Source organism: Adiantum capillus-veneris, chromosome 6 (genome assembly GCF_014529385.1).
Source record: "Adiantum capillus-veneris isolate H3 chromosome 6, ASM1452938v2, whole genome shotgun sequence".
Lineage (NCBI taxonomy): Eukaryota > Viridiplantae > Streptophyta > Polypodiopsida > Polypodiales > Pteridaceae > Adiantum > Adiantum capillus-veneris.
This window is the reverse complement of record NC_140936.1, coordinates 57674661-57746749: the sequence shown is the minus strand read 5'-3', so window position 1 is coordinate 57746749 and position 72089 is coordinate 57674661. Positions and strand designations below refer to the sequence as shown.

Below are 72089 nucleotides of genomic sequence, written 5' to 3'. Positions count from 1 at the left end.
AATGGTTGGCTATTTATGAACGCATGTGAAACAGCTAGGTTCAAAGAGATCGTACAAGAAACCAAGAAGCCATTGTCGCCAATATGAAATCAAGGAACTCTAATGAGTGGAATAGGACTGTGGGTGCCTCAATGTTCGACCCACATGGGTAAGTGTATACTCCTTGTCCATATAGGTGTCTTCCCTTTGCCATGGGGTGGCCCCCGTATCAACCAATGTAACTATGGTAGCTAGGAGACGTCATGGCTCGACACGAGCATGATTAGTATTATAATTCTGTTAACCCTCATGCACATTCATGTCACCTACGACAAACGTCGTATTATTTATTTGGTAGAGTCAGGTACCGGGCTTGTCAGTCCAATAGGAAAAGGGTAAGAGTGATCGTTGATGTGAGGTGTACTCTAACTGGAACATTCAAGGGTTAGTTGGCTTTGCATGGGCACCTAAGTGTGAATGGGCGAGCTCATATAAAAGTCACCTAAACCTAAAAATCATTTATTCTCTCATTTGTGCACTTGAAGAGTGCTCTTGCTCCATCTCCATCTTCTGATTCTTCATCTCCTTGTGTGTGTGTGTACGCATGAGAGAGAGAGAGAGAGAGAGAGTGCGATTGAGCATTGCAACGACGGCACAACGGCGGCAAGGCGGTTGAGCACGGCACGGCGGTAGCTCCTTCTTTTTCGCGGCGAGGAATCCTCCATGAAGGCGAGCGTAGGGTGGTGAGTGACACACCCTTGCTCTCTTGAGCTTGCTAGATTAGTCTGATTGTGTGCTTGCAGCCATTTGTGGCTCGCACACAGTGTATCGGCAAGTCCCTTGCATTGACACGTGCGATAGACGCGCACATTTTTAGCGCCGCTACCGGGGAAATGCCTTGCATTAAGCTCGAGTAGCACTCTATGCTACTTTGTGGTGAATTTTGAAATGTAGGAAAGGGAGAGAAGGAAGGTGTGTGTGTTGAGAAGGAGTTTGTTTTGCTGCTGTGTATTGTTTTTTTAATAAGGTACTGAAAGAGACTGTGGCTTTTTTGTTCATAAGGTGTTTTCTCTATGATAAGGTGTTAGAATTAAGGTAGTAGATCCATAATGTTAGTTTTGTGTAAAGTACAATAAGTTATTATTAACTTTTGTTAGGTAATGAGTTGTTGTAGTAGTGTGTTAGTGTGTAACAGTAGCTCTATTAGTTGTAAGTAGGTACGTTAGGTGTGTTTGTGCTCGCGTGCACAGCGCGGCCACGGCGACCTTATCCCAAAAAAACAAAAAAAACAAAACCAAAAAAACAAAATTAATAGGTAGGACTGGGCTCGGGAATATTTCCTAGGCCCAAGCCCAAGCCCACGCTCAGGCTCAGGCCTCAGTCCCCCTTTAAAATTATGCATTTTAGTCTCACGCGTAGGTAAAAATCAACCTTTTTGAGGGCCAACAGAGCTTCGGGTAACCGAACACTGTGTTGTAAAGCACACCACAACCCCCTGAGCAATATGCTTGTTTCGAGCTATCACGCGCTCTAATCCAAAAATCGATCATTTAAAAACATCAAAAAACGAGTAAAAACGGACGCTTAAAAAAGTAAGTGGTTAACCTTCGAGGTTATTCGCCGATGCTTGTAAAGTGCCAAAGGCACATGCATCTATGCTTTGGTCGTGTGCTAGAGGCCGAGCAACTAGAGAGCATTTCGACTTACGCAAGTTCTCAATATCCACCTACCTTAGGTTTCACGCCCTCGACGAGGACCCAAGGTAGTACAAACCAAGACCCAAATATAGCGTCTAGTGACTCTTCCTCTGACTACGACGTCATGGAGGGTTACCCAATGCCTAATCCTAATAGCTCAAGCCAAGACGTGCATGCCATGGGCCCACGGTCTGGGCCGAGCGTGCTTAGCCGCTTGAAGGAAACCTTTGGTAGAGCCACTCGCTCCGAACATGGAGCTAACAATGTAAATGAGGGGGGTGGGGAAGTAAATTCTCCATTCATGACCAACATAGACCCTATGCCCTTAGAGAGTGTGCACGTGAATACTCCATTCAATGCACCCCCTGACTCTTTAGAGCTTTCCCTCCGAGGTTATATTACATGATGGTAGAAGCCTTGCCGAAGTACAAGAAGTTGAGCGGTATATCATCGCGGCTAGGGGAAAGGAAATCGAGAGCTTACGCAAGCCGGAGCAACGAAAAGAGTTAAAATCAAAAGCTCCTATGTCAATACCATTGCTAGGAGAGCAATTGAGTGCTCCTGACTTAGCGACCACTAAGGGTCAACCCATATAGAGCAACATTGCATCTAGCTCAAAGGACACCCCTAGCACCTCAAGCCTAGATGGAGCGTTCTTAAATGAGAATTGGGAGTACGAACTACAAATGGAGACTCTAACCGACCTATACACACCTATCACGTGGGTTGGTTAGATGTCCTACAATCCACAATGGGTGCTACTAGTGTGGAGGATCAACAACAAACAATTTGTGAGGTCATCCATAGGGTTATTGAGCTAGAGAGACAGAACAAGGGGATCCACATGCCTTCAATGGATCTTATGAGATTCTTGGATACAGGGAAGGCTAAACAACCAACCTTATCGCAAATGGAGACTCCCTCGGTAAGTCGATCGATCCTCCATATGTTGTTTCACCAGGGCTAGTAGCACCCGTTGTGGATTGTAGGACATCCATAGGGTTATTGAGCTAGAGAGACAGAACAAGGGGATCCACATGCCTTCAATGGATCTTATGAGATTCTTGGATACAGGGAAGGCTAAACAACCAACCTTATCGCAAATGGAGACTCCCTCGGTAAGTCGATCGATCCTCCATATGTTGTTTCACCAGGGGTCTCAGTGCAATTTGAGCCCACAAGTGATAGCTTTACTTTTCCAAGTCTAGCTCATCTTTCCCTTGATGACACCACAGGGAAGGCTAAACAACCAACCTTATCGCAAATGGAGACTCCCTCGGTAAGTCGATCGATCCTCCATATGTTGTTTCACCAGGGGTCTCAGTGCAATTTGAGCCCACAAGTGATAGCTTTACTTTTCCAAGTCTAGCTCATCTTTCCCTTGATGACACCACGGCTACCATGCCTACCCCAATGATGGGCATGCCAAGAAACACGCCATGGACCTCATTTGTTAGTAAATCACCGCTACATGGTAGCTCAATGCCTGCAACGGTACCTACAAGCGTGTACCAATCATATACACACAAGTGTGTACCAATCATATACACCCATGGGTGCTCGTACTCATGTAATTTTTACCTCTCCCATTGTTTCAACTATCTATGCTCCACAACCACAACACCCAAGCTCTTATTCTATGGGACCATACCAGCTAGCATTAGCATGTCACATCCGAAGTCTGCTATGCCTAGGGCCACACTTATGAACTTTGGGCCACCACATAGCACAACACCGTACCAAACGTGGAACCCAAGGGCTTCCTACGTGCCAAACCCAATGCCAATACCTACTCCACATGTAGTCTCTGGAGCGCCTTCACCCACGGTGCTTGCTCACTTAGGTGACTTGGCAACATTTGCTCAAGCTATCGGTCAATCTATTGCTGAGAATATGTGTAACACGTGTGATAGAGAAGCTAGAAGTAAAGCAGTACAAATAGCCAAGCTCACACAAAAATTTAGTGGAGACGGGGATGTGAGAAAGCATATCGAAGTGTTTGAACAAATATGCGATTCTCTAGGAGAACACAATGACCTGTATAAGAGTAATGCATTAAGCCTAACCTTAAGTGGGAAGGCCGGGGATTGGTATAGAACCCTAAGGGTGGAAGAAAAAACAATTTTCCCTACTCTTAGGAGACTGTTCTTAAAAGAATACATACGAGAGGGAGTGCTTTGGGGTGTAGCCTCTCAGCTCCAGAAATCCCAACGAGAGGAAGGAGAGTCGATGAGAGACTTTATTAGTCGCTTGAAGCATTTGAATTCTCGTTGTAATCCAAATGAGCACTTCAATAATAATCAATTGCTTGATAGATTCATTAGGGGATTACGATATGAGGATATCTACAATGGCCTAGTCATTAGAGGTATCACCACTTGGGAAGCAGTCACCACCAATGCGATCCAATTGGAGGATAATTTAATGATTCAAGGAGAAAGAGTGTTGAGCCTAAATCTATTAGCTTGAAAGCATCGAGGCATCATCCAATGACCCTAAAGCCTATTGCTAAGGAGCCAAAGATATCTTAGATGACTTTAGCAGATCTCACTAAATCCATTCAAGAGAGTCTTAGAGACAATCGTGCTCCGCAAAACAATCATGTGTATCCAAGAAGGGAGGAATAATGGTGCTCAATATGCTATGGACCGCATAGTACCAGTGAATGCCCTACTTTTAGAGTAAAATTCAATGGGAACTGCAATGCCTGTGGGAGGTATGGTCATCAAACTAAGGATTACATAGTATTTAAGCGCGCAATGGCCGATAGACCAACCTTATCATGGACAGACAGACATCGAGTGCTTGCATTGATGTCGGCCCCACCGCTTGAACAAACGTCACAACACCTGGTCCCTAGGGCCCAAAATGTTCAAACAACACCCTTACCACCTCCAGTGCTAGGACCGCAACCACCACATCCGAGAATCACTTCCATGAATCAAGTGGGTTGTGAGTCATCTATTGCTTGTTTAAAAGGCTGTGAGGAAGATATAGATCCTAATATTGCCTTTGGGATGGATGCGCTTGAAGAAAGTCCATAATACTACATGGAGGACTATTGGGGACAAGTTGAACATGTCTATCAAGTAGCTGCTCTTGCTGCAAGAGGCCAAAATATCAATTGCACTGCTAAGAGACCACCTCTTCAATGCTATGAGTGTGGAGGTCCACATCGTGTGGCCGAGTGTCCTATTAGGCTACAAAAGAATGCCACACTAATGCAAAACAATCAAGCGAGAACGTCTACAATGCCGATACTCATGTGTAATCGATGTGGCATAGATCATTTGATTGCCCAATGTCCAAATAATCCAAATTCACCAAAGATCATGCCATTAAACTTGATTGAGGTTACCGAGGAGCCATCACAAAGTACACCTATGGTACCAATAAACGTACTCACACGATCGATGCTCCAAAAACAAAATTATATTCTTGAGGAAAGAGACACAACATCAATTGCCCAATCTCAGAAAAAGAAGAAAACACGAAGGAAGAGATTGCAAAAAGCAGCAAAGTCCAACATAGGGATTGGTGATGACCCCGTATATATAAACAACGCTGAAGAGGATTCTGATTCGGGTGAAACCATGGAGACCAAAACGATAGAAACCAACAAGGAAGATCTTCATGAGCCACAATGGCCAGGATCCAGGAAGAAGATAGGAACTTATCCAAACCCTACAAAGGAGATCGAGCAAGTCAAGCAATTAAGGAGTTTGGTAGAAGATACCCAAAGGGATCTAGAACCAGCACCTAGGCAGATCCAGATTCAGACATAGTGTTCCCTACGCAACAACAACCTCACCAAGTCCATAGACCCTTAGCCATACCTAGTGTTATCCATGAAGAAAGTGACTTAAAGTCACGGGAAAGTGGGCGTACTCACTTCTTGATGGAGAGAATGTTTACAGAGGGACTACCTGATCCTATCAAAGAAATGGAGATTCCGTCTTTTCCATGTCAAGGAACTGAAGCCCAAAAGGTGCCGTTAAACATTGCCAAATTGATGTATTTCATGTCTTCAGAAGTTAGAACCACCATCATGTCCAAACTATATAAAGACCCTAAGCTAGTCTCGGCTCTTTGAGCTTTCCTCAATGGAGAACTGAAGTTTGAGCTACCACAATTTGCACAGATGGATGGAGCTGGGCAGTTGCCAGTAGAGGAGAAACACTTAGATCCACAACCCAGCCTAGATGAGAACCTTGTGGCAGAAATACCTATTAACAAGTTGGGACAATACTTTGAGGGTGATGAATCCAATGCGACCATACCAATCACTACTAAGGGATTAACTGTGAAGGGAATCCTTGATGGTGGCGTTGGGGTTAGCATTGTGACTAAAAATTGATGGGAAACTATGGGAAGACCTCACCTTGCGACCACAACCATAGTAGTGAAGATGGCCAATGGGTCTATTGTTAAACCTATTGGGATGCTAGAAGATCTCAAGATCAAGGTCTCTGGACATAAAATAAGAATTACCTTCATTGTTATGGACTTCTCCAAGCACACTATGATCTTAGGACGTCCTTTCATGTTGGAAGCAAAATGGTGCATGACTGGTCTAAAAACCATGTCTACTTGCAGCTCCAAGATTCTGTCATTCGAGTGGATCTTGTAACTGACCGAGCACATTCCCTAGGAAACAGGTTTATAATGATCATAGATCTGACACCACAATTCACTCAGCCCCATTGCAATACTGTTACACGTGTAAAGCGAACACTAATGCTGGGGAAGATTCTCCTTATATGGATGTACTACCTGGGATGACTGAGTCGGACAATGTGGATTGGGTCCACCTAGCACAACAACCATAGACACTTGGGGAAACAGGGGGACAACCTGGGTAACACCTGAGGGGGATGAAATGCCACCACTCATGCCCTTAAATATGCTAGAAGCAATGCATATAGCTTCTGATGACCTACAAGATGAAGGTTTGACTGGCATTGGAACCAGTAGCGTCTCACAAGACTATAGCCCACACGATTTGGGGCCAGAATCATCAATTGAAATTGACTTTGAGGACGAAGAATCTGAGTTAAATCTTAGTGCAAATGTGGAGACAAACCATTCAGGGCCGAGTGGTACCCTAGATGACAATCTATCCAAGGGAGCAGAAGACACAAGTAGCAATTCATCTAGTGGCTCCTCACTAGAGATCGACCGTAATAAAAAATTAGACAAGAAGAGTAAGAGATATAAGAGGCGACGATATCGAGCAAATGTGTGTGCTAGAATAAATGAAAAGAAATCTACCGCGGAATGGTTTAATTATATAGGGGCATGTAACGCTCATCGAAAGTTGGTAGATAATTGGGGTGAATACCTTCAAAGCATTATGTGGTGTAGTCCACAACCCATTGACATCGCACAACTAGAGGCTACAAAGAAGCCAAAGTTGAGCCGTACCATAAGGAGACGACAAAATCGAGAGTTAGCTCAACAACAAAAGGAATCGGAAGTGAAATCACAGTCCACATAACAATAGGACCCCACAAACTTACAACCTGCACACCTGTACATTTCAAATCCTATACCACAGAGTAACATAAGGTTGTGTATACAAAGGCTCAAAGAAAACCTATCAATGGGAGCAATGAAGTCTATGAAGGTCCAATGATAGTTAAGGAAATAGAGTTAGCAGACCCAGGAAAAGAGTCCAAACCTGTTTTCATTGCCCAAGATCTGACAGAGACTGAGGAGTGTGTACTTAAGAACTTCTCAAGGAATTCAGGGATATATCTTTCTATACATATCATGAGATGAAAGGTGTTCCACCTTCCATGGTGCAACACACAATCCCCATGAATAGCATGGCTAAAAACCAGTTCAGCAACGACCCTATTCAATGAATCCTAAATATGCAAAGATCGTTCAAGAAGAGATTGAAAAGCTTGTGAAATGTGGATGTATATACTCTATTGAGAGCACTCAGAATGGGTGTCTCCAATAATGATTGTGCCAAAAAAGAATGGGAAACTCGGAGTGTGCGTGGATCTCAAGAAGGTCAATGCCGCCACTAGGAGGGACCATTACCCCTTGCCATATTCAGAACATGTGCTTGAAAGAGTTGCAGGGAAGGAAGCTTATAGATTTTTAGATGGGTACTCTGGCTACAATCGAATCACAATTGCGTTGGAGGACCAAGCTAAAACCTTTTTACCGAATTTGGAGTGTTCGAATTTTGTGTTATGGCTTTTGGCTTAACCAATGCCCCTGCCACCTTTCAAAGATTAATAAACACTGCTTTTAGAGAATATTTGAGGGAGTTTTGTGAAGCTTTCTTAGATGACCTTTGTGTTTATTCCTCTTTGAAAGAACGTCTATCATGCTTACGAAAAGTGTTTGAGAAGTGCAGATTGTATCGCATCTCCTTAAACCCTTTCAAATGCCAATTTTGGGTTAAACATGGAGTCATTTTAGGGCATATAGTGTCCAAAAATGGGATTTCCACAAATGAGAGCAAAATTAAAGCCATTGTTGAATTGCCACCACCTACAAACTATAAAGGAGTTCAAAGGTTTATGGGCCATGTTGGTTATTACCGACGGTTTATTTTAAACTTTGTCGAGATAGCTCGTCCTTTGTACAATCTTCTTATTGAGGTCCTTTGGACCGCGGAGTGTGACCATGCTTATGAGTCATTGGAAAGACCTTGACTAGCACTCCTATTCTATGAGTGCCCGATTGGAATGTAATTTTCCATGTGCATATTGATGCATCGAACTTTGCTATTGGGTGTGTTCTAGCTCAACCAGGAGAACAAAAACTGGACTATTCAATTAGCTTTGCAAGTTGTCAATTGAATGATGCCGAGAAAAACTACACCACTACCGAGCGAGAAGGTTTAGGTATGATTTATGCAGTGAAGAATTTTTGCTGCTACCTTCTGGCCAACAAGTTTGTTTTCTATGTTGATCATCAAGCCTTGTTGTATCTAGTAAATAAACCTTGTTCCACGGAAAGAATTACATGATGGTTGTTAATTCTCCTTGAGTTTGATTTTACCGTTGTGGTGTGATCTGGTAAAATACATGTCACAACAGATCATTTGTCTTGCATACCCAATGGTGAAGCCCCTAATGGAGTCGATGATGAGTTGCCCGATACTTCTCTATTCCTAGTCGAAACCTTACCTGAATGGAGTGAGAAGATTGTGAACTTTCTAGTTAATGGTTTTCCACCCAAAGAGCTTCGTTAGGACATAGCTCAAAAACTGTTAAAAGAATGTGAACCTTACTCTCTCATTGCAAGAACTCTCTACAGGCTAGGGAAGGATGATATTCTTAGACGTGCCCGTGAGGATGAGTATTTATACGTACTGCAAGAAGCCCACATGGGTATAGCCGGAGGACATTTCTCAGGGGAACTAACAGCTAGAAAGGTGTTGCAATCAGGCTATTGGTGGCCTACCTTATTCAAGGATGCATCACTTTTTGCAAAAGGATGTGATGAATGCCAACGTTACAAGATCACACAACGAAAGGATAGGATGCCCTTACATCCTGTTAAAGTGACTCAACCATTTGAAAAATGGGGTTTGGACTTTGTAGGCCCAATTAGTCCGGCAGCTCATACACTCAATCTTGATATATTATTGTTGCCACTGACTATGTGACAAAGTGGGCGGAAGCCACGGCAACACGTAAGGCTGATGCGAGGTCACTGCCAAGTTTCTGTTTGAGAACATTATTACAAGATTTGGTTGTCCCTTTGAGATTCTGAGTGACAATGGTACTCATTTTATAAATGGAGTAATAAAAGAACTCACTACCAACTTTATGATAGATCACCATAAGTCCACACCTTATTATCCACAAGCAAATGGCCAAGCTGAGAGCACCAACAAGACCTTAATCTCTATCTTGACCAGAACGGTGGAAGCTCATCGCACAGATTGGGATTTAAAACTGACTTCAGCTTTATGGGTTTATCGTACTGCGTACAAAGTTGCCATTAACTGCACACCGTTTAAGATGGTGTATGGCCAAGAAGCGGTGATGCCATGGGAGTTTGTCATTCCTAGTCTTCGAGTAGCTTCTCAAGAAGGTTGGGATGGTAACCCCTTAGTTGAGCGATTATATATCCTTGAAAGGCTAGATGAAGAGAGGCAATTAGCTGTGCAAAATGAACTTGTGGAGAAAGATAGGAGGAAGAAATGGTTTGACCGTCATCTAAAGAACAAAGATATCAATGTTGGTGATAAAGTCCTTATGTATGGAGTGCGTAACAAAAAGAAAAAGTTGAAATCGGGAAAAGGACCATATAGAGTATGTGATATCACCCCACAAGGAACCATTTGTGTGGAGACTCTTGATGGAGTTGAAACCCTTGGATTCCTCAATGGGAGCAAATTTAAAAGATACTATGATCCTTTAAGCCAAGAGGAGCTACGTGCCATCCATAAAAAAAAGGCAGCCAAGGCACAAACATAATTGAAGAAGATACAAGCTCAAGCTGAGGCTAAGGAGCAACAACAACGCATAAGACGCCAAAGAGAGGCTAACCTTGGAGTTACACATGCATTCCACGTTGAAACCGACGAGGATTGGTTGGACTCTGACACACCTCTACGATACCCTATTGAGCTAAGCAGTGCTTATGGAAAAGTGCTATATAACGCCTTATTGGACATGGGTGCTAAATATAATCTGCTATCATATGGGGTGTGGTGTGGTGTCAGTTAGGGAAGCCACCTCTATCTGAAAGTATTATCCAAGTCAAGGGTGTCAACAAGAAAAAAACTGCGGTTTTTGGAACCTGGCACACTTCTGTCAGTTACAACAATGGGGTTGTAGCTCAAGACTTTTTGGTCATGCCTGTTGGAACTATGGAGGGTAATATAAGCCTAGGATGCACGTGGATGATAGCCACCAAATGCACTATTGATTGGGGGACATGGGGTGTCACAACGCAGAAACCAACTCTTAGCCCTGCCACTCAAGCCATAGTCCCTAAGATATTGCCTCTTAAGGAAATAAAACCCAAAACATTGCATGTCCAAGAGGTTGAACCATATGTCCCCATAGCCCAACTTTCTAGAGCTTCAACTGATGTAGTTGAAATAAAGCTTGAGACACACAAGACCCATCCCAATATAACAAAGAAAACATACAAGTGGGTCCCTAAAGCTTCTTTAGCGACCATAGCTAGTGCTAAAAGACAGGAGCTTGGTAGGAGACGTCCCACTCGCCCCAAGAAATGTAAAGAAACGTTGCGTTGGATTCCTAAAAAACTATTGGAAGCCCAAGGCTACTATCAAGGAAATGATCAAATATGGGTGCCAAAACGTAGATTGTGTTCTTACCTGTCACTCGACCCATGTGAGTCAAACCCTGTGACGATAAAGCCGATGAAAGATCGTGGGAAAGGAAAAATCACAGAACACTATACACCAAATTCGAAGCTAGTATGGGTTCCCAAGCAAGAAAGGCTTGTTTTGCTCAACTCAACCATAGAAAAAACGAATAAAGCTTCTAGCTCTTCATGTAATGCATCCATAGAGGTAAAAGCTTCTACACAACCTCCACCTACATAGGCAGCCTCCATGAAGTTACAAAAGATTTGACACCTCCCATTGTTCAATTATTACCTGATGCACTACTTCAAGTTCGTTCATGGAAGAGTACCTAACCACCCTTGCAACTCGATGAGGCACCCAAGATAATAGAGAACTATTGGCTAAAATCCTCACCTAATACCAATTGGAATAACTAGTTCCAAAAGGTGATGACATCCTTTTAAAGTATGATCTACCCAAGGAAGGGGGGGAGTTTTCACGTCAGCCTATCGATTTATTTCCCTCTTACCCTTCTTTCCCCGACCCTTGAGATTTCCAATCTTAGGGAATGTATATATAAAGCCTTATACTCACAAAAAAAAAAAGTAAAGGGCAAGAGCAATTAGCAAATGAGTGTGCACAATAGAAGTCAAAACATTGACCCAGACCTACACATTCACATCCGGTATACTAAAACAGAAACTTATGTCATCAAACACCTTTGATCCTCGTCATTCGAGTGATGGAGGGTAGGTAGGATTAGTACAATAGAAGTGTTTTTGTTTTAAAGTTTAGTGATTAGCAAAGTTCTTTTTTCCCATTGATGTGCCTCCTAGAGGTATTCTTGTGTTTCATAGTGTGTACAGGAACGTGTTTCTGTGGTTAGGATTTGGACCTTCATGGAATCTTTCTCTCGTTCACTTTTCAAATCAAGCGCGATCATCAACATAAACAGGTGTTTCTTATCCATTAGCATTACCCTTTATCTTTTTTGCATCTATGTTTGTCTGCTTTAATTATGATTGGTAGCATAATATTCAGCGCGTTAGCTTAGTACCAAACATTAAATTCAATGTAATTTTTTGTCATAATCACTTGTCTATGTTTAAAAAGCAAGCAGTCCCACTAAGCTAGTTTGACCAAGCTAGGCGTTACAGATCTTCTCTTAATACCATGGGGAATGCCTTCCTTATAATCAATGGTTACTTAGGTTCTTAATCCGATTTAGGCAACATTGTGTGCAATGTACTAGGGCTTTCTAGGGGGCTTAGTCCCTATTGACCTTTAGTGTAAGACAGCGGAGACTAGAGCCTGAGAGTCCACCACCCAACCACCCTTTATACAGGCAAGCCCCTAGCCCTTTGCCCTAGTTGGACTCCCCGTTCCACACCGCCTAGCCCAGCCCTGCCCTTGTCTAGTCCGGCCTTGCCAGTGTCCTGACATTACTCCCCCCTTAAGAAGAGTTTTCGTCCTCGGAAACAAAAGTGGGAAACTTCTTCTTAAGAACACTAATGTTTTCCCAAGTGGCACCTTCTTTAGGTCGGTCTTTCCACTTGATTAAGGCTTGTTGACGTACGTGATGACGTGTATGCAACTCATGATAATCAAGAACACGTTCAAGTTCATGCGGTGAGGTAGGAGGTTCAATGTAATCAACCAAAACATGTTGGTCAATGACATTGTCGTCCCCATGTAACCGCTTACGTAGATGGCTTACATGAAACACCGGATGAATGCGAGAATGTGAAGGTAGTAATAGTTTGTAGGCACGATCACCTACTTGCTTGAGTATTTTGAAAGGCCCATAATATCGGGAGAGATAATTTAGGCGTCGGCCCAATTTTTAGACTTTCTGAACGTTCTGGCACACGTAAAAATACTTCCTCCCCTTCTTTGAAGGTAACTTGCCGACGTTTCTCATCAGCGTATTTCTTATACCGATCCTGTGCTTGCCGGACATTCTGACGAGCAAGTTTCAGCATATCCATATGGTCTTGGAGAAAATCCTTAACCTGTTGGAGTTTTTCAGTTGCCAACCCCACCGTAACTGGTGACCTAGGTTGAAACCCGTACATGAGCATGAAAGGACTAAAACCTGTTGTGACATGCTTAGCACTGTTATAGGCAAACTCGAGAATAGGTAAGTATTCTTCCCAGTCTGACTGTTTTTTGTTGACGTATGCTCTTAGTATATCCTCTAGCACCTAGTTAACCCGTTCCGTTTGACCATCCGTTTCTGGATGATCAGCTGTACTGAGGTTTAGTTGTGTACCCAATCGTTTGAATACCGCTCTCCAAAAGTGGCTGTTAAACTTGGGATCACAGTCACTAACAATGTTACTTGGCAAACCATACAATTTGTATAGATTTTCCACAAATAACGTGGCTAGTTCTGGCGTCTTAACCGTTGATTTGGTCGGAATAAACTTACATAGTTTAGTCAACCTGTCTACGACCACCCATACCGAGTCATGACCTCGTATAGTGGTTGGTAAACCTACAATAAAATCCATAGAGATACTTTCCCATTTTCCATTGGGAATCTCCAAAGGATGTAAGAGTCCTCCTGCTTTCAGGTGCTCTGCCTTGTTAACTTGACATTTTTGGCAGTGCAAGACATAAGCTTGAACAAAGCCATGGAGACCTGACCATTAAAACTATCTTCGTATGAGAGCATAAGTTTTTCTAATCCCCGGGTGCTCAGCACTTGGACTATCATGACATTCATAAAGAATTTGGCATCGAATGTCTGTGTTTGTTGGTACACAAACTCTCCCTTTGTGGAGTAGGTACCCATTGTCGATGGTAAAATGTTTCCATCTCTGTAGTTCATCACTTGATAAAGGAGAACTAGGTGTGGAGGTTAATTGTACACTACCGTCATTGGAGTGAGAAGGATCCCTCTTTTGAACATGGCTCCACACTTTGGAATATGCTTCATCGTGCTCATATTTGCCCTTGAGAGAATCTAAAAATTCACTACGAAGCTCCGTGAACAAGAGCGAATTGATCTCTGGCATTCGACTTAGAGCGTCTGCCACTACATTGTATCGGCCTTTGCGATACCTTAGCTTGGCGTCATATTCCTGAAGGATCTCAGCCCACCTAGCCTTTCGATCCTTTAAATCTATTTGTTGTGTAAACCATTTGATGCTTTCATGGTCAAACACAATCTCGAACTGAGCACCATACAAATAATGCTGCCATGTTTTTAAGACAGACACTACTGCATAGAGTTCACGTTCGTAAGCAGAATAGTTCTGCTGAGCTGCATCAAGCTTCTTACTTTCAAATGCAATCGGTCGTCCGTCTTGTAACAGGACTGCTTCCATAGCACGATCACTGGCATCCGTTTGCAAAACAAATGGTTTCAAAGGATCTACAATAGCCAATATAGGAGCTGTAGCTAATGCATCCTTGAGCGTATCGAAACTGTGCTATTGAGCAGATCCCCACTGAAAAGCTTTACCTTTGCCTTTTAGTTGATCCGTCGTAGGAACAACAATGTGAGCATAGTTTTTAACGAACCTTCAGTAAAAACCTGCAAATCCTAAAAATATCTATAATTCTTCCAGATTTTTAGGAGGAGGCCATTTCCTGATGGTATCCACTTTGGATTGATCCATGTATAGGCCGTGAGCTGAAATGACATGCCCTAAATAATGAATTTCATCTTTTAGAAAAATCACATTTAGATTCCTTGGCATATAACTTGTTTGTGCGTAACAACTCAAACACCTGCCTGAGATGTTGTAAGTGTTCTTCTTCAGAAGCACTATAGACTAGTATGTCATCGAGGAAAACAATGACAAATTTGCCCAAATATGGCTTCAAGACACTATCCATAAGTGTCATGAAGGTTGCGGGCGCATTGGTTAACCCAAAGGGCATTACCAAAAACTCGTAGTGTCCAAACCGTGTTCGGAATGCAGTCTTAGGTATATCAGCAAGCCAAATACAGACTTGGTGATATCCTGACCGTAAGTCGATTTTTGTAAAAATGCGAGCATGAGTAAGCTTATCAAACAACTCGTCTACTCTTGGCAATGGATATTTGTTCTTAACTGTAACCGCATTTAAGCCTAGGTAGTCTACGCACATGCGCATACTACCGTCTTTTTCTTCACTAAAAGGATAGGCCAAGCCCATGGTGAAGAACTGGGTTGTATAAAACCTCTGCTAAGGTAGTCAACAAGTTAACGTTCCACCTCAGTAGCCTCTGAATAACTCATACGGTAAGGTGGTTTACTAACAGGTTTACAACCTGCAGCCACATCAATGCTATGTTGTATTGATCGTGTTGGCGATAATCCTCATGGCAAATCATTAGGAAATACATCTTGAAATTCCTTTAATAATTTTTGTAATTGACTAGCAATGTTTGCATGTTTAGAATTAGCAATTGGTGGAATAGAGGGAAGAGAAGCATGCGGCGTTGAGGAATGTTCAACAGACTCAATGTTAGAAAGAAAATGAGATAGTGAGTAACACAAGAAAACCTGATCTATTTCATTATCAAAAACGAGTTGCATAAGCTCAGCGGTACAAATCAGTGGTGATGAAGGTATATCTTTTTCTCCTAACAACAACACATGTGCACCATGGGATTCAAACATCAAGTTGTTGTGCTCATAGCTACGCTTCAGTGATGGTCCTAGGCTATGCAACCACTCCCTACCAAGAACCACATCAGTCCTTTCCATGTTCATAACCTGAAAATCCAAACAAGTAGAGTACCCTTGTACTTCCAATGGAACAACTCACCATTGAGTATCCCATATTTCAGTATCATGTCCATTCATCATTGCTACCTTGTAGTGGTGGGTACTCGGAGTTAAGGCAGTTTGAGCTTTTTCACCAATTCGTAATTGATGAAATTGTGAGTAGCACCATCATCTACCAAGATGTGCACCTTGTGCCCTTGCAGATATCCGTGCATACGTACTAACACATGTGGTCCAAAGGTTTGTTGCCACATGGAAGCTGTGAGACAGCATTCACGCACCACCTCAGTGTGTGTTACTTCCACTGTGGAGAATCTTGAGGAAGACTCAAGAGGTAGCAGTTGCACCGTGTGCACTTCTTTCTCCTTTTCCTGAGCAGCAGATTTCCCCGTGGGACAATCCTTTTTTCCATGACCTCTTCCTAAACATTGAAAACATAACTTTTCTTTCTTGGCTTTATCAAAATCCTCAGGATTAAGAGGACCCTTGGACCCCTTGGGTTTTTTAGATGCATCTGAATTAGTAACTAGAAATTCTCTTTTATTGTGACCATACTGAGTGCGTGTATTACCATGTATGCTAGCATGCACGTGAGTATTATGTGTTTTCTTCTCATCAGGATCATCATGAATATGTGCTTTCACGATGGCCTCCTCAAGTGTTTTAGGGTCTTGGGTCTTGATATACTTCTTAAGTTCGGGTGTCAAACCTCGTATGAACCCTCGTACTTGTTGAAAGGTATCCAATCCTTCCATCTTGAGGATAACGTCTCGATAGTGAGAGATATATTCCAGGAGTGATGGGTATTGGCGCATGGAACGTGTGTCCCAAGCCGTCCAATTTCGATCGGCCTCGTTTGTAGGCAAAAATTCTTTGCTAAACATTGCTTCAAAAGCTGTCCAACTATGTGGTATAATGTTCTTCTCCTTGAGAGACATCCACCATTTGTAGGCCTTGCCTTCTAGAGTTAAGCTCGTCTGCAGAGCTCTGACTGCATCTGGAGTACGCCGTAAGGCGTGAATTCCATCCCACTTGCTGAGAAAGATATTCACTGCATCCTTATTGAGGTCTCGGTCTTCTCCCTTAAAGACTGGTGGTTTAAATTTCTTTAACAAGTCATCCACCTCTTTGGCAGTGAGAGTATGCAATGTATCAGTAGTTGGGCCTTGCCCTTGTGTGTTAACGTGCTCATACATGTGGGTGTCAGCAGGACTCTTAGACTACTGATGCATTAATTGAATTACTAATGTGGATAGTTTGGTAACATTTTCATTTAAAGCTTTAAAATTTTCATTTGTGACTGTCATGCGTGTCTGAAGTGCACGAAATTCTTGATATCGAGCAATTCATAAGTATCCTCTCTTGCCATAGCATCGCGGGTACTCTCCTTGAGAGGATCCGGCCGTGGGCCATCATTGGTAGGATCAGGAGTACTTTGCTCAAAATCAAATGTCATATTGATATCCGAATCCCATGGCTACACAGCGCGGTGAAAGAAGTACTCAGAAAAAAATACATGATATTGAGAGCACTTGCAAAGTATAGTAGCCGTGCTAACTCCGTCAAAATTGAGAGTAGTCCGCCGTATATGGAATTCCACGAGCTTTGGATAGTTGAATCAATTACTTGAAGATGCCGACAAAAACTTGTACTGCTTGAGACGTAATTGTTCGCTTTGAAATGTCGTAGACGACTTAATCCTCCCGAAGGAAGAAGTTGCAATAGATACTTGTTCGAAAATTTCAAATCCGTTGAAATTTAACCCCTACCAACTTTTGCAATTTTTGAAATTCTGACAGTTTGCCAAGAAGTGACGGCTTACCGAAGAGCTTCGTGGCCCCTTGCCGATGCTTATGTCAAATCTTAGCCAACAATCGTCGAAAATCTTGTGTATGGGGTGTTTACCCGGGTGGGCATGCACCCTTGCTTGAGTTAATTGAGGAAATTGCCCAAGGCCAAAGGCCTTAGGGCGCTTTTAGTGTGAAAAAGACTCTGCACACAGTCGACTATGGTGACCAACAGCGCCGCGAGGGCGAGGGAGAGAGAAAGATACTTGTGCGATGCGTCTCGGACGTTGCGACAGTGACAGGGCTTGCTCCCTGTCGCAGCGCGAGTCCGCCAAGTCAGTCCACACACAATATGGCGGAGGTCGAGGGTCTCTCCCTCCCCGGCACAAGCGGCTCTGCACACGCTGTGTGTTTCTTCGGCCTCCTCGCTTAGCATGCGGCTTTTCACACCCTCAAGGAGATGAACATGCAAAAACTCAGTGGCTCCACGCCCTCTTGCCCAAAATAGACCATGCTCTGATACCAATGTAAGACAGGGGAGACTAGAGCCTGAGAGTCCACCACCCAACCACCCTTTATATAGGCAAGCCCCTGGCCCTTTGCCCTAGTTGGACTCCCCGTTCCACACCGCCTAGCCAGGCCCTACCCTTGTCTAGTCCGGCCTTGCCAGTGTCCTGACATTTAGCTTAAGTATTATAAAGGGAGTTTACTAATGTGATGAGCCTGGGGAGGGTAACAGTGTTATATGACCCCCCAAAGTTACAAAATTAAAATGCTGAAAACAAACAAACAAAACAAAAAATCAAAGTGCCACAATGTAAAATCTTAAGCTGGAAGCGAAATCCAAGCTTGATTTGGTACTTCACTCACATGTATCAGCTATGGTACTAGAGCCCTGGAGGTTCCCAGTGTGGGCACTTTTCCTTGAAAAGCAAAAAACCCAAGGCATACAAAATAAGCACATACATCAAAATTGAATCAATGTGAAAAGACTTTGGGGGATCAAAGAAAAGTAAATAAGTCAGGTGATGATTTCTTGAGAATTCATTTTATCGTAGCTTAACTACAAGGTCTTCTAGGTATAGCCTTTAGTTAGCCTTCGAACATGAAATACTTGGCTCTCGCGATCAAACAACTTAATTGACCAGAGAAAATTGAAAAGCTTACCCATGGTATTAATTGTCGATCTTTAGTGCCTTTCAACCGTTAAATTAACGACCCCGAACTTGTTTAGTTTTTTATATTTACAACTATCTATGCATTTGATTATATTACAATTTAATGTTTATTGCTGACAAATGGTTTAAAATTTTGTTACCAATCAATTTGTCTGACTACAACTCCTTATGCTTTTTAATTGTATATGAGAATGCAATTACTGTGCCAATGTTGTTTGATTTTGCAGTGACTGAACAAGGCTAAGGACATTCATCTCAAATGCTTTTCCACCTCTACGAATGAGCTTCAACTCAATAGCTTCCGAGGATGGAATCTACATCAGGAAGGGGGGCATGTTAACCCTCACGCACATTCCTGTCACCTACAACAGACGCCGTATTATTTATTTGGTAGAGTCAGGTACCGGGTTTATCGGTCCAATAGGAAAAGGGGAAGAGTGATTACCAATGAGAGGCGCACTCTAACTGGAACATTCAAGGGTTAGTGGGCTTTGCATGGGCGCCTAAGTGTGAATGGGCGAGCTCATATAAAAGTCACCTAAACCTAAAAATCATTCATTCTCTTATTTGTGCAATTGAAGAGTGCTCTTGCTCCATCTCCATCTTCTTCTTCTTCATCTCCTTGTGTGTGTGTATATGCATGAGAGAGAGAGAGTGCGATCGAGCATTGTGACGATGGCGGCGAGGCGGTTGAGCGCGGCACGGCGATAGCTCCTTCTTCTTCGTGGCGAGGAATCCTCCACGAAGGGGAGCGTGGGGCGGTGAGTGACACACCCTTGCTCTCTTGCACTTGCTAGATTAGTCTGGTTGTGTGCTTGCAGCCATTTGTGGCTCGCACACAGTGTATCGGCAAGTCCCTTGCATTGACACGTATGACAGACGCGCACAAACTCTTTTGGGTTGTTAATATAATTCACTCACAGTTATGAGTTTTGCAAAAAAAAAAACAATAAAAAATGGTAAGGTCCTATTGATTCTACACGGACAATTTCAAAATTAATTTGGAAATTGAGCATGACAACCTTTTCTATCAACTACAATAGCATTGTGCAATGGAGAAAATTACTCAAGGGAGTTTTGAAAGAGTTTTTTTGGCCTGCTAAAGGCCTCAGTATCCTTTCAAAATTGTTTAAAATTCTTTACTTGGCATGTATCCCTTTAAGAATTGAGAGAAAGAAAACATTTCCTTTCAAATGCTATTTCCCAATGAAAGCACATGTGTCTTTTAAGAATTGAAAAGAAAGAAAACATTTCCTTTCAATTTCAAATGCTATTTCCCAACGTTGCTTTTATTTTTTATTTTTTTGTATGCTTAACAAGGTGAAAATTCACTATGGCCTACATAAGGCTATTGACAAGAATTTTTTAATAAAAATTTTATTTGAAAAAAAGAGAAAGTGACACTATTGTTTTTAAATATGTAGTGTCACATTACAATATTATGTTTTTTTGAAAGAAGTGTAACAATGAACTATTTACATTACAATATATTCCAAAGGCATAAAAAATAATGTTTGACACAAAACTCAATGTCCCTCTTAAAAGAGTGGTACAAAAATGTGAACACCCTCTCACAAGGGTCTAAAAATAATAATTTAAAATTATCATTAGCTTGTCATGTGGCATTAATGGATAAGCTTTTTTCAATGGTCTAGATTTGCACCCAAAAATCCACCCTTTACTAAGGACTCCTTATATAGTCCAAAAAGACTTTAAAGAACAAAGGATTAAAGAGTATTCATAGGAGTTTGATCCATAGGATATGGGCCAGTAATAGGGTGACTCTGTGAGGAGATAGACGTGGGCTAAATAATGAATTTAGAGAGTGTCAATTCTTGTACAAACAAGTGGGTGTGGTGGGATGGTTACATGGTTGCATTTTGCTTTCTCATTGGCTAGCGCATGGGCTGGATCTCATGTGGCGCTCTTGTCAGTGATATCACCCATATCAATCTTGTTGTTGGAGCCCTTTTTTAAACAAAGGGAAATTTTTCAATTGCTGCATGCATTGCCAAAGACACGATAGCTCCTCAAATTTTTGCTACACGCACCCGACATTGGCTTAAAGGTTCTTAAACTTGGGGTTTTACCGTAGTGTTTTTTAGAACAAAGGATTGAAGTGTATTCATAAGAGTTTGATCCATCATGTGAAGTATTGTTTCAATAATTTTTTTTATATACTTTCACTTGTAAAGAGTCCTTTTATTCAAAGACTCCTCCACAAAGATTCGTTTTATTAAATTATTAAATTGATTTATTATTCTCTAAACTTATTAAATCTATCTTCTTTAATGAAAGCATTAGTATATTCTTTTGTTTTAGTTTTAGTGTGTTTTTTATTTTATTGCTCCTATTTTAATTCTTTTTCATTTTATTTTGTTTTCAAGGAATAATGTGCAATGTGCACCTTTTATCTTAGTATTTAAGTGGAGCCTTTTCTAATATATAAACCATTCGAGATTATGGTTGTTTTCACAAGAGCCGATGAAAGACATTAAAAAAGAAATGGTTGTCGATTGGTACAAAAAAAAATTACACTTCTTTGGACCCACAAAAAAATTAGCAACCCTTCCCTCCTCGTAAGAGCAGTTCTACTGTCCACTTTTCAACACGAAATGTGGATCGGTGTGATTGAATTGAATCCAACAGCTACAAACTGAACAACACTACCATTACACTACATCTCATTGGACGTCAAAATCATTCTAAATAATTTTTTAAGAACTACCTCCGTCCCTTGTGAAAGAAGAGAGGGGTGGAAGAAAGAGTCCAATGTTTTTGCCATTGACTCTTGTGAATCTAACTTGTGCATGTATAATGTATTTATAATGAATAATATAATATATATCTTTATTTTTATTTTTTAATTTATTTTGCTTTCAACTGATAACGTGCAATGTGCATCTTTCACCTTATTATTTAAGTGGGGTATTTTTTAATATATAAACCATTTGTGATTATATATTTTTAATGGATAATATTATTTTATTTTATAACACAGTAAAAATTTCATGTGACTGTAGATACTCATTTAACTAACTTTCCAAAAAATCTCATTCCCCCTTTAACTTAGCAGGTCTTCGTGCCTCTTCACCTTGTTTTTCCCACTCCTCCAAAGCTACCCTTATCTCTGTCCACTTTATGCGAAAATGGAAGGCTTAGAATAGGCTTAACTCCAAGCCTTTGCTTTTCTTATAACGTGGGATCTCTCTTACAAAGAGTTAGTGCATACACATACGCATGATTGCATGTGCGTGTATTTATGTGCATGTGTGCATTTTTGTGTATGTGTGTGTGCACAAGGTGGAGAGGGGACTAGAGAAGGGTGGGCTCACGGGGGGGGGGGGTGATTTTTTTTATAAAATAATTCTTATGCATTTGTGTGTGTCTAAGTGTACATGACTCCCCACACCAAGACCTCCCTCACTTTCTGTCTTTGCCTAGGGTAAATGCCCCAATAAACGGACATGTCCAGATTTAAGGACAAAGATGAAAAACGTCAAGGCTCCCCTTGGAGGACATTAAGTGTTGAGTGGTAGGACGGTTTACATGAGATGGCGTTAAGTGATTTGTCAGATGTTGGGTTTCAAATATCGCATGCCACTGTCCTTTTTCCTTATAGTGGGTGTGTCCATCTATGGAGGCATCATTTTTTTACACGGGATAATGAAACGAGCTATCACGTTGCTTTTGTGCTGCACCGAATGCAAAAACGCCTACAATGCCAGAGAGCAAATGTCCTCAACTATCAAATGCATCCGAAAACACCACATTTGACGAGTCTTAACTCAGATGGGAGAGATTCCCAATTCGATGTCCTTAACTCTACTCCTCCCTCCAATCCTCCTCCTTATGTCATGTGGTAGAGGTTTTCAAGGTGCATTAGATATAGTTGAGAAGTTGAGATAGAGAGATGACTTGCCAAATAGGAACTATTCAACATTCACTTTTCATTAATCTTGTCTCAGGGTGTTTGAGCACCAAACCTAATTATTTTCACATGCCTCAAGTGTTAATGTGTCCCTTCTTATTTTCACATGCCTCAAGTGTTAATGTGTCATCTATTGGGACTCGGGTGGTTCACTTTTTTTCAATTTATTTTGGCCACAAGTTACCAAATTTTTGCAACATCAACTTGCTTTACAATTATACATGTTGTTTGTGGATGAACCCTCTTTTTTTGGGAGCTTCACAGCTAGGGAATAGTGAGAAAACTTTGTTCTTTCTGGTTATCACGTGCCTTTTGAGTGTTAATGTGTCATCATTCTCATCTATGTTGGGAATATGATGGCTCACTTATTTCAATTTAGTTTGGCCAAAATAATGGATTCTCTTGGATTGCCATGACTTTAAAAGGAAAATAACACCCCCCCTCCCCTTTCTTTTTTTAATCTTGCTCTGCACGCTCTACATTTGTCCCTATCACTGTATCCAATCATCATGTCCAGCACCATGCAAGGAGAAAGAGAGAAAGATACGATTCTCACCTACACTCGGCTCCTCTCCTGTAGACCGAGACACACACACACACGCGCGCACACACAACTTCTTGGTCTCCATCGCAAGCAACGACCCAAAAATCTCTCACCCCCTTCGACTTGAAGTGCGGCAGTCCACACAAAAATCTCTCTCTATTGCACGCTCTTGGTGACGCACGACATTTCTTTCTCTCTCTCCCTCGCTCTCTCTTCAATGCACCATCTTTGCCTTTTCTCTCTTGAAACCCAAGAGAGGATCTCCAAAGATTCCTCCTAATCAATCATGTCAAAAAAGATTTGGCGCACCTATCAATGATTCATTGAATAAGTCGTGTCCTCCTTTAACTTTTAGGCTAGGATATAGCAAAGAAAAAATTATCCTTTCTCTGACTAGATGCAAAACAAGCTTTATTTTTTCAATCAACCAACATGCATAAATTGCAAGTAATTGATATTCTGTCAAGAAGTCCTTCACATACAAACGTCAAGAACAAGTAAAAACATTGTATGCACACTCTCAAGTGGAATCAATGGAATCAGACACTAACCACCTTATTTCAAACTCTATCACCAACATTGATGATCATTGCTCTAAGCAATCTCTCTTTTTTTTTAATGCTCACCTAGAACTTGTTTTGAATTAACTCAAAATAATACATGCAAACCCTGGCATATCCTTTCCACAGGGGCTTCCAACATGTACAAAAAGGTCAATTCAATGGGCACAAAGACCCCTAAGGGATTTAATACCATTGACCTTGATCATATCCTTAATCCAAGTTATAAAATTTATGTTGTTGTGCTATATTTTCGCTTCTCGGCAAGCCGTTTCCTCCTGCTTGACAAAAGGCAACCACAGCTTTCCAGCATCAGTTACGCATGCAGCACTCTGTTCTTTTTTTGAAATAGTTGTTCATTGCTAAAAACCCATATAGCTTTCAGAACTGTAGCTCAAACGATACAAATTTCTCACCTCATATCTTCATTGTCTAAGTGCTTGGAGCCCAACACAATGTCTCGTCTAAAGGAAGAAATACCAAGTTGGTGAAACACCCATATGCAGACTCTTCTAGTGAAGCAATTGACCGTTGGACATCCCCATACGAGATGGGATATGGTCAGTTTGTAGGTTATATTTAATGCAGGTACCATCGCCAAGACCCCACACTTTGGCCTTGTCCCTAGTTGGTAGTAAACCAAAAAGCATTTTCCAAAGGATTTTTTTAAAAAAATCTTCGTATTTAGAGTGCCATATATTCCCCAGCACCTTGCTCCATTTGATATTGCTTCACTTTTTAGACCAAGATTTGCTAAGATGCCCAACCCATTGCTCAAAGAAAGACAGATTCTCAGAAACGCTTTTTGTCGAGGGAGAAAGAAAAGACTTTCCCCCGGCCACTTCCATGCCTTCCACTCGCCTGTCGTGGAGCAAGGTGGGAGGGAAAAGTTGGAAAGGAGATCTAGGAGTCTACCAACAAAGACCTCTTCTTGAAGGGACATACTAAGATCTCCTTCAATCATTGTAAAGACAACCATCCTCCTTCACTATGATTCCATGGAGAGGCTAGGGTGTCAAAACCTTTATTGTTGAGTCGTCTTGAAATCTCGGGTCAATGGCCAATAAAAGACCGAGACCTTGTAAAATTGGACCCTAAAGAGACCAGTGTAGAGTAGTGTTTTTCTAGTATCTAATTTCTTTGTCCAAGATCAGTGTGGAGGTGGCTCTATAGCATTTGCTAATGAATTTACCAGTGAAACGCCCTAGTTATATATGCACTCCTTTGGGGGGGAAAAGTATGTTTTGTAGACTAAGATTCAACCACTTGCCTCCTCTAGACTTCAAACTTGCATTTATCACCATTTCCCTAGCCATGCAGGCCCAACTCTCAATAGAATCGAGCACAATTTTGCACATATGGCCTCATTGAGAATGGTAGGGTCAAGGATGCCTAAACCTCCCAAACTCTTCGGCTTGTCCACGGCCTCCCACCTACCCCATTGCCACGGCTTGCTTCCAGTAACTCTGTTTCTCCGTAGAAATTCCTTGATGAGCTTGAAGAATGCCTTCCAGTTCCTCTGAGATAATTAGAGGAAAGGAAAGGTAATGTATGGTATTAGGAAGGTGTTGATGAGTCTTGCCCGATAATGAAACAAAAGTAGGATAAATTCCCATCTTTTCATCTTTTGTTTAAGCATGTCCCAAAACCAATGAAAAGCTTGTTTAAAGGTCATCCCCTCCCCCACAAGTACTCCCAAGTGTCATTGAAGGTGACAATTTTGACTATGCTGGATGGATTGGAGAGATCGCTCTAAGCAATTTTATTTATTTATTGCCAAACTCACAATTGTGAGTGTATATATTAAAAATACCAATAAGACGTACAAAGTAACCTCGAGCTCATGTCAAGCCTTGACAAACAGACAATCAATAACAACTATAAGAGTAGTTCTACCAGACAACATGCCCTTACTCACTGCCATTGGTCCCGACGGCAAGAGTAGTCCTACTCCACTCATCCAAACTTTGCCTTTTCCCTATCCCAAAAATTAGCTCCCTGCTGTGTTGAATTATCTTTGAGAAATTAGGTACAGAGAGGTCTCGCTCAAACACTCGACAATTCCTGGCCTGCCAAACTTGATGAAAGAAGCATTACCTCACAATTTGAGTGCAAATCAACAAAGCCGGGCTTCACATCTCCTTCCCTCCTAGGAGCATATCATTCTTGTAGAACCCAATCTTCCACGTTCTTTGGATCCACTTCATATTTTTCTTGCCAAGCCGCTAATCATCGGGCACTCCTTGAAGAGATGAGCCAGATCTTCACTAGCCATTATACACCCCAAGCACCTATGTGACCCGATACCACGCGCCTGGACCTTTACGCCTGTCGAAAGGGCCCCCCAAATCACCTTCCACAAAAAGATCTTTATATGCGACAACCATCGAGGGTTCCAGATGTTCTTTGTCACCGCCACCCAACGATCTTTTGACCATTGTTTCCTCCAGTGCTTGTTCAGGGGGGTGAACCACTCCTCCTTATGTATTACCCAATGGTAGATGTCCTTGGTTTGTGGTTTAAACAATTGGCCACCCTTGGGGCATCTCCAGGATTTTCACTGTAAGGCCTAGGGAACTGAGACATAGGATCCTCCTCCCTACCGCCCTTTATATAGGCCTAGCTCCTAGCTCTTGCCCTAAGCGGATCCCCAGTCCACACTGGTCCAGTCCAGGCCCTTGGCCTAGGTCCCTGACCCCCTAAGTTGGGACTTGCCCCATAGGACCCTTGTCCTGACATTACTCCCCCCTTAATGAAGAGTTTTCGTCCTCGAAAACATAAGTAGTAATATCTTCTTAAGGGTACTGATGTTTTCTTTATTGACGTCCCATATGTGAGCCAGTTGTCTGTATGACCGATAATTGGTGCAGTGAGGAGGTTCAATGAAACCAAGAGCAACATCTTGATTTTCAACATTTGTTGTCCTTTTGCAACCACTTGGGTCTAAATGGTAACTCCATTTATAACTCACTTGAGCACTGTAAAGGAGTAACCACAACTAAGAGTTGTCCAAAGGCATAACCAGTTTTCAGATCTTCTGAAGGTACTGGAATAATGCAGGGAAACCTTGGCGTAACTTTCCATGCAGTTGTGGGCCAGATTTCCTACTCGCGTGAATATCTTAAAAAGTTCATAGATAGGGAGTGTCCTCTTGTTAGAATTCTGAATAGTTTGGAACACAAAGAACTACATGTTCATCCCTAATGAAGGTTACTGGCCAACATACTTTGTCAGCACACCTGGTAAGTCCTTGACGTATGAAACTAGTGAAACAATCTCCAACCCCACCACAACAGGTGTTCAAAGTTGAAAACCATACTTAAGCAAATTCTAGAATAGGGAGAAAATCATCTATTTAGAAATGCGTTGTGCTAACGTATGCTCTTAGCAGATCCTTTAGCAAAATAAATATTTGTAAGTTGCCCTTCCAACACGAGATGAATAGCGGCAGTAAGAGTGAGGTGTTGTTCGCCAACCACTTTTACAGACAATCTTCCCTGATTGTCGATAAACTAGGACTCAATCATTGAGTATTCAGCCATATGTTTTATATGGAGTGAAGACAACCAACTAGGTTGAAAGCGGGTGGACTGGAGTAAGCGCCTAGAGTTTAGACCATCCAACCATAGACACCCATCCTGAGCCAGTGCCTTGTATGGCACAGTGTAAACTCATAATAAATCTGCAAGAGAGATTGTACATGCAGTGCAAAAAGGTGCAGAGAGAATAAAAGTCCATGAATTGGCATGCCGCTCCAAATTAATCAGTGTTAAACACTAGGGCCCATAACACCTAGTGTGCATGCATTTAATACAAATTTATCCAAACCGCAATTCCATGACGAGACTTTCCACGGTACGTAAGTGAAAGCCGTTCAACAAGAGTTGGACCATAACAGAATGTGAAAGATCAGTCACACCTAGGTACCAACCATGAGAAATTCTCAGTAACTTAGCATACTTGGCTATATGTAGAAACGACCCTCCATTAAGGTGGTTTCACATCACTTGTCATTGCAACAAATTTGTACTGAGTACCCGACAATTTCTGGCCACTGAAATTGTTCCTGATACGGTGTGCTTCAAATGGTCTAATAAACGGATGCAACTAGCACGTAGGGACTTCGTCACGACACATCATTAAGAATTAGGCACTAGTGTCAGTCCCAGAGACTCATATTCACCACATGTGGAATATGTCTCAAATAAGGATGGCCCAAAAAGCGACATCCATCAAGTACAAGATGTACTTGTGTATGGAGGTAACTCTAAACACTCTGCGACAAGAGTGAGAGGGACCCTCATTCATTGCTCCACACTGGCTAAACCGAACTCCTTGAGTTCCTAGACCATGGTGTATCCCATGTGACAACATGTGCCAAATTGAACCCTACAAGTAGGTTCATAACAGCATAAGACAGAAAGATAGATTGGACACTTGGCCCAAAATACTTTGTGCCGACATGCCCTTGGCATGGCTCTGTAACATTCATGCGTATTTAGACGTCTTGAAAAACCAAGCAAAGATACTAAAAATGGAATAACACCAAATCAATAGATGCATACCTGGAGATTTGAATGTAATGTGCACTTACCTGTATCGTCCCCTACTTGAAAAAACAAACAACATTGCACTGGGAACCCTGGGTGTTGCCTTTGCAATCCAAGCCCTTGGATTAGAATTTACGTAGTCAAACCCCTTGGTAAGACTCTTTGTAAAAACTGCTCAACTAATAGATAATGGTAACAAACATAGTCAACTGTGTACAGAATGATTGGAATCAACTTGAAAAGTGTGTCCGTCCGCTACCGTGTTTGGCAGATTGCGGAATTCTTTCCTTGAAAGTATAGCTGGGAGAGATCAACTGTGATCCTCAATGCAAATCAAACTGTGATCCTTAATGCCTATGGGGTGATGTAACAATCACCCGCCGGGTTTTACCCCAAGATAGTATGTTCATAGACATTCCGTAGTGCTATAGAGAGAGAAGGAGACCCACACAAGGGAACTGTCGAGCTCTTATGGACAGCAATGCTGTAGCAACTGATTACTGCATCTATACTTTCTTGTAGAGATCAGCTGTTGTGAGTTGAAGATTATAAAAAACTCAACTTGAGTGTTGCATTGAAAACATGTAGTGCAAAAATGACACCCTAAACATTCGTAATGACCAGACTCTTGCTTGTCCATTAACGTCGATGTGTACTTCTTTGGGAAGATCTTGAAAACAATCACCCAAAGAATGCCAATAGTTGGGACTTACCCTTGGCCTGACAACGGCTCTTAGCCTGTTTGGCTCATAGGCCTTATGCAAAATAGTGTTCAATCGACGAATCAATGAAGACTAATTTGAGTAGCATCTTAGCCACATGCTAGTTGTGAGTTAGAGCACCTTGGCTCAAGCTGACTCACGAGCAAAACATGTATCAAAAGCTTCTTAGAAGAGTTTAAATTTGTTTCTTAGAGAGAGAGATAGAGAACGAAAAGAAGAGCATGCTGGGCTGAGGAACTTTCCTTAAATTTCTAGTGTGTGTGTGCCCAGAATGTGTGCTCTTAGACATCTTATGCCTGACTGGCAGCTTATCCTATAAGCATGCAACAATCTGCCTGTATAATGCTGTCATCGAGAGAGGAAAGAGAAAAAACAAGCCACAGCTTGCCCCACTTACCATGTATGGGGTCGTGACTTTACAAAAATGACTTAATATGGCACTTCGCCTGTGAAATAAGTCGAAGTTCTGTTTAGTGTTGTTGTAAACAATCCCTTTTCTAGTTTGTCAGTGACAGAGTTGCAAGTGTGATAGCGGAAGCGTAATTCACGAGGCGGTAGAATTGAATCCACCTAAGTAGCATGCCTTGCATCCCGTCAGGTAAGCCCTTGCGGAGAGTGATGTCCTCAATCGTGAGAACCAAAACCATAAGTGCCTTGCACAGTTTAGACTGGTAAACTCGGTTTCCACCGCTCTTCACGCCAATTCAATGGTAGCACGCCTTAGAAGCCGTGTTTCACGTGAAATTGGTCAAGCATTTGGCGGTGCACAAGAAACCATAATGTGACACGTATTCCCTAATGCACTGATCTTGTATGCATCTTATTAATGTTTTTGGCTGATCGTATACACCGAGATTATGAAACTGGTTGTACCAAAAATGATTATTTCAGAAAATAAATTGGTGCATAACACTACCCAATGCCAAAAAATGGACAATACTTTGAAAAGCCACATGCACGTATGAAGACATATAACTACTGTGCTCTGCACCAAAACTGGAGTTTATGTCTAATCGCCAACTAATGCATCATGCTTGCGTTGTCGGACATGCGAACAGTGCTTTTTTTAATGCGTTCCTAAGCAAATAAAGCATAATTTTTGACTTTTTGCACATCGAAAGTCAGATTGTGAGTCGCTTCCTGACCACGTTGGTCATGACCAGATCTGTTCCTACAACCGAATTATTTTGGGCATGTTGGACCTCTTTGGTCATAACTGGTGGGTCGACAACCCCTTGGGTTGTTGGCAAGTGGGAAGTTGATTCTGGTAGCATTTTGTAAATTAATTGTGCGAAATTTTCCACTTGCGTAGCCAATATTTGGACCCGTACAACTAGCTTGCAAAATCGGGCATCAAAAGTTTGCCAGTCCTGTCGAGTGACAAACTCCCTGGCATCCGACAAGTTACTATCATCCTCCATAATATCAAACACGCTCTGAGGAGGAGGTGTAGATACTGGCGGAGAGAAAGATAGATTGCCCGGCTATGCATCATCCATCCCGGTTACCACGTGGGTACCCTCCGTGAGAGTATCCGGTCACTCGGCATCCACAGGTGAAGCAAACGCCAAGTATTCGAAGTCAAACATGTGTTGATCATCAATTTTCGCACTCATGGCAAATCCGTGTTGTGCGAACAAAAAAGAAAACAGTACCTTGGAGTGCAAATAAAAAAAACTCGTAGCCGTATCGAACACAGAGGCCGGTGATGAGCCGTGCTAACTTTGCCTGCGGTCATAAAGAAGGTGAATTTCAAGCCACGGTAGAATTCGTGAAGAGTTGAAATCACTGAGGAACTTCAAATTGCCGATGACATTGAAGGTGTCGAGAAAGTCGAGCTTCCCAATAAACTCCCTGGGATAGAATGCAGTCCCGCAAGTTGTAAGTCACCGTATGTGGACTTGATGAAGGATCTTGCAAATGTTGGTTGCCAAATTTTGGTCCACAATTTCCGGTCTTCAAGACCCATAGAGCGTCAAAAAATAGCAGAAGAACAAGCGTCCAAATGCATTGTAGATGATTGTAAATTCTGCAATTTTCAGAAACTCTGCCAAAAATAGAGGCCTTGTCGACAAACCTGTCAGACCCTTGTCGGTATGCCGAGCCTTGCCTGAGCTTCACAAGGGGGGGGGGGGGGGGGGGGGGGGGGGGTACCCTGTTGTGGGTACTGTCCCTTGGATGGTGAAAAGCCTTTGGCCTCTAACCCCAAATGGGTTGGGCGCCCACGGGGTGTGAAAAAACAACTCAACACAGGCGATGGCGTGCTGTTGCAGAGCCGCCGAGAGAGAGAAATTGAAGCGCCACCTCCGGCTCTGCTCGAAACTGCGTGACCCAGTGACGAGAACTGTGCAGCTCGGTCTCACGCTCAGTTCAAGTCCGCCATCCGCCAGTTTCGGGCAGGTGATGATGCCGCCTCCCTCCTCGCAAGCGGGGTTGCCCACGTTGTGGTCGCAGTCGATCCTCCTGTGTAGAGCAGCTTCACGCCTCCTCCTCTTGCCTCATGCACATGCAAAAAAGACCACACCCTCTTTTTCTAAACTTAGCTCTGATACCAGTGCAAGGCCTAGGGAACTGAGACATAGGATCCTCCTCCCTATCGCCCTTTATATAGGTCTAGCTCTTAGCTTTTGCTCTAAGCGGATTCCCAATCCACACTTGTCCAGTCCAGGCCCTTGGCTTAGATCCCTGACCCCCTAGGTTGGGCTTTGCCCCATAGGACCCTTGTCCTGACATTCACTCTAAGCAATCTTGCTTACAAAGAGCTTGATCAATACTCTATTGGAAGGATGGGCACATTCTTTTTCACAAGTAAAGTCACAATGCTATGGGACCTTATTGTATGGAAACCTAGCAAGCAAAGAGTTCCTTGAAAATTTTGATCCAAATAGCCATGTGCACTTGGTAAGAAGTTGGTAGGAGAAGAGGTACTTCATGAAAGAGAAAGTCAATGAAGGAAGAATAAAGGCGCCCAAAAGGGTCTTGAAACATGAAAGTTGAGACAACAACTACGCAAGAAGCTTTGTGTTGACTAAGAGAGACTATGTTTCTTCTTACGATAAATAAGAAAGCTATAGAAACATTTGGTCTTTTTTTGTGTGATATGTAAGTTTGTTTAATGATATGATGGCTAATTTTAATGCTCTCTCTTGCTGTATCTTCTCTCTTATGTAGCTCTTATGTTGGAAATGTCTCACTTTATTGATTACTAACACCTTGAAACTTTTATTTGTTGATAGATGATATCATTATTGGTACAAAATTAACATGCAAAGGTATAAAATGATACTACCTAAGGGCATTTTTGGTTTTTTAATTCTATTTTATAACTCACGATTGTGAGCGAGTTATATTAGTAACATCAAAAAATTACTACCTTTAGTCATGCTCGTGTTGAGACATGACGTCTTCCAATAACCATATGTATATTGGCTAACAGGGAGCTACCCCACGACTCTAAAGAGGACATTAGAAAAATACTTGGTTGAGCAAGGGGCAAACCTTGACTAGAATATGGACCTAAATACCCAGTTCTGTTAGTTAGTCAAAGCGGCATTAGTTGCCTTGTTCCACTCGTCAGAGTTCTTCCATTTCCCAATGAGGATGATCGCTACCTTGCTTTCTTGTAATATCTCCATGAACCTAGTTGTTTTCACGGTGTTCTCAAAGATCCACTATTCCTGGCCTTCCACACATGTTTGAAGTATCAAAAAATCTAACAATCTGTGTACTGACAAGCATTGCTTGGCTTTTGAACACCTTCCCACCCAGGAAGAAGAGATCGTTCTTGCAAAACCCTATCTTCCAATTATTTTGAGCCCATTTGCAAAAAAAAAAAAGAGAGGCATTTTTGGTCTTCTAAAAGAGACCTTAGAGGGACACTTTAGTCATTGAAACACCACAATAGCTATAATGCAAGATTTTGTCACGTACGAGTCAAGCTCCTAGTGTTATCAAACGTAATCACATACCTATGTCCACTACCTATCATTGTCAAGCAACCAATATGGTAGATTAGCACCTACCAATTCTTGGCTACCTCCCCTCTCTTGAGAGAAGAGGGAGGTTCTGAGGTAATGGTCTTTCACCTTGCATTGTAGCTTCCACAAATGGCTCTTGGCTCCCAACGCTTGCTACGTGGTTGTTTCATTACAAAGAAAGGTCCTAAATCAATTTTAAATTTTAAATCCCCGAAGGACCTTTCCCTACTCCTTCTCACTATCAAAATCGACTAGCCCTTCACCCACATTAGAGAGCTTTCACAGGTCAGAGAGAACGTAATTATTCAATACTAAGCAATTTTATTTGTTTCTCTATAGCAAAAGCTATAAATGGACTTAACTTGGGCTAGAGCTCGTCTCTTCCTCCCAAATGCTGCCTTTGTGAGACAACTCTACCATTTTTGGTAGAGTTAGTCTTACAAAGGCAGCCTTTACACACGTTGACAAAAGGGTTTTGACATTATAATCACGCCGCCCTCAATTCCTATGAAATGTACCTTAGACACTGCCTATGTGAGTGAGCTCTGCTATTTTTGGCAAAGTTAGCTTTACAATGATAGCGTTTCCACATGGTGACAAAAGGGTTTTGACATCATAATCACGCTGCCTTCAATACGTACAAAACGTACCTTAAACACTTTTGGTCTCCAATGCTTGCACATCTAAGGTGGAGGTCCTTGGCATGACTAATACATGCAATGTCCAATGTTGAAAGAAAAGTGTATGCTCTTGTCACGATGGGCATGAGCAGCTTAACATGATCTAATTGCTCTGCGTGCCTTTGCCTCGACATTGTAACACAAAATTGAGTTGTTTCTCTAGCTTATGACCATCACCTCTACAAAAATATTAAGGGTGAAAGATATCCACGCCTTCAAGATCTAATCAAATTTGAGCCCTCTCAGTGAAAACTCAACAATTGCATGTCATTTTCATCAAGGTATGGACATCTTGTGGGACATAGAAGACAGAGACGCAGACTAGTAGTTGTTGTCCATTGCCGATACTCAAATCACCTTAATTTGAACAACCAGCTAGCTTGAAAAAGGTAATTATAGCTCTTTAGGTTATGTTTTGCAAGATGAGATAAGATACAATAATGGGGTCTGTGTAAAGAGTCGTGCAAAGGAAGGACAACACTTGGATCCTACTATTGCTTTTTGTTTTTCCCTTTCAGTGGTGGGGGCCTGTCTTCCCCGAGCTTGGTGGAGCTCTTCGGCTATGGTGCCCACTACAGCGAGTTCTCACTCTCACTTCTACGAGTGTCAATGGCGACTCTCGTATGCGCCTTACGAGCTCTAATGCAACAGCGACTCCTAGTGCCGGAGCAGCATTGCGACAATCGGTATTATCCTCGCTTCCCTCTTGCCAGTACACGTCAAGGTCCCGTTCACCCTTACTCGAGCACAATGCAGACCCGCAGAGAGCTTTGACGCTTGCCTCAACCCCGAAAATGTGCTATGGCACCACTCTGTTGTAGATACCAGCGGCACAGCGGGAGCTTGTGCATCTGACTATGTGATCTACATTTAAGCCATTGTTATTTTGGCAGAGTAGATCTAAAGTTCCGCCTTACAAAACAGAAATGTGAGTTCATACCTGAAGAGCTTGACTGTTCATGCAAGTTGGGGTAGCAAATAGGCCGGCTGAGATCCTCATGATGACTGAAGGCTAGGTTGAGAATGCTGTGGTAGCATTGTGCGAACCAGAGTCTCACAATACAACAAAGTTTCCGAAATGGGCTGCTGCTTTTCTTGCTCCAGCCCTCAAGCACTTGATGAGGATTTGGAGAAGACTGACAGCATTAGAGTCAAAGCTCCCAATGGTAAAACCTAGATCTGGCTTATTTTGTGCTGGATTCATTGATTTGCTGTTCTGACATAGCTAGCTTTCTTGTGCCTTTGTATTTTCCTGCATTCATTTTAGCAAGCATCAGTGTAGTTTAAACTTAACGAGAAGGCATGAAGATACTAGCGTCTAGCTATTGTCTCAGGCAGAATCCATGCAGTAATGTGCCTTGATCCTTTACGCATGTCAATATGTGTTACTATTTATTGCCATTTGGCATGTGCTATGCAGCAAGGCATTCTGTTTTTGATGCTGTCTAAATATCAATGGTGGATTTTCTTTGGTGTTTCAGGAAAATTCAAGTCGAAAGATTCATTCGACAATAAGAAAGAAAAGGATCCTAGTGGCACTCGTCATATTGCCGCTCAAACTTTCACATTTAAGGAGCTTGCAGCAGCAACAAGAAACTTCAGAGCAGAGTGCCTTATAGGTGAAGGAGGTTTTGGCCGGGTTTACAAAGGACGTCTCGAAAGCACAAACCAGGTATGCATGTTATGGGGTATTTTGTTACTAGTATCTTTGCTTTATGTAACCTAAGTATCCGTGCCCAGAATGGGGTGGGCTAGTTGGTTTTGGTGTGTGAATGAGAACCACAAGGTGGCAGGTTCAATCCCCACTCTCCATGGCACTGAAAGCAGATTAAATAACATAAGTACAATCTTTGTTGGTTTCAATTACAGATAGTAGCTGTGAAGCAGCTTGATCGAAATGGCTTGCAAGGAAACAGGGAGTTTCTTGTTGAAGTTTTGATGCTTAGTTTGCTCCATCACCCCAATCTTGTGAACTTGATTGGGTATTGTGCGGATGGTGATCAACGGCTTCTTGTTTATGAATATATGCCTCTAGGATCCTTGGAGGATCATTTGCATGGTAGGTCTTTAATGTTCTCAAAAAAATGAAACAACTATTTTCAAAGACACAACCTTTTGTATCCTAACACTTTCTTACCATGTGCAGACCTTGCTCCTGACAAGGAACCACTTGGATGGAATTTACGAATGAAGATTGCTGCTGGTGCCGCCAGGGGTCTGGAATATTTGCATGACAAAGCAAATCCTCCTGTTATTTACCGAGATTTTAAATCTTCAAACATACTTCTGAATGAAGACTATGACCCTAAGCTCTCTGACTTTGGTCTTGCCAAACTGGGGCCTGTGGGTGACAAGACTCATGTTTCTACTCGTGTGATGGGTACCTATGGCTATTGTGCTCCAGAATATGCGATGACTGGCCAACTAACTTTGAAGTCAGATGTGTACAGTTTTGGAGTGGTATTGCTGGAGTTGATCACTGGTAGAAAAGCGATTGACAATGCCCGGGTTACTGGAGAGCACAATTTAGTGGCGTGGGTATGGCTTTTGAACTCTAATTTTTTGTCTCTTTACTTCTTTGTGGAATGACATAGCAGAGAGTAATCAATGCTAAGCCAGCCAACTATTTCAACACCTGGCTACTTCTACTGAGAGGGAACTCCTAAATGAAAGGTGAACCAATGGTTTGAATTGTTTGAATGTCTCCTACCTAGCAGTCTATCCTATCAAATATCTTGCTCTTTGTTTTCCTCATGCCACATCGTACAAGTTCGTACTTGGAGTTACCTGAAGACGCATAGAAGTTGCAAGTGTCTGACAGTGAGATTTTTAAAACCAACTCATTGGCGATACTACACAATACCCAATCCTAGGTGGCAATAAGTTTTCCAAGGCTGATTGATAAGCCTCGTCAAAATGCCAGCTGTAAAGCAAAATGTCAGACACCAAAGAAGCAAAATTTTGGCTTGGTGTTTGGGCAAATGCAAATGTAACCACAATCGGCCATGCTTTAGGTACTATGAAGCATCGGTAAAACTCAAAGTAAATGAAGTAGAGGCATCCATCAACAAGAAAGAAATATCCTGGTATTTTGGTTATCGTTAAAACTTTACCAAATCAAAATCAAGGAAAGCTAAAAGGAAAACCTCGATGCAGCCCATTCATTTTGTCCTCCATACCGTAAGGCTCAAGAAGCTAGTCCATAGATGGCTTAGCGCAAGATCCAAGTCCCCATTTGAGTTTCTTAACTTTTTGAATAAAGAGCGTGTTGAAGGAGACTAATGGTGAGAAACTTAAAACTTTGTTTAAAGAATGTATATCTAACTAAATGGTGAACACAAGAATCATGTACAATATATAAATGTGCCAAGCCTTTGGTGTTGCGCCTCACAAGGGTGTCTAAGTATTAAAGTCATAGTCAAGTTCATTACAAATTGATCTTATCCAAGCATCATGTCCATAGTGAGAAGGAATCTTTATTTTAGGATGTCAAAGGTATAGTGGAAGAGGTGTTGGATGACGATTAAGTGTGCACTTGCGAGCTCATATCCTCTCCATACCAGGCAGCCGCCAAACACATCGTCTTTGCAGAGGGTGTCAAAATGGACCCGACGATGGTTGAGACCATTAAAGATTGGCTAGATTTGATGAATGTTCATGAGGTTCAAAGCTTTTTGGGGTTGTGCTCTTATTATCGGCGCTTCATTTGAAAATTTGCTGAGATTGCTTCTTCTCTACATGCTTTGACATAGAAAGGGGTTCCTTTCACTTAGGGACCATATGAGATTGCAGCCTTCAAGACTCTCAAGAAGAAGTTGACAACTGGCCTAATGTTGGTTCTGCTAGACTTGCAAAAGCCATTTGAAGTATACTACGATCCTTGTGGTTTGCAGTCTGGGAGCGGTCTTAATGCAAAAGGGTTGTGTTGTAGCTAATGAGAGCCGAATGTTTTCCAGATCAGAAAGGGTTGCACAGATTTATGAGAAGGAGCTTCTGGCAGTTATCCCTACTCTTACTTAGCGGCGAGACTTTCTACTCGGAGCCGATTTTACAGTGTTCACCGATCATCAAAGTTTACGTTATTCTTGTCTCAGAAACGGCTTTCGGACAAGCAGATGTGGGCAAATATTTTGTTACAATTTCACTTTCAGATTGTGCATGTTCAGGGACGAAAGAATGTGGTGGCGGATGCATTGTCTCGTAAGCCTTTGGTCTTGGCTATTTCAGCAGCTCATCACCACTGAGGATATGGTAGATCAATATGCCACAAATCTAGATTTTGCAAACATCTTTGATTGCCTACAGAGTCAGGAAGTGGTCGCTGGCTAAAGACACCAAGTCTTTTGCAACCTTTACCTATATCTAGCCGACCTTGGGAAAGTATAGCAATGGATTTCATTTTTGATCTTCCCAAGACTCGGAATGCACATGATGGCATATGGATAGTCATCGACAAATTTAGAAAGCAGGCTCATTTTATTCCGATCAAGAAGATGATTAAGCCAGATCATTTGGCTAAACTGTTTGTCTCACAGATATTTTGACTACATGGCATACCGCAGTCTATAGTTTTAGATAGAGATCCCCGTTTAAGTTTGTTATGGAGGGCGATCTGGGAGAACATTGGTACTCGGTTTCTCATTCTCTTTCTACCCAGAGATAGATGGACAGTTGGGAGATAGCGAATTAAGTGGTTCTAGACTTGTTGAAGTCTTACATCTTTGATCAAAAGGTTCAGCGAGAAGTATTTGCCCTTGGTGGAGTCTGTCCACAACAACACAGTGCATACGTCTATGGGGAAGGCGCCATTGAGATCATCGAGGGTGCTAAGAAGGTTCCACCTATTCTATGCACCAAGGATAAGATTTTTGAAGCAAATTAGTATGTTCAGGATCTGGAGATTGCGTTTGTAAAGGTGCGTGCGGCTCTTTAGAAGTCTCAAGCAAGGTATAAGAAGACAACAGACAAGCTTCGATGCGAGTTGCAGCTGAAGGAAGATGATTGGGTGCTTCTATGGGCACGCCTATGGAAACAAAAGGGTAAGGAGCGATTTTTCCAAAGTTGAGTATGCGATACTATGGTTCTCTCCAGATTGAGGAAAAGATACATGATGTATCCTTGAGACTAAAGTTAAGTGATACTTAGAAGATTCACAATGCATTTCATGTGAGTTTATTGAGACCTTTCAAAGGTGAGGTGCTAGTGGATAGGGAGCCAGAGGAGCAACCCGAAGTGGAAGAGATAGAGGAAATTCTTGTTCTAGAACAGATATTGGCTCACAAGGAAAGGAAAGCAGAAGGTAAGCTTGTATAGTGGTATTTAGTCAAGTTTAAGAACTATCCGACGTTGGATGTGGAATTAATGGAGGAGGGGAACCTAGCAAATAATACTCGGATTTTAGAGCTTTACCTTGAGGCTTTTGGTCCAGCTTCGACTATTCCAAGAGTTAGCGATGATCAGCGGGTTAAATCTGGTGCGGTGCGGGCTGCATAAGAGGGGAGTTACTTTGCTCCTTTCTCACAAATTACACGAATGGAATAAAGTCACTGATTTCTTTTGAGACTTCAGTGGTACTGATGGGCCGACAATATTTTATTGTATGACTTTGTGAAAAGAAGTACTTTGACAGGATTTCCTTAAATGATCTTGATATATGTGGTCTCTCATGTGTTTTGTGTTTGAGTGCATGTTTGAAAGACGAAAAGACTGCAACATTTGGGTCTTGTTCACTTGAGGGGTGATGCGGATATGATAGTAACAAGATTTAGTCAATCTCGACATCCGCTAGAGATCGATGAGATTTGGATGTGATTGCTAAATACGTTACGATGATCATGATTCTCATCTAAGATCTCGATGGGGATAGTGATGTGAATATCATGTGAATGTTCAGTGACTGTCGTCTTCATGCAAGTAAGGAATATGTGTTGTCTAGTGCGTCGGTACTTAGAGTCAGTGTCTATTGAACTAGTTTCTGGCTTATGTTGGTTTTGTAGGCATAATCAAGGGCGATTACATTTCTTTCAAGAGGGGGGTATGTGACAAAGTGATGATGTGGCATGACCTAAAGGACATACTTCGGACACAGAGGAGTCAAAGCCCTACCGAAAGATGCAGAAGTTGTTCCAACTTGTTGAACCAAGTCGAGAAGCCAAAAATGGAAGGACCTTCAATTTTATAAGTTGTGCTAACTTATGGGGTCTTGTCAGATGGGGCCCAAAGGGACTAAAGGCTAAACAGAAGGGCATAAAGGGTTGACGATGTGGTAGTTGTACGGACCCGCAAATCGTGTTGCTGATGTGGCTGATCGCACGGACCTCCGCGAATTGCATTCTTGATGTGGCACTTGTACGGATTTTCACAAATCGCACTGACAGCCCTAGCGCTAGCTTTTGGGGCCTAGATGCTTTTATACTTGAAGCTTTTCATATGAACTGCTTTTGGAAGGCCTAGGGCTTGAAAGGGACGCCAGTCTCTTTGGGTGCGGAACTACGTCGTGCTATGTCGTCTCTCTCAATTTTTTTGAGTTCTTTTAGTTTACTCTCGACTTGGAGTGTCCAAGTCTGCTACAGAAAAAGCTGTGAGCCATCAAGCCTTCCACATGGACAAACATAATCCATTGTCATGTGCACATCGAACTCTACGTGCATGTGGACAAGCTAACTCCTACTTTTGGCACCCTTGTGAGTCTGTACACAAGATGTGTATGTCCAGGCACTTTAGAGTAGTTGCATTATTAACATAGTGACAAGAAACGGCGTTCCCGGGGCCCGAAACGTAAATGCTGTTTCCTCACCGTTTCGGATCGGAAGAAACTCCATTTTGAAACTTAAAAAAAAAAAGAGTAAATCTGGGGGAAAAACACGATTTTTTCCAAGTTGTTTTTGCGAGCTGTTTCATGGACAAAGCTTTAGGAGCGAACAACAAGTGTTTGCGCACACGAAAAGAAAGGCTCCTAAAGCGTATGGACAGTTTTGACTTGTGATATATATGATGTATCTTGTAAGTTGTACCGTGGTTTGACACTTTGTAGTATTTGAAAATAGTCTATTAAGTTGTACCTTGTAGGGTTGTAGATTGTAAGTTTACCGTTTCTTTTTTTGAAGCCTTAAGTTTTTTGAAACTTCTCAATCATGTTTTGTTGTGTTTCGGTTAGGAATACATATGTAGCCTCTCCTAGGCTACTTGTTTTTTGAAATATATTGTTTATAATTTTTATTAAAAAAGAAGCCGTTTCTTCATCGTTTCTGCCTCGGACGAAACTCCGAAACATCGGTTTCTTTGTTTCCGCTTCTGCCGTTTCCATTTCAACTGGTGACTATGGTCGCATACCCTCTTATTGCACACAAGCACAACCAGTATCTGCTATGTGTAGGCATTGGGGAGTGTTTCCATAGTCTAGCACTAACACCTGGCCTAGGTAGTCCATTGCATAGGAAGCATATGTTATTGAAGGCTCCTTATTAATAAGTGACTTGCATTATTTCATAAAGTTGTGGGGCTTGACATATGGAACTGCTTAACCCAGCCTTTAGGCGATATATAAGAGCCACCAGGGGTCAGACATGGAAGCTTAAGTCAATACCCCAATACCTCGCATGAGTAGGACCTGTCGTACGCCAGCCATCTAGCGTTTTACCCTCTTCGCGATTTCAGCCATTAGCCCTAAAGCACATCAAGCGACAACAAATCACCCTTAATAGTCTAGCGCTTTTGCATCCAGATTAGTCGCAATGTTTAGCTTTCTAGATTAGTGATCGATAGCAGATCTCAGCCATATCCTCATTGGATCCATTGTAGATCCCAATCATCTCCTCTAGCGTTCTCAATATTCAGCCTTCAACCTCGCAAATCCAAGCATTCACCTCAGGATCCCATTAGCATCTCAACATCTAGGACCATTGTATTAGCATTTGTGCAATCTAAAGCAAATACCTCTCCAACCATAGAGAGGGGGGCTTTGGGACCCCATCGAGTGTTAAATCTTCTTCTTCTTCTTCTCTCTCTCTCTCTCTCTCACTCTCTCACTTCACTCACAAAACCTTCACTCACAGTATCATTCTCTCTTCTCTCTCTCTAGTCTAGTGCACATCTATCTCATGAAGTCAAACCTTGAGTACGCACTGAGCATTCACCGTCAATCACTTCTGCTACACATTACATCCATAATGTGATGCAACAAATCGTAGCAAAGATTGTATCCCGCGGATTTCAAATGCAAGACCAAACCTCCAAAATAAAAGCATTGGAGAGGCTCCCCAAACCAATGCATCTCTTCATTCCTTCATGCTACCAAAGCAAGAAGATTGAGGACCGCTTGGATATTCTACAACACACTCCAAGAGGCTTCAATGAGAAATTTCATGGCAAAAATTCTTTCAGTTTGATGCATCTTTGCATCGCCTTTGATTTCAAGGGATTCTGTTGCGGAAAACCTTGTGTGTCCACATGAGATTTCACCTCGACTAAAGCCCTCTTCATTAGACTTGTATTTTGTAGGTTAAGAATCGCATCAGGTCAACGTATTTTTCACAATCATTGTGCGGCTACGTTCCTCAACCCATCAGAGCCTCACCTACGTGAGATCTATGCTCTCTAGCTGCATCCACTACTAATCTGGGGGTGTAGTATGGTCCACATCAATGAAGGGGGTGTAAACAACTTCTTGAGAAATATGCCTAGATTTGATATGAGCTGTGCCAATCACTCTGCAGTCTCTAGAAGGAGTTGTCTTCTTATCTTTGTCATTTGAGATGGGGCACTCTCTCTCTCTCTCTCTCTCTCTCTCTCTCTCTCTCTCTCTCTCTCTCTCTCTCTCTCCCCCCCTGTTGGCTTTTATCTGCTAGTTGTAGAGTGACTCCTTGATGTGTGGTCGTTGGAGGTGGAGCGAATCTCTAGAAGAATGTGGCGATTTGTGTATGACATCATTTCGAGTGCGGGTTAGGTGTGTGAGGAGAGCTCTCTTTGTCCGAGATGTCCAGAATAAACCTCCCCAACACAGGTTGATCCACTACCTCTAAAAGTGAAGAGATCTCGGCTCTTTGAATAGGATGGGATATTTGTCCTTGATGTAGTGTAGGCTTTATAACTACATAATGCTCCTCACTTTCCATCTTTCAAAATTTCTTGGAACGGGAACGGGGGGCTCCGGAAAACCGGAACGGGGAGAGGGAGACCTGAATGGCAATTCTAGAACGGTCCACTAAAAAACGCTGAAATCAGCCTCAAAACAGCCTATAAGTTAGTAAACAACTATAAGCCAAGCTTCTAACATCTAGTTGCACAATTAGAATCATGTTTAGGCATGTTTCGACATGTCTATTGTTCACGTTAGTGGTTGCGGATGTAAGTTGTAATGAGATACCTCATAACATACTAAGCGCATCACAAATAACATCATCTAGGAAGTGCAAAGATTGAAGAGATCCTTGAGGGTGAGACTTAAGTGTCAAGTGAGGGTGGAGCTTTTAAAGAAAAAAGAACTCCCCCTCCCCTCCCTTTGTGTGAGTCTTGAGAGGTTTGAAACCTCCCCCAAACAACCACCTCTCTCTCTTTCTCTCTCTCGTAAAGAGTCACCCCTGTTTAAAATTAAAAAACGGCTGCTCGTCCGTTCTGAACCCTTTCCGCCCATCCTAGCCGTCGTTCTGGTTTTGTAACATTTTTTTGTTCCCGGTACCGTTTTGGCGCATTGATCCGTTGGAACGTCGTTTCGATACGTTTGGGGGCCGTTCCGCTCGTTCCCTGTTACTATGCCATCTTTCCCTACTCCTCACTCTCCACCTTTCCTCGCTCCTCTCCCTCCACCTCCTTCCTACAGAGTTTGCATATCCTCCTTGTTCTAGCGATCCGAGCTGCTTTGATGCTATGCAAGACTCAATTTCAACGTGATGCGATTAGACCGTGAGTTGCCCAATCTCTACCCTTGAGCCATGTGGTAAAGAAGCCCTCTATAGAGGGGTTTCTCTATGAATCTATCCTCTGAGACGCTCATGAATTGATCAACATAGGATAGTATCTTCGGAGATAGGGGTTCTTGGATGAGAGCCATGCCTCTCATATTTATAGTTGCCCAAGGTCTGATGTCACGTGCACATGGCTCTGCGTGCCATGTGGACATGCTTCATCGACTTCCAGAGCCAGTTTTCCCCTTCTTTCTAGATAGGAGTGTCTGGAATCCTAGGAGGATTAGTACCGACAATTTTGTGAGCGTGTTCGCAGGACTGCATGTTCGGATGAGTCCATTAGATTAGGTTTTCCAGTTTGGAACCCTCTTGCATAAATGGTTTGTACAAGCATTTTGACAGATGCTACACTCATGTAGTTTTAGGCTAGAGGAATTTGACGAGCCATTCCCTGTGTCAATCGGATTCTCGGATCAATAGATGTGTGACAGTTTCACCTGAAACTTAGCCCTGGTAAAAACTGTTAAATTATTGTTAAATTAAATCATGTAACGATTGCAAGCTAAAGAAGAACCTCAAGACCTCAAGAACCTCAAGAACTCAAGTCCCTCAAGAACCCAAGAACCCAAGAACCACAAGAACCCAAGTTCCTCGTGAACTTGAGAACCCAAGACTGCAGTGTATGGTCATCACCCCGAAGCGGAATGGATACTTCGCATGAAGGTGATGAGCATGGAGGTGGCGAAGAAGAATTTTCCCCACCAAGAGGTTTTTCCTGACCCTCCCCCTTCCCCATCTACGCCACAGTTTGCACCAAATCCTATGGAGGCTTTGGTCATGTTAGGTGCAGCGGAATGAATGTTGTATTTTCTCAAGATTAGTGATCTTTATTGCTCAAGGTTCCTTTTAGTTCTTAGGGAAGGAGAGAGCCTTCCGTCTTGTAGAGTGTTGTGATCACGAACAAAGTGGGTGGATATTGTGCGTGCAAGTGAATGAGACTAAGAGAAGGAGAGAGAAGAGATACGACACCCGAGAGGTTGTAAAACCCTCCTCCGAAGGCCCCACTCTCGTCGGCGAGAGTGGTCTATTCTTTGATTGCACAAAGGTGTACAATGCGTATGCAATGGACTATGCAACTTGGTCTATGCCGATGACGACGACGGGGACGACGATGGCTGAAATCTGAGATCTTCTAATCGCCGACTTTCGGGACTGTTTCGGTGGCTGAAAATGACCGTTTTGGCTGCGTTTTCTTGGCTGAAAAATGAGGTTTCTTAGGGCTGAAAACTGATGGTCTTTACGGGCTGAATCTGCTACACTTTAGGTGAATGATGCCGGTCTTAATTTGCTGCTGAAATCCAAAAACGCCAGGGGCTGAAATTGGTCCTTCTGTCGCCGGGGTTCTGCAAATGCAAAAACGCTAGGCTGATCTGCTGTGTCGTGATGACGCCGGGGCTGATCTGCTGTGCACAAATCGCCAAGGCTGATCTGATGCAAAAACGCTAGGTCTTCTGTGGAGAAAACGCTAGAGTAGTCGTAGGGGTTGGTCTTGCTGAGAAGTTGCCTATTGAGCAAGGTGCTCCTGCTGCCTCTTCTGCTAGAAAGTGCTAACTTGGGTTTGCTTATATATTAACTTAGCAAAATTGCCCTACCTACTTTTGTTGGAAAGTCACTTAAAAATAATAAGTGAAAATACCAATAAATAGGAAAATAGGCTAAATGCACTGGAAAATTCCCCTAACTGATGCTGATGGATTCTGATGGGAATTCCGATGATCATGCTGTGTGCAACCGGAAGATATGCATCTATGCTAAGTGACTGGGCATGCACGGTCTACGAATAGACTCACAAAAGTGCCAGATCACTGCTAATCTAGACTTGACTGAACTGACTGAACCCTCGTGTGGTGTAGCTTGTCCACGGACACATAGGGTTGGGATGTGTCACGTGACAGGTCAAGACGACGATAGACATGATGCTACGACAAGAAGCGCAACGCGCCGCTTTGAACCGCGAGCGCGAAGAAAGAACGGCAGCCTTGGAGCGTGAGCGTGAGCAAGCGCACTTGGTGGCTGAAGAAAGAATGGCAGCCTTGGAGCGTGAGCGTGAGCAAGCGCACTTGGTGGTTGAAGAAAGAACGGTAGCCTTGGAGCGTGATCGTGCTTGGTGGTCGAAGAAAGAACGACAGCCTTAGAGCGTGAGCGCGAGCTCGTGCGCTTGGCAGCCAAGGAAAGAAAGGCAGAATTGGATCGCGAGCGCGAAGACAGAGGTGTGGCCTTGGAGTTAGAGCGTGAGGCGCAGAGAGACCAACGCATGCAAGAGTTGGTCCTACAGTTACTTACCTCGAAACCCGAGCCGATCAAAGATGTTGGTAGTTCATCAAGTAGCTCAAGCAGAGATTCAGACTCCAACAAACCCGTCACAGAGAAGATCACATTTAGTAAGTATGACGGTAAGATGGATGCTAGTGTTATTCATTCTTGGTTGCATCAATTTAATGCTTATTTTGCGACAAGTAAGAAGACAAGGGAATAGCAAGGTTTTGACAGCAGCCATGTACCTTGCCGGTGATGCCATTAATTGATACCACGCTTGGCAAGAGATACATTTGACCGCGCACCTAGAGGAAGCCGAAGAAGACGCATCCATTTCCTTCAATTGGGCCGACTTCCAAGACAAGCTCAAGGCGTGGTTTTTACCTCCTCAATACCTAGCGCAGTCTCAAGCAAAATGGTTTGCCAGTTATGTTTTTTTCTAACCGTGTTTTGCAGCTCGGCACCCAATCACGCAAATTGCAAGCTTTCATTTTCGGGCTAGATGACTATATCAGGTTTGATGTCGAAGTCCTCAACCTTGTAGATCTCAACAAGGCGGTAGCGATTGCTCTTGCACAGGAGATGAAGCACAACAAGGTAAAGCCTAAGGAGAACAAGACTTCTCAAAGTACCTCTCAGAATCCTCAGAACGGTAAGAATGGTAAGAACGGTAACTCTTCTAACCAATCTTCCTCTAGTCTCTCAGAAAAGAACACTCAAAATGAACCTAAGGGTAAAGCAAACACAAGTGCTAAACCTAAGCTCACTCCAGATGAAAAGGTAGGACGAGGAAGTTTAGTAGGGTACATCACGTCGGAGGAACAAAGCATTTATTCTAAGGAGGTCGTTGTTATCATTGTCACAGATGTCACGTGCACATCTAACCCTATGTGTACGTGGACAAGCTACTTCATGACTAGGGTTCAGTTCAATTCAGTTAGCGTAGCTTAGGAAGTGTTCTGGCACTTTTGTGAGTCTGTTTCGCAGACCGTGCATGTCCAGGCACTTAGAGTAGATGCATATCCTCTGGTTGCACACATCATGATCATCTGATTACCATCAGAACCCATTAGGAGCATTTTTACAGTGCAAAAAACCTATTTTTCCTATTTTAGCCATTTTTCACTTATTAATAAGTGACTTTGTTGGGAAACTGGGTAGGGCAAATTGAGTAAGTCAGTATATAAGAAAACATAGCACTAGCATTATTTGGCAGAAGAGGCATGAGAAATCCAACGTTTGACAGACACCTTCTCAGCAAGACCCCAACAAGACCACCTAGTGTTTTTGCAGGAGATGGCCCTAGCGTTTTTTGTAGCAACATAGCTAGCGTTTTTCATCAAGATCAGCCCCAACATTTTGCATTTGGAGATCAGCCCGGTGGTAGCAGATACACAGTAGATTCCCTAGCGTTTTTGCAACAGGACAGCATTTAGCCTAGCGTTTTTGGACCAGCATTTCAGCCTAGCGTTTTTGCAGATTTCGGCGTCATAACCTTCTCTGCATCAGCGTTTTCAGTTTTCAGCATCTAGACATCGTAGATCAAGCCCCAAACCTCGCAAATCTCACCTTCCCGCAACAGATCCTCGTCGCATGGTCAGATCAGCCAACGTTTGCAGATTCAGCCTTTCAGCACCTAGGTTTTCAGCGCGTCGTCGTCGCATCGTTGTCGTCACCGACATAGAGTGAGGATTCAGTAGATACAAGATTTGCAGATTTCAGCCCTTAGCGGTTTCAGCCCGTCTCATCGTCTGCAAGTGCATTGCATTATAGAGATTTGTGCAATCAATAGTAGACTGCTCTCGCCATGGAGAGTGGGGCCTTCGGAGGAGGGTTTGACAACTTTTCTAGTGTCATATTCTTCTTTCTCTCTCTCTCAATCTTAGCACCTTCATTCACATTGTCATTCACTTTGTTTGTGATCATTTGCACTTTCTCACTAAAGGAACGGAAGGCTCTCCCTTCCGTAAGTAAAAGGAACCCTTGAGCACAGTTCGGAGCACTCATCTTGAGCAAAGTTCAACATTCACATCCGCTGCATCTTACATAGAGAGAGAGAGAGAGAGAGAGAGAGAGAGAGAGAGAGAGAGAGAGAGAGAGAGAGAGAGAGAGAGAGAGAGAGAGAGAGAGAGAGATGAAATGAAATGTTATATTAACGTCTTCAAAAGGCCAAAGTGACCTATGAGACCAGAAAGTTACAATGCGGTGTCTCTGATACGAAGTCAGATTGTCAAAAAATAAATTAAACTAGGATAACAAAATATAAATACTGCAGAATCCTAAACTAAACTGATAGGCGTGAAAGGTGAAAGGCGTGAAATGTGTGAACTAAGCAGTACAATGTGTAGACAATATGGGAGGGAAGTAGAGATCCATCTTCATCTGCGCTTTGGTCGACGAAAAAGTATGGCTCGAATCCTTTGCTGTAGCCTCCTTCGGGATTGTGTAGCTCCTCTTCTCCATCAGGGTCGTCTAGATCTCCCTAGCTCCAATGCTCGATCTATGAGAATGCCAGTAGTGCAGGCAGATCTCTCCACCGTTGGTTGCTCCTCTGTCTGTTCTTTTGGGTGTACATTATTTAGATTAAAGAAATCTGTGATCTGTCTCTGGGGTTGTCTCTCTTCAGCTCTCCTCAGTAAAGTTTCTCTATGCATGTGTAACTCGAGTAGATATAGCCCAAGACATCTCTGATCCTCATAACTCATGACCCTAGATAGAGGCTCTAAACCTTCTCTGAATAGACAATGAAAGCGGCCTCGTATCTCATAGTACACTGTGCAATGACATATGTAATGTACCTCTGTCTCTGGCTCTAGATGGCATAAGCGGCATATCCTGTTATCTCCTGGTGTCCCTTTGAATCTGCCAGTCTCAATCTCGAGCTGATGTGAGGACGTGCGTATCTGGCCAATGGCACAACGCAAACCATGAGAAAGATGCGTGTCCATATAGCTAGGTCGAATCACAAACCCATCCCCCGCGAGGTGGAGAAGATGCTCTCTATAGAAAGCCATCTTTGTGCCCAACTCCTTTATCGGCTCTATCCATGTCCTCCTCGTGTCCAGCTGGATCAGATCGTGACAAATGAGTCTATTAATCTCTACCTGTGTCAGAGACCTCAAGGGTGCCTGTAGAGAGTATTGAAAAGGAGGCAACCTGTCCATGGTGAAACCATGTGTCTGAAACCATGATGCCATTTGTGCATACCAGCATGATGTATCCCCATTAAGAGCTAATTGTCTGGAGGACTCTAGAGCCACCCTGGCATATCTGTCTTTGGTAGTATCCCACAGAGTGTGTACAAAGGAGACTGATCTGGTAAGCGCCTCAATCTCCATATGGGGGGTAGCTAATTCCGCTGGAATGATATCATGCGGTATGGAAGCCTTGGCTCTAATCAGCCGAGAGATCATAGATACTAGGGGCTTCTCTATACGCCTCCAACCATCCTGGCCTATAGAAGGTCCCCAAACCTGCACCCCATATAACATAGTAGAAGCAACCAAAGTATCAAAGAGCCATAATATTGTCCTAGGTTCCTGGAACTGAACCTGCAAACACTTTCTCTCCATTCCTCCTAGAGCCGCACCAGCTCTAGTTAGTCTAGTCTCTGCTGCTCTTCTCAAAGAAAATCTCGGCCCAATAAAGACTACCCCTAGGTAAGTGTATGCGTATGTATACTCCACAATCTCCTGACCATATTTGAAAGTAGGTACTGATCTCTTGACCCATTGCGGTGTGGTGTTAAACACCATAACCTTGGTTTTACCTAGGTTTACACACAATCCACTATCCTTTGCAAAATTGCGTAGTGCATCCAAATGTCGTTGCATACCTTCTGGTGAGTGAGATATCATCACTATATCAACAATGGGATCCACGTCCCTGCCAGTTGGGCACCCCTATCACCCTCTCTGTCAATGTAATCAGACACCTCATCAACATACATACCAAATAGAGTCGGAGACAATGGGCAGCCCTGTTTCACTCCAATAGTAGAGTGAACTAAATCAGATACCCCTTCCGGAGTGCGTACATGTCCCATCACTGATCTGTACAAAGCCATAATCCCCCAAATCACCTCTATGGGCACCCCCATCTCCTGTAGTCTACGCATCAATCAAGCTCTTGGTACCATGTCAAATGCTTTGCGAAAATCCACAAAGCTACAATAGATCCGTCTCCCATGTGCTCTGCCCTCCTCAATGATGGCCTTGAGGGTCAGAATATGATCAAGAGTGGAGAAACCCCTCCTGAAGCCGGCCTGACCCTTTGCTCATACACCCTCCCCTTCTGCCCAATTACTCAAGTGTTGCTCCAGAATAGATGCATACAACCGTGCCAATGTGTGTCCAACCATAATAGTGCGGTAGTTCCTAGGCTCTATAGGGTCACCAGCCTTGAAGATGGGCACAATATTAGACAACCTCCAAGTCTCAGGTAATCCCTCACACATGGCATGATTGAACAACATTGCGAGAACCTCCATCAGCATATCCCTCGCATGTATAAAGTGCTCCGCTACTAGACCGTCATGATCATATGCCTTCCCGGTCCTCATCCTGTCGATGGCCCTTTGTACCATCTCAGATGTAAAGAAAGTGCTCGTAGCTGGGCAAGGCTTGGTAGGGTCTGGAAGGGGTTCCTGTCCAGGAACCGTATATAATGATGTCGCATATTGGCCCCATACATCAGGTGAAGTAATCACTGGGGGAGGGGAGTGCTCATGGAAGAGTCGCCATGAGTCCCTACTCAAGAACATTTGATATAAGTCTCGCTCCATCTGAGCTAGGTAAGCTCGCTTCTTCCGTCGCACAAGGCGTCGGAAAGCAATCCGAGACTGTCTGTAAGTGATGACTCCTAAAAGAAGATCCCTCTGAAGCTGGGCTCTTATCTCTGTGCACTTACCAACTATTCTGGGGCATGCTCCCAGAATGTCGTCTCTTGCCCGGCTGAGTGTGTGGGTATGCCAACTGATGCAGCCCCATGCAGTGTCTCAATCAGTAGAGTGGTGCACTCCTCCATTGAGAGGCCTGTACCATTTGTGCCTTCCAATAGACGGTCCCAGATCTCCTCTGTATAAAACGAAATCAGTCTCTGGTGTAAATGTATAGCTAATTGATTGATTGATTGCAAAATTTACTATGGCGATATTTGCTGTTACAGCATGTTGATACAAGAGGGGGGCACAAGTGTCCCTATCATTGTCCGGCTCACACCTACAACCCCACGACCTTGCAAAATAGGGGGGCTCCCTCAAAAAGTGCCACATCGGCTAAAAATTTGCCACATCGTGGCACATTTATGCCACCTTCAAAAAAAATCCGACACATGGAAAAAACTCGCAGAATTAGAGATTCGGATCCAATAAATGCTTGGGACTTGTGTCTTTTCTCTTGCCAGCCTATTAGGTGGGCATATGTATGGCTTGACAGACTGACAAAGATATGCCCACCTCTCATACAGCCGAGCAAAGCTACAACAGCCCATTCCTAGTTTGCTCCTGTGAAATACGAGTCACCACTATACAAGATATGAAACTCCACCTCTTCTCAGCTCGTGCCTCCTAGATGGGAACCAATTCAAGTGAGCTGGAGTGAAGGGATAGTGTCTTGTGGTAAGTAGTGCAAAAGAAGTTTGATGAAGATGTTAGCAGGGTTATTAGATGTAGAATAGTACACAAGCTGAATGTTTCCTCTAGGGTCTTCTCTTGAACATAGTGGGTACTTTATTTCTAAATGCTTTGTCTTGGTATGAAATACCGGATTCTTCATAATAGCTATAAAACTCTGGCTGTCTGCTGTGGGAAACCATTTTTAAAAGTAACCTTCTAAATTGACTCACATGTATTGCTGCTTGTAGTGTTCATTATGGTCGAGTCTGCCCTTGATCTCTGTAGTCATGATAGAAAACTGAACTTTGTGTGATGTATGCTCATGCGTGCGTGCGTTTTGTGTGTGTTGTGTTTGGGAGCATATGTTACTATCTAGTTCTACACCCACTATTGGGCATCGATGACGTTAGTGGGGGAGGTCGTGGTATTTACTCACTACCATGCATGATGGAGCTGATGGTTATATTGTCTTGTGGGTCTATACCTTGCACTTTCCTTTAAGGGTGAATCTAGGCTTATCCTAGAGTCTTCTAGGTATACAATCCACTGTCTTGTGTCCGGATCTCCACCGCAATTGGAATGACTCCATGCTTGATACGCCCAGTTGCATACATATATCTAACGATTGCTATTGTTGTAAATACAACAAAGTTTGAAGAGCTTTGTACCAATGAGAGTTCGTAGACTTGTGTATAAATGAACCGAGATGTTCGATAAAAAAACTGAGGTCAAATTGGGTGTTGAGCGATCAACTAAGAGAAACAATCAGTTTTTGATACTGGGTAGCATCAACCACTTTTGAAGGGTCAGACAAGGACAACCTTTTGTTGGATCCATAGGAGATCCGCTTACAGTTATTTGGTCATGTTGAAGGCCTTCATTTTGGACATACTGCTACCAAGAGAGGAGCATACCTCCCTCTCTTTGCCAAATCTCTAGTCCAATCGGTAATGAAGTAAGCCAAGATCAGCGTCTGGATGCTTGTTGGCAACCTATTTGGGTAGTGGGATCTTTGGGGAAGCGTTCTTGTGTTGACCTGGCTTTCCCAACAGAGGAGGTAGGGCTTTGGAGGTTATCTTTTTTGGATGGCTGTCCCCTAGCAGAGTTAGTATAGGATCCTGGTGAGTGGCAGTGGCCATCTGTGCCAACTGATGGGGAGCCCATCTCTTTCTTTGAGTACACTGTATCCGTTGGGAGGCGGATCGTTTAGAGGGCCCAATCCTCCAACTGTCCACACCCACCAGAGATCTGGTCTGAGCAACATCCCTCTCTTGCTTTTAAACTACTGTCAACATTCCACTCAGTGTTGAAGGCATTGGATGGCAAGCAGGTAGAGGCTGAAAATCATCAAAAATAAATCACAAAACTTGAAGAGGCCAATGTCTAGTACCAGCAGTAAGGGAATTGCAGCACCAAAGCCTAGGATGGTGAGTTCTGGCAAGAGGAAAGAGACCTAAGGGAAAGCGCGGAACAAAGAACAAAAAGCGCAAGGTTGTCCACCTTGAGATTTGAAAAAAAAAGCAGTCCCTCCTGCTGGAAAATGGCAAACGCAAGCCAACATAGGAGAATATGGGCAACAGGACGAGGCGCAGGCGAGGAAGAAGGGAAACGTTGGCAGGAGGTGCACAATTAGTGGGAAAGTGACCGCAAATCTGCAAAAACCGCAACAAGCTGCAACTTAACTGATGGAGAGGTGGAACTTCCCGCGACGGCTAATAAGCGCCTTCGGTGATGCAGATCTAGCACATATGGGCTTGATGCTTTGATACCATGTCAATGTGTGCAACGGAAGGAGGGAGGAAAGAGACTGTGGCACATGAGAATGAATGAGAGAGAGAGAGAGAGAGAGAGAGAGAGAGAGAGAGAGAGAGTCATGTGCACATGGCTCTATGTGCCATGTGGACATGCTTCATTGACTTCCAGAGCCAATTTTGCTTTGCTTCCAAGATAGGAGTGTTTAGAATTCTAGGAGGATTAGTACGGGCAATTTTGTGAGCTTGTTCGCAGGACCTGCATGTTCGGATGAGTCCATTAGATTAGGTTTTCTAGCTTTGGAACCCTCTTGCATAAATGGTTTGTACAAGCGTTTTAATAGATGTTATTACACCACGGTGGGCATCTGCCATGACGTGTATGTAGTTTTTAGGTTAGAGGAATCCAACGAGCCATTCCCCGTGCTGGTTGGAATCCCGAGTGGGTAGATGCGCTACAGTTTCACCCATAAACTGACCTCTTGGTCCAATTTATTAATAAATCATGTTTACCCCGGAGGTGCCTCGTCTTGAGGAGTTACCGCGGCGACATTCCCCATTCGAGTCAGTAGAGTCTGCTCTTGAGGTATTGCATGTGTGCATTCTATTTACGCGATTTAAAACAAATATATCGGCAACGGTTTGGGGGGTCCTTGAGAGGGTTGGTTGGGACTCCATCGGGTGTTGTTCTCTCTCTCTCTCTCTCTCTCTCCCCCCTCTTCACATCTCTACCTCTCTCTCTCTCATTACCTCTGTAGAGGGAAATAAAAAGAACTGTAACTAAGTCAGACTTTGTAAATAATTAATTTATTTACGAGAAAAAAATTATCTAATTAGTTGTGTGCACACCAGAATAGACCTAGCAGTTCTAAGGCCTCAGGTGAGCCTAAATGCGGGCTGGAACACCTCAGAGGGACCTTAGCAAAAATTACCCTGAAGCCCTAGTGATTGGGAAATCGGGTCTTCAGAAAGGGGTAAGCAGTAGCCTCAGATTTTAGGCTCAGAAAAATACGCGCGTCAGTACAAGCACATGAATGAGATGGGGTCCTTAGAACAGTGACCCTAAGGCTAATAAAGCTAATAAAGCCTTAGGGTAAGTTTCGTGAAATTAAATTTAACGGTCCGTGCCCGGGCGGGCGGCTGGACAAGTGTGAACAGGTAAAGGCGGTGCAGTGCCCGTGCGGCATTGCGCCGGCAGACCTTTGGTGTTCTCATAAAAGAATCATTGGTAGCAGTTGTTAGTTAGTTGCACATTTTTTTAATTAATGAGCTAGAAGTTTTTAAAGTCAAAAGTTGAATGGTTTTTAAGTTTTTAAAGTAAGTGTGCCAAGTGGCACACTTACCAATGCAAACTAACTCTCTCTCACTCTCACTCTCACCCTCTCTCTCTTCCTAGCGTCCCCTCTCCCTGATGGCTATTTAGGAGCCCCCCCTCCCCCATTTTCAGGGCTGGCAGTGCACCTACCCCCCCTAATGTGAGCGTGCTCTACGCGGTGGAGCCCTCCATTGAAGCTTGAGAGCAGCCCCCTGCGACATATGTGGTAGCCTTGTGCTCCCATTGTCAAGAACAAGGGATCTCACAGTCATAGACACCTTCTGGTGAAGTTTCATCGCGAGAAGCTGCCGTAGACGCTCTCTTAGCAGAGTGCGGCTGCTGTAATTCTCTGTTTTCAGCCCCTAATCACCTCGATTAGGGCTGTTTTCAGCAGATCAGCCATAGAAATTCTCTTCTCTCTCCTTATCCTAAGTCTACATCAAGTTTGGCGCGATTCCATCGCGAAGAAGACCTCTGTTTCGGCGTAGGGGTGTGCACAGGTAAGAATTTCAGGTTATGTGCAGAAAATTACAGCAAGCATGTGCGTGTGCATTTTGCTTGTTTCTCTTTTGTGTTCGATGCATGAATGAATGAGCATGAAGGCAACACATAACGGAAGATGGACTCTCCTCTGTGAGAGCTTCCGATGAGCTGTTTCGGAAGATAGACTCTCTTTTCGAGAGCTTCCAACCAGTCTCGCAGAAGAGGGGAAATCCCCTAAGCAGTAAGAAAGTGGAAACACTTTCTCAGTCAGTAGTCAGAACAGAACAAAAGAAAGAATAGAGGACGGGCGTATGCCCCGTTCCTGTGCTTGTAAAGATTCTCCCTTAGTAATAAAGATATTCTCTTTATGGGGGGGGACCAGCCCATCTTCTGGTCCCCAATGAAGTGTCAAGTTTTCTCGCTCCCTCTAATTCTCTTGAGTATTTGAAGTGCAATTAAACGTCAGTTTACGCTTCCGTATTTTTGTGACAAGAACCATCATTCAAGCTAAAAGCAATCATTAATGCAAGGAAAGAAGTAAAGATTTGTCGAAGTGTAAAACCTGGATCTTCAACATTTCAATTCCATTAAGAGAGAAATGTTGAAATGAAATGAAATGTTATATTAACGTCTTCAAAAGGCCAAAGTGACCTATGAGACCAGAAAGTTACAATGTGGTGGATCTGATACGAAGTCAGAGTCAAAGTAACAAGATGACAACAATGACAAAAATGAAATGACAAATGTCACAATAGGGTGGAATCCTAAACTACTAGGTGTGAACTAAGCAGCTAGTTGGGATAGCTAGATCACAAGAGATCCAGCATCCGGTCGCTGGCGGATCTCATCAATCTCCTCCATGGTCAGTAGTCTGACTGGGCGTCGTGCATGTCGAGCCAAAGTGATCCGAATCCTCTGATGCAGCCTCCGCCGATGCTGTGTAGTCCTCCGCAGTCGTGGGCGTCTAGATCTTCCCAGCTCAGTGGCTCGGTCGATCAGTGTGCCTCTGGTGTGGGACGACGAGCTCTGTTGTGGTAGTACTTCTCCGGGTGTCCAGTGGCAGCTCTAAAGAAATCTGTGATCTGTCTCTGGGACTGGCTAGCCTCTCCTCTCATCAGGCTCTCTCTGTGTCTGCGTAGCTCGAGCAAAAACAAACCCAAGCATCTCTGATCCTCGTACTGCATGACTCTGGAGAATGGTCCAAAGCCCTCTTTGAACAAGCAATGGAAGCGGCCTCATATCTCGTGGTAGACGGGGCAGTGGCATGTGTAGTGCAACTCTGTCTCAGGCTCGATGTCACACAGGGGGCATGTCCTAGCCTCTGCTGGTACTCCGCTGTATCCAGTCTCGATCCGCAGCTGGTGTGAAGATGTACGTATCTGGCCGATAGCACATCGTATCCCATGAGACAAGTGGGTGTCCATGTATCTGGGCCTCGTCACAAAACCATCAACCGTAAGCTGGAGGAGATGCTTTCTGTAGAAAGCCATCTTCGTGCCCAGCTCCTGTGCTGGCTGTATCCATGTCCTCCTGGTGTCTAGCTGAGTCAAGTCCTGGCGGATGAGCCTGGTGATCTCGGCTTGTGTAAGAGTCAGAGAGGGTGCATCCAATGAGTACTGGAAGGGAGGCAATCTGTCTATGTTGAACCCATGCGCCTGAAACCATGATGTCATCTCCCCATACCAGCATGATGTATCTCCCTGCATGGCTAACTGTCGAGAGGACAAGGCGGGCATATCTGTCTCTGGGAAGTTCCCACATGCGTTGTATGAAGGAGACCGATCTGGTGAGCGCCTCAACCACTAGTGGGGGGGCAGCCAGCTCTGCTCGAACAATAGCACGTGGTACAGACCTTGGCTCTAATGAGCCGTGAGATCATAGATAGATAGATAGATAGAGAGAGAGAGAGAGAGAGAGAGAGAGAGAGAGAGAGAGAGAGAGAGAGAGAGAGAGAGAGAGAGAGAGAGAGAGAGAGAGAGAAAGAAAGAAAGATTTTTAACGTCTATGTCAGGCCGAAATCGGCCTATGAGACAAATCAAATGTACATGGTGTGTATGTCATCCGTCTATCGGAAAGACAAATGAAACAAAACTGATACAAAACTGAACTGAATGTAGGTAGTGGAGTATCTGAGGAGGGATGGAGCTCTATCTCTAGGGGTATATGCATGTCTATATGCTCAAGGTAGTACAATCATGAGAATGCATCAAGCTATCTAGCTCCATCCTGTACTAATGGGGGGATGTAAGATGTGGTACATGGGCGGGTCTGGTGCCAAGGCTACCCGGATGAAAGCTGTCGGGTCGGCCCTCATCTGAGCCACTCGCTCCTCAGTGGCACGGCGCTCCCGGGCTCGGATCTCCTCGATCTGTCGGTGGTGGGAGCTTGCGCCCCTGTAGCCTGTGACTCGTGGTCGTCGTCTAGCTCGGCTCACCTCCGCCTGTGGGAGTGTCACTCCCCTCTGAGTGTCTGGTGAGGGAGGGGCGGCAATCCTCTGAAAGAAGTCTGTGAGCTGCGACTGTCTCCCCTCTGTCTGTGTAGCTGTGTGTGGCTGTAGTAGTGTGTCCCGATGGCTCTGTATCTCTAGTAAGAAACGTCCGAGCTGTCTCTGATCTCGAGAGTCCATGATCTCTCGGAGAGTGGGCTGTCCTCTGAATAGGGCCTCATACCTGCCTCTGATCTCAGTGTATGCTCTGCATCTACATACAAAGTGCTCCTCACTCTCCACCTCCTCTGTGCAGGCTCTGCAGACTCGCTCCTCCCTGGGAACACCAGTATGTCTCCCGATCTCAATCTCTAACCTGTGTGAAGCCACTCTCAGCTGACCAATCGCCACCCGTGAGCTATGTGGCATATATGTGTCCATGTAGCGTGGTCTCTGTATGAACCCCCCAGACAATATGGTGAGAAACTGGTCTCTGTAATCTGACATCCTCGTCCCCAAGCCAGGTGACTCCCAGACTCTCCTAGTGTATAGCTGCCACAGATCCTGTCTCAATACCAAGTTCCTCTCACTGCGAGAGAGGTGAACATATGGTGAGTGGGGGTCGTACTGGAATGGTGGTAGGCTCTCCATGTCAAGACCGTGTCCCTCAAACCATGCTCTGACCTGTGAGTACCATGCTCTCTCATGCCCACTCTCTGATAGCTGTATAGCTGCCTCAAATGCTCTACGAGTAAGTCTGTCAGGAGGTAGCTCTCTCATCCTCTGGATGAAGCAGACTGTCTGGAATAGTGCCTCTACAACCATAGGTGGTGTGGCGAGCTCGGCTCTAATAATGTCATGTGGCACTGTCTTCTTGCTGCGGAGCAAGCGTGAGATCATACATACCTGTGGCCTCTCAAGCTGTGTCCACTGGTCAGCTGTCAATCCTGGTGCCCATACTGCCGCCGAGTACATCAAGGCCGGGGTGACTAAGGTGTCGAAAAGCCACCCCTTCGTGCGGGGCTCCTGAAAGTGTGCCTGGTGGCATCTCCGCTCTAGCATGGCCAGAGCTGCATATCCTCGGGTGAGCCTGTCAGCAGCAGCCTGCCTCATAGTGAAGGGTCCTGGTAGGCTGGTGAATGTGATGCCAAGGTAGACATAGGAGGTGACTACATCAACCTGTCCTCCTGCTGCTGTGAAGGTGGCAGCGCTCCTCACTGCACTGGATGTGTGAAAGATCATAACCTTGGTTTTGCCAAGGTTCACAGTTAACCCCCTGTGTGTGCTGAATTCGTCCAAGGCCTCAAGATGGCGTTGCAAGCCCTCGGGTGACTCTGAAATCAACACAATATCATCAGCATATAACATGATGTGGACCGGAGTACCTGCCAAGTCGCTCCCCTCTCCTCCTGCTCGCAGTATGTAGTCGGAGATCTCGTCGATGTAGAGCCCAAAGAGTGTCGGGGAGAGTGGGCATCCTTGCTTAACACCAATGGTGCTAGCAATGGTCTCTGAAAAACCGCCTGGGCAACGAACTCGACCCGTCACCCTCTCGTAGAGAGCATATATGGCCCAAATCATCTCTGTCGGTACCCCAATGCTGTGAAGGCGCTGGAAGAGTCTCTCGCGTGGGACTGTGTCAAAGGCCTTGCAGAGAGAGAGAGAGAGAGAGAGAGAGAGAGAGAGAGAGAGAGAGAGAGAGAGAGAGATGGTTAAGGTTAGCAAGACCAATAACTCCATTTGGAAAACTTTGCAAATAATACAAAACAAAGGATAGAGAGCCCCCTATGCCACATATATGCCAGGCAAGGTTGGGCAAATCTATGTGTCAAATACCATGAGTTGGATCCATGACCAAAAAGAAAAGCCACATCTTAAAAATAATAAAATGGTCAAAACAGGCCTAAGACGGGCAAAGTGCGGGTACATGAGAAGCTTGTAAGCAAGAGGAAAAGCATTTGGAAGGTGAACATAATCCTCAACAAAACTCCCCTGTACGCAATGTGAAAAGTACTAAAGAGGTTTACAACCTGTTTTAACCTTATAGCCCAGAGAGTTTTTCTCCTAGTATCTAGACTCTTAATAATGATTTTACCCTAAGATCAGACTAGGCACTATATGTTTCTGTTTACAAAGACGGCCAGATGATGCATTGCGGTCGCTCATTCCAATTCAGTAGCATACATTATTAATTGACCTTTACCGATGAATTCGGTCGCATACAGTCTGGTGCAGTCATGTGCTAATTGTTGTTTTAGAGGTTTGTGCGGTTAAGAGCTAGTTGTTGTACATCATTTTTCTCTTTTTACAGATGAAGTCGGTCGCATACAGGTTGGTGCATTTTATGTGCTAATTGTTGTTTTACAGACTTGTGCTGTTAGTTCTTTATGGGTGTTGCTGCCCTCTATGGAGTTTTCCTGATATTTTTCTTTTTTCTGGCACTCATCAAAAGTTATCCATATTTATTAATCACCTAAGCTTGTTTATCGAGTGCAGGCTCGTCCTCTTTTCAAGGATCGAAGGAAGTTTCCATACATGGCAGACCCATTGCTTCAGGGTCAGTATCCTATGCGAGGTCTATACCAAGCGCTTGCGGTGGCGGCCATGTGCCTTCAAGAGCAGGCATCGACTAGGCCCTTGATTGGTGATGTGGTGACTGCATTGACGTACCTAGCATCTCAAACCTATGATCCTTCTATTCATCTCGTCCACAGCAACAGATTCGGGCCTTCCCCTGGGCGAGAGAAGAAGGAGAAGGAGAGAAGAGGCTCAGAAGATCATGGGGTGCCAAGGACATCAAGGCAAAGCAGTCTGAAATCACCTCGAAGGCAGGACTCGCCAGATACTCATTTGAGGGATGGGTGGGCAAGAGGTTCGAATGGAGCGTCCGACGATGGAGGGTCGGGAAGGAGGCATTACTTGGATGAATTGGAAAGGAGTGATAGTAATCAAAGGGCTAGTCCAGGGAGCAATCAGAGAGCTAGCCCAAGTAGCAATCAAAGGGCCAGTCCAAGTAACAATCCAAGAGCTAGTCCTGGATCGGGTGGAAGAACACCGCGACGAGTACATAGAGCTTCTTCCTCACTTCATGATTGAGTCGAGCATCGACAGTTGGCTTGCTATCTACTGCTTTTGAGTTCTTGGAGGTGGCACACTAGAGAATGGATGCCTTTCTACTATTTTACATTAGTATAAGATAAAGAGCATCTGTAGTCTGCCATTTTTTCCAGCTGATGGGAATTGTTATGGGCTATATGAGTGGGTCAAGGCTTTGGAGAAACGACTTTATATGTAAATGACATAGTTGTAATATGGATGGATGATATACTTGTATTCACACACTTGGCAAACGCGGAGCGAAGTCTTGGCGGTTATCGTCAATTTGCTTTTCCCCGTACTTTTCTTGGGCCCAAATGAGTTGTGCATATTGATCTTGCAATTTTTAAATCACACACTTGGCCTATGGGGACCGAAGTCGTGGGGGTTGTCGTCAATTTGCTTTTCCCTGTGCTTTTCTTGGGCCCAAATGAGCTGTGTATGTTGATATTGCAATTTTTGGATTTCTAGAATATGCCTTATAGAAGAAGAAGAGATAAATTCAATATTTTTTTGTTTCCTCGACCGACCTTTTCATGTGAAAATTTGAAACCTTTTTTTCTGTTGGTTTTTAGCTTATCAATGGGTCTCTTTATTTCATAGTCATGTATTCATTACGTGTAATTGTATACAAGCAAGCTAGGTACTACTTTATTGGATAACTATGCTTGTGTTAAACGACTTTCATCTTGGTCTTTGACATAGGGCCAAACAATCCGTACATTACGAATAAATTGTATTTGTTGGTTGAGCCCTCACATGCTTTGCATAATAAGCATCTTGGGCATGTATGTGTAAGTGTGCCATGAGGAAGTTGACTTCCTCTTGTCTTGCTCCATCCTAAGCATCAGGAGAATTATGTTGTGCTTCGGCAGTCTATTGCAAGACTGCATATGTGCTCACACATACACTAGTCATTTGTTATATATAACTACATGGCATACTTATATGCCACTCATCCACTAGCGGCTACTCACTATGACCACTTGTACATGGTCTATTTTCTTGTTATGTCACCTATGCCTTGTAGCCCTCGTCTCTTGATTCTAGTAGAGGAGAAGAAGAAGCTTCTCTTTGTGTGTGTACTTGCAAGAGCTGGAGCCCTCTTCTCTCTTGTTTCTATTCATGGTATCAGAGACTCGTTGTCTTTGAGAGAGTGAAGGCAAGTGTAGGAAGCACAAGGTACAAGAAAATTGTGTGGAGGCATCGTAGCAAGTTGTAAATGGGAGTTCAACTCTTAATACATTTCCTCAGCATTTAAGAAGTGCAAAAAAGGAAAAATATGGCCCCTATACTTGCAAAGAAGTAGGTGCAAGAGGACTGCCAAAAATAGTACAAGAAAGATGCCCCCCATGTGCATGACAACTCCCACCACGTCTCCCACCAACTACAACGAAGAAAAGGAGATGGACAGAATGGTGGTGTTGAGGGATATTAATAATCATTAAAAGAGAAAAGAGCCCATCATCCAGAAAAGCTTTTTTTTTCATGCGTGGTCCTTGAAATGATGAATATGTATAGTAGTACCATTACCATGGTAGAGAGCACTCTATGTTGGCCTTGCAGGACACAACAAAGAATATATTGTCTACCTCTTCTGGGAGGGTGTGTGCTGCATGGCCCATTGCTAAAATCTAAAACGTTGATTTCTGCCCAAAAGACAACCTTCACATACATGTTTCACAGGAGGAGCAAACAAAGCAACCATATCACTTCTATGGCCCATTGCTAAAATCTAGAACGTTGAATTCTGCCCAAAAGACAACCTTCTCATACATGTTTCACAGGAAGAGCAAACAAAGCAACCATATCACTTCTGCAAACTAGAAAACTTGAGATGACCATAATGAGCATGCCAAAGTTTTGCACCTCAAATAGTCTTCAAATAAAAAAATGCACATGGTGAATCTTTCACACGTTTATTGTATGCATTGAGCTTAAATAACCACAAAACTAGAAAAAATATGGACTTTGCATGGGCCTTGTAAGGAATCCTAATTTTTAGGGATTAAGGCTAATGTTATGTACGATCAAGGGGACAAGGGCATTCAAGAAGCTAGTTTTGAATAGGCTTTTCTAGCATTTTTTTAAAGTCCATATAGAATGTGGACCCTTTCTCTCTCTAACTTTTTGAAAGTGAAGGGAGTAAAGGAGTGTGGCCACATTAGCAATAACGTGTATAACTAAGGGACAAAAATTGTTTTTTTTTCAAAAAAGTCATTTTTACTTATTTTTGACTTAAAACTCCCCACCAATATATATGAATATAAAAAAAACCATTTTTAACCTTTTTTTTGACCTACAAGCACTGAAAGTCAACTTTTTCAAAAATCTTTTCCCCTCGTTAAAAAAAACCTTTGTTCTCTCGTCCTCCTACCTCCTCTCCCTCCCTGCCTCCTTCTCTCCTCCTCCCCCCCTCTCTCTCCCTGTCCCCTTCCCTCCTCCTCCCCCCGTCTCCCACTCCCCTCTCTCTTCTCATCCATTGCTTCCTCACGCATCAGTTGCCATGGTGCTCACGAAAATCGCAAATTGTGTGCCTCTACCACCACGTACTCTACACACCAGAAGCGTACATATTTGCTTGCCCACGGAGTTTTCACTAAAGGCCACACGTGAGGGTGAACAGAGGTCATCATAGGAACGTCGTGCTGTTGGTGAGATGAATGTCGACATTTGGGTGAATGGCCATTTGTACCCTTATAATCCTATAAGCCGCTTTCATTCATCATTTGATAGCTTTTTGACGCTTCTTCAATATCTTGGGAGGAGAGAAGTATGCTTGTTAGGCTATTGCTATCGGTTGTCTATGGGAGCAAGTGCTTCTTTGCATTTGTGGATGCACCAATGTCAAGCTCTTCAACTCAAGACATTGGAATTACAAGAAAGTATTACCTTTTCAGAGAGGGATATTTCAACTCTCCAACAACAAATGCACGAAAATGATGCCCACATTATGAAGCTTGGCAACACCATCACACATTTGAGAAAAACACCCCTTTGTGCAAGAGAATGTAAGCGTGCATTTTCATCCATTGAAACACTTGCATATACGGATGGAGCACGCAAATGATGAGTGACAACCACAAGGTGATTTCTTCAATACTTCCAGGAGACATTGCTACTTCAAACTATTTGCTAATGTTTATCTTTTAGGTTGCCATAAACTTTATTCAAGAGGCATGCGATGGAACAAGAGAAGATGATAGAGTCAACCTTCTCACTAGTTGTCTCAATACCCATGATGTGATTTCTATCTTACATTCACCTGGGGGAAAGCACATTAGGGATGCAGTCACCAAGGAGCTTATGCACAAATTGACAAATGTGGTTAGTGAAGATGATGTCCAACATGCTTGTGATGAGGTTGGGATCAACACCAAAGCTTACAAGGCTAATATTCAATTTCTAAAGGATTACAGAGGTAATACACTCCCAACTTACATGTGAGAAGTTGAAGGTTAAGGGTTTTGGTAGCTTTGATGTGGAGTGGCACATGGGTGGGGCTTAAAGATGAAAAAGTGTTTACTTGGTTGCAAACAAGGGGCTTCTTCACTCTACCTTGTTCATTTTTCACTTGGGGGTATAAACCTAACATACAAAAAGCACAACAGAACTCTAGAAAGGATGGTTCAATGCTTCCATGGCAAAAGTATGGAGATGAAGCATTGGGAAATTTTGATGTCGGAGATGAAGGCAGGGAATGGGAGGCGTCTGTTTTGAGATGCCCCATATCGTGCACTAAAGGACAAGCTTGTAATCCAATTTTTCCATTTTCTCTATCTAATGTACATTTTTGTACATTGCACGCATTCATGCGCATTTTCGGTAGGCTACTAAGGCTCCACATTGACTACGCCTTCACAATGAAGCCATTGCAAAAGTACTAGGAGACGATTGACCAGGTGGAGGCACTTCTCAATTCCATTGGTTGTTACGTTGGAAATGTGTCATTTGTTGCTACAAAGAACACAAGGGAGGCCATGAGATTGCCCAACAAGTATCAATGAGTGGACAAAAAGCTAGATACTTCTTGAAGAAAGCCATACAGGGAAACCCATGCCGTCATGATGCTCAAAAAAATTCCAACTAGAAGGCAGGTAACCTTTGGGAGCTCTTGAAGGAATTATGCAAAGCTTCTACTAACAATGACTCGAATGGCGAGCTTGCAAACAAGTGCAAGCAAGTTTGGGCAGCTTTTGATAGAATGGTCAAGCTAATGGGTCTTGCCAGCACAACAGAGGAGCAACGCCAATCATTTCAAGAAGTGTTGGTAAATTTCACCCAGGTCTTTACCCTTGCTTGGGGTGAAAATAACATCAGTTACATGCTAAGCCATGTTATATAGTTAACTTATATTAAGTGATTGTTTTCATTTCATAATTTGCATCGTTTTCTCTTGTGAACAACATATCTTGTTTGCGCATGGAGCATTTTTTATGCACGCATACGGTTCGCTTGAGATTTTTAGTACTCAAGGCATGTAGAAGTCTCATTATCGAGCTAGAGGGATATACTTTAAAGATACTCGACATGGTGGTGGTATGGTACATTCGAATTATTTGGAAGAGATATTCAATTGGTTCTTTCGCACGACATTTGCTCGTAAACTCACCATGGAGCGTGCACGACAATCTAAGATTGCAAGGGAAGTGCACAAATGGAGTCATCAAAAGCACAACAACAAGTGGAAAACATCACAAGGCCCCGCCAAGCATGCCACATGGCGTCAACGTAGGGTCCGTAAAGGGTCAAGGTGGATTCAACGCCAGTAACCACATGCTAATGCACGGTCCGACAAGGGTTGAGATAGATTCAACTCTATAATTAGTACTCTTATTTATATATTTTTTAGTTAAATTTTGGGGGCACCCATTTAAAAAATAATAGCTTTTAAAAGAAAACTATAGTGTGAAAGGGCCCTTCTAAAATGAGCCCTTTTAATATAAGATCCACTCACTTGTCACTTTGGTTTTTCTCCATAGGTGAGCTCCACCATATCCCATGGTACACACCAAACAAACCATTAAAGAGCACCTCCTACTAATAAAAAAACTCTCCAAGGTTGCGAGAAGTCGGTGTGGCTTAGAAACACAAGAAAACGTCCGCGAACACGTGGCTGTTCTTGGCGCTCATCAAGCTCTGGGCAAGGTAGTCGGGGAGAGGGCTCATCGCGGGCTCATGAGCGACATACACAATAACAAAAATCTTAGAAACATCAAGCATAAGGTACAGCACGTCGAAGATTCAAGCAGCATACAATTGCAAGAACCACCTTGATTCCCAGCACATTGTTAGTACATGTTTTGAGAATATAAAGCTGGGTGTGAAGCCATAATGGAATGTTTTTATAGCTTCATAATTATGATTTGGCTTGATTTTTTAGTCATATTTTCATCTACATTGGTGGAGGAGCAGCCACTTCATAGCCTCTCCGGCACATTGAGTGCTATACATGCGGATATTGGAACAACAATTTTTGCACACCTTTGTCCAACCAAATCGGTTCAAAGAAGAATTTTCTTATATTCTCACTCCTATATTGTACCTACTTGAACCCATCAAAGTATCTTTCTTATTAAGTATGGAGTGGCCACAACCAAATTTATAGTTGGTAGCATCTTTCAAGCAAAAGATGGTAATAAATGTCCAAAACTCCTTGAAATATTCTAAAGCTTCAAGGTCTATGGGCTTGAGTTGGTGTTTACCTATTCACTATTTTATGCATATCTTCAAAGAGTTTGCATTTGTAGAGACACCCACAATGCTTGTATGTAAAGATGTGCATTATGAGGGTTTAGGGAGGCTTTTAGAAGAGAACTGGGGTTTTGTGGAGGGCATGCACAATGGGGATATGTACCATTGTAGGTTGGAGCATTAGGTATTGGGATGCGTTATTTAAAATCCCGCACATCCTTGTACTTATGATTTCACTATGATCGTTGGATGTGCAAGCTTGGAGTGTGGACTCCCTTACAGTGTGTAGATGGAGCTATTGCAAGCTTTGACATTATAGTGAGGATGCCCAATGATGATTTTGAAGTTGTCCAAGTGAACAAGCAATGGACTCTCAGCAATGTGCGAGAACATTTGGCCATTATGGTTTTTGAGGACCTTCAACAAGCTCAATCTTGTCTCCAAGGTCACATGGTGAGAATCCTTCCACCAAATTCTAGTCCATCAAAGTTTGATGATAATTGCCTACTTATTATTGAATGTCTACAGATTGGGAAGAGAATGGAGGACAAAATGAAGGTCCGGGATGATTGGGACATGGATGGAACTATGCTATTGTTGTTATAGCTTTGTAACTCTTACATTTTTGGAAACAATCCCCTTTCTAATCAATTTGCTTAGCTTTGGCAAATTTTGGACTTTGGATATAGTTTTTCATTCTACAATAGTGGTCTTGTGTATAACTTGTCTCAATACCATTTTTACTTATTATTGAATTCTACGTGTCACAATGAGACGGAAGTCCATTTTTGGAAAAAGAGCCTTTTTTTAAAGTGCCTTTTTCTAAAAAGGCCACCATTATAAATGGGGAGGCTCAATAACTCAATCTAACTTTTCACTTCGACGATAGCCTTTGCATCGCCACCCACCTGGCCCTTTGTCATGCTTCACCCTCTTCCTCAAGGACAACAACAACAATGGAAAGTTGGATCTTCACACCTTCTTCACTCGTCTCCCTGCCGACCTTGACGTCACAGTCCACATGGACATATTTGCCAAGATTTCAACATTCATAGAGGATAATATCATCAAATATGTCGTGATTATCCCCCTTTAATGCAAGGATCTGGGTGCCTTGCAATCTCCTACGCTACATCCACAAAGAAGATTCCCCGTTCTCTAAGCGATTGAGAGGATTTCCAAAAATTACCGTCAATGTAGGCCATTTCTTGGACAAGTAGGCCCCAGGGGTGCTAGCACTGAAGAAGTGCAAGTTGGGGGTGGAGTAGTTATCTTGATTGGCTACTTTCATTTTCCTTGTCAACGAGGAACCCAATTTGGAGGAGATGCAACTGCCACACCTTCAGGTTGGCTCCATCATCAAAGATGCCAAGGAGCAGCAAGGTGTCTCCATGGCCATGCACTTTAGCTTGAGTATCCTAGGGGGATCGAGGAAGTGGTTTAAAAATCCATCATTCTGGCTACCACTTGTGTCACTCTAGAGGATGCTGCATTGATGGATAAGGTGATCCTAGAAGTAGAGATCACTCGCTTATCGTCAGTGCTGGTGGATGAGGAGGAGTTTCTTTTTTTGAATGACTTGGAGAAATCATTCGGCCTATGCATGGATGAGTGCTTGAGAGTGCTATGCACCAATGCCCAGTTCCCCCTAGACTCCATGCAAGATTCCCTTAAAGGGAAGCTCCTACCACTCGATGACTCTGTCACTGACACTATTGCACTTGTGTGTGTGGAGGTTTTTACAGCAGAGCAGTTGCACGTGGTAGGACAATATTTCCAATCCACATAAGCCAAGGTTGTTGCTGCAAGGATGCCTATTCAAGTGTAAAATCCCCCCTCTGATGAGTCGAATTTTGTGGGTGTGGTGAAGTCGTGCATCGACTTGGATGTCAAGGACTATAGAGAGAAGGAAGACAAGAAAATTATATCTTACTTTCAAAGCTTCTTTTAATCACCTTAGTTGTTTTTTTCTTACCCTTGATTGGTTTATGGTAGGATGTCTTGGAGCTTGATGAGTTTGCAGCGTGGACAAGCGGTAAACAGATGGCCTTTGGACTACAATACTCCCTTGCTTATCACATAGGAAAACTTCCCCTTGCTGGTGATGTTGCCATTGTACACAATGAGTTCACTCCCCAAGGTCATTTCATGATGAGGTCTTTGAAATTCTTGAGCAAAGTTTTGTGCTTGAGCACCATTGCCCAAATTTCTCATCTTCTCTTCCTACTGTGAAGATCCCTAGCACGCAATGCATTTGGCACTGGCTTCCATGGCAAAGTGCTTGCCCATATAGGGATACACGCTTATGTTGGCTCAACTGACCCTGAGGCAATATCGCACTCCCTCTTGGCCGGGGAGCTGCCTTATGCACTAGAGAGACGCCAAGGAATGGCCAAGAAAATTATGGGCTCGTCAAGTAAATGATGTACATCCTTGTTTCAAAGTACTAATGAAATATATGCAGTTTCCTCTCTATCTTGTACATTCTTTTCATTTACGTTGCAAAGTTTTTAAAAATCATGAACTTGTGTTGTCAATTGCTAAGGGGTGTCGTTTTTGCTCTACCAAAATACTCATTGTTATTGGTGTCGCACTCAAGGAGTAGGAAAAGATTGGATGCATGGACACCTAAATTTCAGTCGGACTTGAAGTTTTCCAGTGTCCTGGGGTGCACACAAGGCTAGTGCAAGCAAAAGGGGGGTGGCCACAAGGGCATGTAGAGCAGCCAAACATGACCTGTTTGGTTGTTCTGTGTGCTCTTGTGGCAACCCCCCGTTTTGCTGGTACTAGCCTTGTGTACACCCCATGACACTTGAAAAGCTCAAATCCAACTGAAATTTAGGTGTCCATGCATTACTTCACCCCCTCCCCCTAATGCTGCTAGAGCGAAAGATGACAAAGTGCATGAAACCTTAAAATCAAGCAAATTTTGTGCTTTTCTAGTTTCCAGGGGTGCACACAAGCCCAAAAAATGCAAAAAGGGGGATGACCATCCATACAGGGGGAATGAATTTGCAGATGGGAGGAGTGCATTTCTAATAATAAGGGCAAAAGATAAATAGACAAGTGTGCAGTGGATCGCTATACAAAGAAGAAAGCTTTTATATATATTAATGAAGATTTTTACAAGGGATAGACTAAGATTACTATAAGTTATGGAAGGACTTGACTTGAGATGTTAGGAGGGAGAGATGGGTCCTATTTGGCTATTTTGCGCACCCTTGTGGCCACCTCCCTTTTTGCATTTTTTGGGCTTGTGTGCACCCCTGGACACTAGAAAAGCACAAAATTTGCTTGATTTCAAGTGTTCAACTATAAATACACCCCCTTCCCCTCTGACACTGGTGGATCCGACGGTTGTACATTAGACACACATCATTGGCAACTTAAAAACATTAAGAAAATTAAAAACTTAATTGATTATGGACACAGATTGTACAAAACTTTAAACCCTTTGATCATGAACAAAATGTTTTATTACAAAGGTGGGTGGGTAATACAATAAAGATGAGTTTCACTTCAACTAGTGCTCAAAGTCTCGCCTCAAACAACGTGCAAGATTCATATCCTTCGGTTGTATAGTCACTCTCTTCGCATGTATGGCACAGAGGTTGGTATCCTCCAACATAGAAATTATGTGGTCCTCCGCAGCTTCTTGAATTGCCTCGAGCGCCATTGCTTGCATTCTATATTGATTTCCATAATTTTAGAGCACCTCCTTCATCGTGCAAGCAAAGGAGACTCGTGGAATGAGCAGCTTGGTTGTCTTTTGATAGTGCCATATTTCTACAAATGCCATTGCAATCTTGCGATGATGTTGGGGTTGTCTTGGGGGCACTTGCACATTTGCTGGTGTGGCGCGGCGCTTAGGATTCTTAAAAAACTTTGAATTGTGGTGATTTACATTCTTTGGTGGTGCTTGTATTCTATATTGATTTTCATAACTTTGCAGCACCTCCTTCATCGTGCAAGCAAAGGGGGCTCATCGAATGAGCAATTCAGTTGTCTTTTGATAGTGCCATATTTCCTTAAATGCCCTTGCAATCTTGCTATGATGTTGGGGTTGTCGTGGGGGCACTTGCACATTTGTTGGTGGGAAGCACTTGGGCTTCTTAAAAAACTTTGATTTGCGACGATTTACATGCTTCAGTGGTGGTGGTGCTGCCTCCTCTGTCTCCTTGTCATCCTCCTCTCTTGTTGTCTCTCGATCTTGTGCTGTAGGGAGAGCTCCTTGCCCACGGGGTAGTGTCTTTTCCGCCACTGACACGCGGTGTGTGCGTGGGATCTCAGCACACTTCCATGGGGGATCTATCTCTGACTCGTTTTATGTATGTACCACTCAAGCTCGAGACCCCCTTGCTTACGCTTGTTGGCATGGTGGCTGTTCCCTTTCACTTGAGGATGATGATTCCCCTTCTTCTTCTTGCCATCATTTGACGCTTGACAAAACATGTTGCACAATGGCTACGGTCCCCTTGTCCTTGCAATTCTTGAAGCCAAGGAGTTTTCCTTTCCAATGATGATTCAAGTTTGCACGATTTTGAACATGGTGAGGGCCAATAGTAGATGGCTGCATGTATACCCAAGCACCTTTGGTGAACTCTTGTGGCACCCACTCACCATCTATATCTCTTGTATTGTGGCGTGCAAGTGCTGTGACTTCATCCTTTGGCCGCCTTTGCGAAGTAGAGCTTGCCATGGGTGAGTAAAGGAAATTAGGAGGAGGAGAAGGACCTGTTTGTTGCTACAATGCAAGTGAGAGAAAGGGAACGAATTTGCTTGGTGTGCCAATGGAAGGTGGTAGTGGTAGAGAGGGGACAAAGCATTGCCGCAGTGGAGATAGGAGAAGGTGGATGACCCTTGCTTGGTGTGGCAATGGGAGGTGGGAGGGGAGGAGAGAGGAGCTTCCTTTGCTTCTACAATAGAGATGGTAGTAGAGAGATAGAGTTGGAGTAGAGGGTGAGTGTGATGGTTGCAACCAAGGAGGACGTAAAAAAAGGGGTTCCAGAGAAAGAAAATCACTTTTTGGGCATGGAAAGGTTGGGGGGGGGGCTTTGGAGAGTAGAAAATGATGTTTAAAAAACTTTGAATAATTTTGAATTTTAGGATTTTTTGGTGCACATTTTGACTTTTGGAGGTCAAAAAATGTGTTTTGATCATAAAATAAGTTTTAAGGGGTTTTAAGAAGTTGAAATTTGAAATTTGATTTTTTTATAAAACTTTTAAATTTTTGGGATATTTTCAAAAACGGGTTAAAAAAGAGGGAAACTTGGAGGTTCCAAAATCCCCCCCCCCTCTACCCCCACCTTCTCACTAAGTATGAGGCCATTAAGAAGTGTAAAACTACTTTGTCCCTCTATTTTTTTGAGGGCATAGAGTGTGTCCACCATCCTCTTCTCATTGACTGGCTTCTAATTAACCTTAATCCCAAAGGGTCTCTACACGGTTCAAATTTTTCCTAATGAGAACAGGCTTTTTGATATAATGAGTTAGGAAAATTTGGCGGCCAAATGCTTCCATCGGGGGTATCAATATATGTAATTCGTTTATATCACATGCCTTCAAGGACTACTTGAAAAACCCTTTTTTTGTGAAATTTCCATGATAAAACAAAACCTTTCTGTATTCAATCTGTAAGTATCCCCTTTATAAGGTACCCTTCTGTATGTAAAAAATGTGAGAAAATGGCATTTAAAATACTCCTACACTTACATATTTGTGAGTGAGCCCTCCTGAGATGCCTCCTATATGCCTCTAAAGTGTTGATCAAATGCATCCATGTCCAAAATCTCTTGAAAACCAAAGCATATATTAAAATCTTATGAAGAAAATTAACATGTATTACAAGGATTTACCTCTTGATCTCAAT

General features: G+C 43.2%; 1 protein-coding gene across 1 annotated transcript; it reads left to right on the top strand.

Moving 5' to 3' along the window:
- The first annotated feature begins 34149 nt into the window (after positions 1-34149).
- Positions 34150-60827, top strand: LOC147455556 (putative serine/threonine-protein kinase PBL7). The gene is made up of 5 exons (XM_086514312.1): positions 34150-34790; positions 35106-35296; positions 35494-35683; positions 35771-36162; positions 59927-60827. Exons 1-5 carry the CDS (start codon positions 34703-34705, stop codon positions 60524-60526), a joined length of 1461 nt encoding a protein of 486 aa, XP_086370438.1. The 5' UTR covers positions 34150-34702; the 3' UTR covers positions 60527-60827.
- Positions 60828-72089: the final 11262 nt, after the last annotated feature.

What these genes read in the sequence shown, in the direction of transcription:
- LOC147455556 (XM_086514312.1), top strand. Translation starts at nt 34,703, where the DNA reads ATGGGCTGCTGCTTTTCTTGCTCCAGCCCTCAAGCACTTGATGAGGAT. An exon ending in TAGAGTCAAAGCTCCCAATG is followed by an intron (nt 34,791 to 35,105) that starts GTAAAACCTAGA and finishes TTGGTGTTTCAG; the next exon opens with GAAAATTCAAGTCGAAAGAT. An exon ending in GTCTCGAAAGCACAAACCAG is followed by an intron (nt 35,297 to 35,493) that starts GTATGCATGTTA and finishes TTTCAATTACAG; the next exon opens with ATAGTAGCTGTGAAGCAGCT.